We start from the raw sequence: 71,711 nt of genomic DNA, 5'->3' as shown, positions 1-71,711 counted from the left end.
ATATGCTCCAAAGAAATAGACAGATAGAGAAAAAAACAATAATGTCTATGAAGATATTTGCAACAGAGATATTTAGAACAAACTCAAGGGACCAGCACAGCAACATGGTTGAACACTCTAGTGCCATTAAAAATGGCAAATACACATATGATGTCAATATGTGGGAAGATTGTGTGAAATAATATTAAGTAGGAGCATAGAACACAAAATAATTTGTAAATGTTGTAGAGTGGAAAGCATGTTAGCTAAAGTACATCCAATCAGAAAAAGTCCTACTTACTTATTGGACAGTTGCCTCATTGGATTTTTTTTTTTTTTTTTTTTGGAGACATGGTCTCTCTCTGTCCCCTAGGCTAGAGTGCAGTGGCATCATCAGACCTCCTTGTGACCTCAAACTCCTGGCCTCAAGCGATCCTCCAGCCTTGGTGTCCCAATATGCTAGGATTATGGGTGTCAGCCACCACCCCTTGCCTCTCTTTGGATCTTTAAAAATAATTTTGTATACTGTTGATATGTCCTGAAGCTAAAACATGTCCACCATGGAAAGTGGATCTGTGTGACAAAAGCTTTTGCACACTAAACTTCATCTTTTAGACTGTATTTGCAGCTTATTGGTAGTTTTGTCTCACCACCCATGTTATCAAAGATAATAAAGGTCTTCCTAGTTTGGTGTTATTTGTAAGTTTGATCAGCAGGCTTTGTAAAGAAGAGTGATTGTTCTTCACTGGCTTTTGGGTAAATTTGAGTAAGTCATTTAATATTTCTGAGAGTCAGTTTTCTCATCTTTAAAATTGAGAGTTAAGGCCAGGTGCAGTGGCTCATGGCTGTAATCCTAGCACTCTGGGAGGCCGAGGAGGGAGTATCGTTCAAGGTCAGGAGTTCGAGACCAGCCTGAGCAAGAGGGAGACCCCATCTCTACTAAAAATAGAAAGAAATTATCTGGACAACTAAAAATATATATAGAAAAAAATTAGCCAGGCATGGTGGCACATGCCTATAGTCCCAACTACTTGGGAGGCTGAGGCAGTAGGATTGTTTAAGCCCAGGAGTTTGAGGTTGCTGTGAGCTAGGCTGATGCCATGGCACTCTAGCCAGGGCAACAGAGCAAGACTCTGTCTCAAAAAAAAAAAAATCGAGAGTTAAGAATATCTGAAAGAATCAAGAAGATAGTAAATCAGCAGGCTTTGTACTTCACCTTGTCCTCCCCAAAACGGGAAATTTCTCTCTTGTAGAACTTCCAGATATAGCTGAAACTTCTGTCGTTGCCTGAGATTTTTTTTTTTTTTTTTTTGAGACATGGTCTTTCTCTGTCACCTGGGGTAGAGAGCAGTGGCGTCATCAAAGCTCACTGCAACCTCAACTCCTGGGCTCAAGCGATCCTCCTGCCTCAGCCTTCCAAAGTGCTAGGATTACAGGTGTGAGCCTGAGAATTTTTTACCAGGAGTGATGTGCTTCAACCTATTCCAGAAGAATTGTTTAAACCAGGAATCTAAAGAAATGTATTTTTTGAAAGCAGAAAGCTTGAAATAAGTAAATAAATAAAAAGAGGGGGAGATGACAGAGTTGGCCATTTACCTGCATCATCCAGATTATTTATTGCCGCAGCTGTGAGGTACTCATCCGAGGGGGCTCGAACTATACTTTGACTGAGGGAGTCATTGAGGATGAATTGGGTTTTGATGATCCTCATAAAGCGGTAACTTGTGTTGCTCAGGAGGTAGGAAGGTGCTGACCTGGGCTCGATGATTCCTAGAACGATTATCACAAGTTCAGATTACTGTCTGCATATAAACGCAGACGATGTATACACTCGAGTACAAGCATAGAAAGTAGCTCTGGAAGGGATGTTAGGAATATTCCAATCCAGGTGAGCAAACACAGAGAAGTGAAATCACCCTGTCAGCAGTGGAACTGATTCTAGGATTATCCTTGTGGTTACGTATTTGCTTCTTTTTAAACTTTGATTCCTCAGGAAACAGTTTTGTTGTTCTTTTTTAAAAAAAGGTTATTGGTGCAACTTTCTCATTTTGCATTGTTTGGAGGTTTCTAAGTGACCAGGAAGACTACCAGTGTTCCCCATCTATACTTTCAAATGAACTCACTCAGGAAAAAATGAATACACTAAAAATTATATATATTACTCAGGGTACAGGTCTACCACCTTTCTAGAAAGTGGTATGTATCAATAGCTTCAACAGTCCTCATGACTCTCAGTAGTTCTGCTTCTAGGAATCTATTCTAAAGAAAGAAATGGTGACAGAAATGAAAATTTAATGATGTAAATGTTCATTGCTACATTACTTATACTGGCAAAAGATTAGCACTCTAAAATGTTCTTGATATTGCTGAGTGAAAAAAGCTAGATATAAAATTAGACATAGTGTGATTCTAATACTGTTAGACATGTTTGTTCATGTGTGTGTATGCATATAGAAAAGACTTTAAGGAATGGTGCCACAGTGCTGGCAATACATGTGATTTTTATTTTCTTATATTTTGTCACATTTTAAACCTTCTAGGTGGACATGTATTATTGCTTAGATGTTATCCTAAAAACAGGAATATTCGGTTTATGTTTCATGTGGAGGTTTGTACTGTAAAGGCATGGGGGAAAAACCATGATTTTTGTAGTCAGATAGAACTGAATTAAATTTGAGGCTCTCTCACTTACAGATTATGAGCCTTTGGGCAGGTCGCTTCCCTCAATGAGCTTAGTTTTCTCTTATGTAAAATGACAATGTAGGGTTGCTGTGAGGTTTAGAGATAATTCTGCCATTAATAAATTAGTAGTGTGTGTAGTATGAATAAAGGTCATAGTAGTAATAGCAGTAGAAATAATAACAGCTAACATTTATCAGGTGCTTACTATGTACCAGACATTATTCTCGTCCAGAAGTTTGGGAGTATTGACTCATTTAATCTTCACAACACGCCAGTGAGGCAGGGACTCTGATTATCTCCATTTTACAGTAGAGGAAACTGAGGCACAGAAGGATGAAAATAACATGCCCAAGGTGGGCACTCACTAACAGTGTATAGCTACTTTCTCCTGAAAGAGTAAAAGCCACACGACCTTTACAATATGGCCCAGAGATGAGCCCATGAGCAAGTAAGTGTTCTAGATTCAGGCCACTGCTAATCCTTCCCTCCTGGAGAAGGATAAAAATTAATTTGTCTTCCTTATAGTTACCAGACTAATGCTTGGTTTCCCACCTGTTATTCTGACTCCAGGTTCTATTTTCTCCTATACGCTATTGTCCCCATTTACCTAAAACCGGAGAGCAAGGTTATTATTGTGCTCGAGGCTTTACCTTCTTCTGAATTATTTGCAATGGCCTCCAGGTCATCATCAGTGATGTGTTGATCTAAACTCAACCGTCTCTTCTTCAGAACTTTCCCATCGTCCGCAACCACCACCACACTCTCTTTGAAGGTAAACTTGGATGTCTTAGAGGTTTCAAAGGTACTCAGAGACACAAATTGACCCATGTAGTCTTTATGATGCAGACTGTAGCTTGCATCATAGAAGGATTTCTGTGAGGAAAGACAATAGAAACTGAGAGGCTGTCCATGGCGTAGGAGCTACATTCAACAGACTTAGTGAGAAGGATCTCCTTTTTGGTCTTGGGTAATTCTCGTTTATCAGTCCTCTCTCCCTCCCCTCCTCCTTTGCTCCCTCGCCTCTCCCCCTTCCTTCATTCCTTTCAGGATGAAGGGATGTGATTTCTTGGGAAGAATTTTCCATCCATTTGCATGCTCAAATATGAGATGTTGTAACTAAATAGGTTAACAATGATCTCAGTGAGTTGCAGCCTTCCAATTAGTTCCCTCTCAGGAGGTTAAATGTCTACTTGATAATGCTCAATATATTTTAGAAATACTCCTTTGGGTTTAGCTTTTTAAGCCAGTACCAGAGATGCACAAGGCAGTGCTCATACTGTCTATTTGTGGCCTTCAAACACAATAACACAGCTTGGTGAGTGCTTGCAGATTTCCCACTTTCCACTGTCCTGCTTCCTATCCCTCAGCTTCATGGGCAATTGTGTTTGGAGGATGCTCTCTAATTTCTGATGTTGGTGTCAGAGAGGACAATCACAACACATCACATTAAGAGAGAGACTGCTGGTGAAATAGGCTGAAGAGGCTGTCCCAGGATGGCATAACTAACATCCTGATGAAACCTGGTCCAGGAGACTCCAGCTTTTGGGGATTTGGGAGAGTTCTGTTCTCTTCTGGGAAAAGCTGGTGAGGATGAAGAATACCACCAACTATTAGTTTAGAGAGGCAGCTGGCCTCACTTATAATGAAGAAATGCAGGTCTCTGGACTTCTAGTCAAGCTAAAACAAAAGCATCTAGGATTCAAGCCATTTCTCTTCTCTTCTGATGAAGAACTACTGCATAAGGATAGCAATCCCATAAGAATTACAGTCATTTGCTCACCTGATTCAAAGAAAGATGATCAATGGTGGAACTGTATTCTTCATTTTCACTGTCAAAATAAGATGATGAGAATGTAATACTGTTTGTTTTTCATTATGGTCCCTGGGCAACCTATTTTAATGACTGTGTTAGCTTTGGGTAACACACATACACACACACAAACATACACATACACACACACACACACACACACACACACACACACACACACACACATGGCCATTACTGGCATCTTTGAAAATTAAGGCCTTCTAGACATACACATACATACAGTAATTCATAGCTCACTAATTTGGAATTAGTAATCATCAAGACAGGCCTTGAACTTTACCTGTGCTTTAGCTATAAAAATTGGGCTTGGCTAATAAATTGAAGAGCTTTAATTTCAGGGAAAAATACTAAGCTCCTTAAAAGAAAAGAAATATAATACTTTTGAAGCACCTCATTTTCATTTTAACCAAATTGATCATATGTTACACATTGCTTTCATGTATTCACTAAGACAGATTTAATAATTTATTCTTGGTAAAATATCCAGGCAACATTTTGACAGCCTAGTTTCTGTTAGTATTTAGTATAGATAAGAGGAACATCACGTTAGTTTAAAAATGTTCCATAATTTTAACTTTTTGTTCATTTACATTTCTTCTATCTCTGAATGAGGTTGGACTGTGTATGTGTATTCACAGGCTCAAATTGCTGTGGAGCCATTTTTTACTCCCAACTGAGATCGAGTTTTCCTGACAATGGATTCTCTCTCAGACAGTCTATTAAAACCCATTCCTGTATCAGAGCATGTGAACTCAACCGAGGCTGTCTAAGTTGATGTTTAAATTCACATAGGACTCAGCAGACGTGAAAAATAATTTCTCTAAAATGGCTGTCTCCCTGCCAGTGTAATCTCAGTTTAACATGCTGGAGGCTTAGTTTTCCTGCGTCTTCTCTGAACCTGCTCTGACTTCAGGGCTAGTGCACATCTCTAGAGCCTCTGCCTGACTTTATGCTGGCCACCGTAATGCCCAGCTGGATTCTGATGAGCCTTGAACCCCTTGTTAAATCACAGGAGATAGAATCTTATTTCTTACCTGTAACAGTTCTTCAGGTCTTCAAACAGGTCGGGAACTCTGGCCATCTTAACTTCTGCAACGGAGAACACCTGTGGCTGTCAGCTAGGACAGCCTCTGAACCAGATGCCTGCAAGGGGAGACACGTCCACTTTGTGCTTCTCGAGAAAATTCACTGAATGACTTAGTCTACACTCAGCATTTCCCTCATTCTTTTTCTCTCTCCCTTGAATTATTTTTATATGCATCTGCCTCCTCTATCAGATCGTATGCGTCTTTCAGAATGTTTTATTTATCTTGGCATTCCTTATGTGCCGAACCCAATGCATTGCACATAGTAGTTATTCAATGAAAGTTTGAATCGGTTAAAAAATAACCCCACAAGAATAAGGTATTTGCCTTACACAGATGCTAGAGAGAGACAGAGTTGGAAATGTTCGATTTTCTCCTAATAGTTGTTGGTGGCAGAGATTTCTTCCCAAGGGAAGGCTCAGACATACCCACCGATGCCCTCACAGGAAGCTAGTTCTTCCGTCCCCCAGCTTCCCATCAGTAAAAGGAGAGAATCATTTTCTGAAATCGGACTGTGATTCTAGCTCACACACCAAACCAGGGAGAGAAAAGAAAAGAAAGAAGGCAGAGGCTGTTGTTTTAGAGAAGGCAGGCAGTCTGAGAGAAAACAGCTGAGGAGAAAAATTTAAAAATACTTTAAAAGCCAAAGATGTGATAAGGACAATACCTTTGCTGACTCAAGCGTCAATGAAATGACTACCTCTCTGGCTGGAAGCTTCAGCCTGAGTCAGGCTTCTTCGCCCTTTTGTAATTGTCCTGGGTAGGCGTGGCCACAAGTGTGTTGCGTCACGGGAAATTCACAGGGAATAATTCTGGTTTGTTCAGAATTTTAATTTCTGTGTTTATTTAACTTGATACTGGCTAAAATAATGGAGATGGCACATGTGATAGTGTTGTTTACAGATATTCCAGGAGTTATTTACAGCTTTGCTCTACACGGTTATAAACATGTATTAGAAAAAGGGAAGAAGAGCAAGAAACTTATCAAGTTTCTAAAGATATGTAGTGGGGGAGGAAGGGAGAAATCCTGAAATCAGAAGTATAGGCACCTAGATTTGGAGAGAAGCTTAGTGGCTGTAGCTTGTGTTTTGGTTTAATTTGTTGATTGTGTCCATGGGCTGAGTATGAATTGGTGGAACACTGGCTGCCCCTGGCGATCTAATGGGTAACATTTGAGGGAAAATGAGCCATTTTTTCATAAGAGGGAGGTTTGCTTGAACAAGGCATAAATCACTCTGGGTGTGGGGTGACAACCCCCTGGTGAGGGCAGGGTAGAGGAGAGAAAAGTGATATCTGATCACAAAAAGTGATCCTCTTATTGCTCCATGTATTGTCAACACATTTCCTGCAGAGGTGACAGAGCTTCAGCCAGAACTCTCAACCCTAGTCATGTTACAGAAAAGTGGCCCTCTATTAGAACCCAAAGAGAAGTCTGCTTTCCTCTAGGATAAACCCAAGGTGTGTGAGGACAACTGTGGACTCCAGGAGGCATGGGCAAGGCCCCAGCCAGAAGCCAGTGCCTAAATTTGGGAATGGAGATTGGGAGAGAGGAGGGCATGGATTCTTACATATGAGACTGCACCAGTGTTGCCTGGTCATTATTATTAAAGACTTTCTCAATTTCCTGAGGCCAGCCTGGTTCAGGAGGTAGAACACCAGAGTCTTAGCAAATAAATGTTTCAGGTTTCCTAGTTGGAGTTTAAACCATGTAAATTTTAAATAAAGGAAATGAACCAGGCATGGTGGCACACACCTGTAGTCCAAGCTACTCAGGAGGCTGAGGTGGGAGGATCTCTTGAACCCAGGAGTTGGAGGCTGCAATGAGTTATGATTATGCCACTGCACCCCAGCCTGGGCAACGTAGTGAGACCCCATCTCTAAAAAGGAAAGAAGGAAGGTAGGAAGGAAGGAAATGGATGGAAGAAGAGGGTAGAGGAGAGGAAAAAAGGTAAAGAGAAAAATGAGACACTGAAACATGGTATAAACAAGCAAAAATGCATGGAACTGGGAGTAAAGTGACTTGTGTGAATTGGATGAAGTATTCTCTCTGGTCCTGTTTAAATCTAAAAAATGGCATTGGTTAGATAATCGTAAGGGCTATTTCATGGGCAAAATCTCCGACTCTGATTCTAATGCTCAGTCTAGTTTCTCCTGGACAGAGACTTGGTGTTATAATAGCGATAGCAAGAGCCACAGAAGTAACCGGCATCCTGGACTTAGGCAACGTAAGTGTAGGACCAGACTGGGGCAGAAGCGTGGGTGTCGTATGAACAGTGACGGCAGCCACCTCTCTACATTTCTGCTTCCTTTGGTTCCCCTTCAGGCATCAATCCGGGTCCCCTCCTCTGCCTTCCGGGGATCTTGTGAGGACTATTATTAAGAAACAATTGCAAAGCACATTGTGAATGTCGCTGCTATGGAGATCCAACTAAACAAAAATAATAACAATACTAATGATGGCTTTGGTCACTTGGGAACCCATATAGTTATTATCGTAACACCTTAGTTCACCGATAAAAATATTGTTCTTATGAACATATTGGTTTGAAAACGTCAACAGGGAGGACATTTTCAGGTGAAGGCCGCCATTGAGACTCTGAAGATGCTTAGTTTCTGGGAGCAATATTTGGCACCTCTTTGGTAATCCAGGAAAACACCCTTGGTTCTACCGTCAGTGGCCACACCCATCCTGTCCCCATCTTTACTCCTCTGTTGTAGAGAATTCCCCAAATGTGGTTGTTGAATTTCTTAAGGAGAGTTTGGTTGAGAAACAGCCAACTCGGGTTAGAGGATCACTCAACCTTTTTCTTCACATGACCTTCTGGAAAATGGGTTTTTAAAGGAAGAAGCTTTAGTGAAAGGTCCTTGCATTGTTTTGGGGAGCCTGCTTTTCTGAGAGTGTGAACAGTTTGACCAGACCATCCCTTCTAGGGAAGGGGGAGAGAAACATACTGGAGAGGGTTCTACTGGGGCCTGGGGGTGTGTGTGCTGGGGGCTATCCTGTGACAGGGACTTTGGGTGGTTTCAGGCACCATCTCTCAACTCAGAGGAGGCCTTAAAAATCTTTCTTGAGTCATTGTCGCCTAAATCATTCAGAAAAAAGTTACTGTGCACTTATTCTGTGCCATGGGTTTTGCTAAGAATCAACATTTTTCTTTCATGATCCACAAAATGAGATATGCAAGATGAGATGATATATATTGGCAGATGAGTGTACATACTTTATGAGATCAGAGCTTGTGGGTTCAAAGAATCATGGTGATACTTTTCATGGGACCATTGCTTTAAGTGACCGACCCAAGGTCACAAAACTGGCAGAGCCAGCACTTGAACTTAAGTTTCTGATTCCAAGCCCAATCTTCTCTTTCCACTGCGTATAAATGCTTAAGTCCCTTATCACCAACAACGCCAAGTGACAGGGCTGAAATTGATCATCCTTAAGGTCCTTCCCACCTCAGAAATCTTATCATTTAATGATTCTAGGATCCTTGTAACAAAAAAAGAAAAAAGAAAAGAAAAAAAAAAAAGAAAAAGTTTGAAACATCTCCCCTCCTCTCTCCTCCAGTGAAATCTCATTTTATTCTGTGATGTACAGGAACAGAGTGAAGGTGACTGACATAATCGAATACATGGTCAGCGGTGGAGTCTGAATGTGAACTTTAGTCATGGTCTTGCCATTGTACCATGAAGATAGGAAGCATCTGTAAACATCTCTGGAGCCAACTTTAAAATTGTTGGATGTAACTGGGTCAGACAGAATCACTTGAATGCAGAGAAAAGCACAAATCTTCCCTGTGAATTTTCAGGGGGATGCAATTATTTCTTTTCAGGTGGCATAAAACTTCTTCAGAGGAATAAACATACATAAGCCATCACATGCAGAGACAATTGAGCCTTTAGTCCCAGCTCATGCCCTATTTAGTTGTAATCTGCTTTTTAATTCCATGACAGTTAGGGAGAAGGAGGAAAGAACTTACCGTAACAGCCACCATATTCAAGGCATTATAGTACAGTATCTCACTTAATCCTCTCATCGAACCTGTGAGGTAGGCATTCTTATCACATTTTACAGAAGAGGAAGTCAAGGTCTGGAGAGAGTCAGCAATTTGCCCGAGGTTGCAAGCTTACTAAATGGGATCCAGATATGGGCATGTACATTCCAGCAACCATAAAGACTTCTCTTTTCTTTAGTATAGCTGCTTCCTTTCCTCTATTATTTTAAATTAATTTTTAATTATTCTGCTTTGTTTTAGTCTATTGAAAGCCCTAGAATTATATGTTAGAGAAGGATGCACATTGGAGACCATCTAGTTTAAACTCTTACTTTTATTAAAAGGGAAACAGGCTACAGGGGAAGTATGGTCCCAAGGTCACATGGGGAATTTATGTGAGACTGGGAAGTAAAATTACAACTCACTGTTCCTTGAATTCTAGTTCAAAATCCCCTGCTACTTAGTGACCCTGGCTCTTCAGTGAAGAGGGGAAAAATGGAAAAAATAATCCCACAATGGCTTCTCATCTATAAATAAAAAAAGAGTTACAAAGAATGAAACCCCATTAAGCGAGCAAAACCAGCTATGGTTCCTGCTCTCCAGAAAGCTGACACTGAAGATCTTCATCAATAATTTCCTAAATAAGTAGATAATTATTAACTGAGATAAGTACAGTAAGGGCATGTAACAGAGGCACTAGTCTTAGAGTGGGAGTGGGTGGTTCAACGGTGAGGGTGGGGAGAAGGAACATTTCAGGCTGAGCAAAGTCCCTGGGAGTCAAAAAAGTGGAAGTAGGTCTTTGAGGCTGGAGCTGGGGTGGAGGTAAAGAGGGGAGTGAGGGGCTGGGGGGATGGGTTGGCGAGAAGAGCATGGGGCAGGAAAACAAGAGCCAGATGGGCAGGGCCTGGTGTAGGCCCCTTATGGGACTTTACCCAAAGTCTAATGGGAAGCCATTAAGGGTGGCATGTGTGGGTGACTTAATCACTTTTGTACTTTTAAAAGATCACCTTTGCATTTGAAAACAATTTCTAGGTTGTAAAGCGGTAGACAAAGGACAGGGATTATATGGAAAAAGAAGAATGCTTCTATAAAGTGCACATGGAAACCAGTCTTGCTGCCTTAACACAAACTGTGTGACAAAGAGAGCAAGTGCTCTGGGAACCCAGGGGGCCAAGGGACAGAGCAAGGCAGGTGGACTGAGGCCCAGAGCAGGAAGGGACAGCTTCACGGTCAGTCACGTAGCTGCTATCCCCTCTTGGTCTTGGCACATTTGTTCCCTAACTGATGTGCTTTTGGTTTCTAAATGCCCTTCCCCTCATCTCTGGAATGGGGATCAGTAGGGCTGTCCTCCTCTTCACCTGCTCCTTGGAGACCTGCCCTTCTTCCCATCTTCACGAATGCCCTTTAAAAATCAGAACTCCTCAGAGGGCTTCCTGGGTGACAACATCATGTCTGGGCCCATCTCTCAGTTTTCTTCTTAGTGGCTAATTGTCACTGTCTAATCAGAAGTGCATTCTGAAGAAATTCCCTTTCCTTTTGAGTCATTTTCCTCATTGGAGTCATGGTTATCTCTAGTCCAAACTTGTTCTTCAATTTCAAAAAAATAACTTTTTGGATTACTTTTTGGATTCTAAAACACATTTTTAAATATTGCTAGGGAAATATAAACATATATAAAGAAGAAAATAAAATAAATAATTGTTAAATAAAACAGTTTAACAACTAGAAATAATCACCATTATTTCGGTGTATTTCTTTTCAGACTTTCTTTTGCAAGGCACATATAGGTTTGTTTTTAGACAGTGGGGATACTTAGAACTTTTTTGACATTTGCCTTCCTGACGTCTAGGGAACATATGTATAGTACACAGTGCTCACCAAAAATCCATCAGCTCATTTGTGGGATTACTTGATTAATGTCTGTCTTAATTTTCTGGTCTCCCTTGCAGTTCAGTTGGGGACATGTGGCTTGTCCTGGCCAGTGAACTGTGAGCAGGAAGTGGTATGTGATGTGTTACACTTCTTGGCTTGTGCAATCAAGGGCCAGTGTGTGCCTCCGTCATGTATGACTTCCCCTGATGCAACAGCTCTGGAAGTCACGTGTCCCAGATAGTGTGGCTACAAATGTATAAGGTGTGGCTGCAAATTTGTGAGAGTAGAACAGCCTGTATTAGACTTTGCATGAGTGAGAAACAAACCTTTAATTGTGGTATGTCACTGAGATTTCAGAGGTTATTTGTTGTTGCGGCCTAACCTAACCTATTCCGACTAATACTACGTATGACTCTCTTTCCCTTCTGTAGCACAGACTCCAAGATGACATTCACTTTATCTCAAATTCCTCTTTCACAAATCCATTCCTTCTTGAACAGAATCATGTCTAGATTAGCATTCCTGTTGTCATATTCTCTACCCTCTGGGAGATAAATTTTCCAATAAGACAAATCAAGAACCTAATCTGATGCTTTCACGTTGGCCAAATTTGGATTCCTGATGTAGATATAAATTAGTGGTGAAAATAAAATGGCCAGTAAAGTTGGTACTGTTGAGTTAATGTCCCAGATATAAATCATATAATAATTACATTAATAACCTAACATTTATATGGTGCTTTACTGTTTTTCAAAGCATTTTTATAAAGGTAAATATAAGCCTTTGATCTGATGGGAGGCTGACTTTTTATGCATGCAAATAGTAACAAAATTCCTGCCTCCTGTGCACAGTTTTGTCTTGCCTCCTTTTGGTGTGAACTGCTGGCTGCAGGGGAAGATGGGCTCTGATTAGAGCAACTGTGGCACAGGACAGGGAGTGGCAGGTGTGGCACACAGTGTGGCTGGAGAGGCAGGAGACTTGTAGCCTCATCCCAGGTTGGATCCCAATCAGCTTTATGACCTTTAGCAATTCCCATGTCTCTGGCCTTTCCTTATCTGTAAAAGGAGGAGATTGGACTGGCTGACTACAGGGATTCTTCCAGCCCTAGACTTTCATTCCAGATTTCATAACTATCCTAAATGTTTTTCACATTTTGCTTCACAGCCCACATTAGACTCATTCCTTCCTCTCCTTTTGTAGAATCTTTCTCTGTCTCATTCACATTGAGTCACAGAGAGATTGCATGCTAAACTCTTTCTACTTTTCTTCTGCATTATTTCAATGGCAAATTTGATTTGTCACTCTCAGTATAAATAGAAATAAGTTCCTTTTTTGGTATAGAAATTTATAACAGTTGCTGACAAATTAGAAGGAAATGGCCCCTTTATCATGTCTGTGGAGTGGTGATGACTCAGCCTTGTTTTCTAGAAAGCTTGATATACATGAAGGCTTGTCTGGGCCCTTGATTACCCTCAGGAAAAGGAAGTTTAGGTTTTTGAGTCTCAAAGTCTAGACAAGTTTTGGAGCAGTTGGACAAGAAAATGGACATCTGAGAGAAAAAAATACGGTCATAATTTTCCCGTTTCTGCACTCTTCTCTCCTAGGGGTCTTTGTGCTGTGCCTAACAGGCCCTTCTACCCCCTGCAGGGTTGCTCAAAGGCACTGTGGCTCTCCTGAGAGAGGAAGAGCAGAACGAAGGAGCAGGAGCAGGGCGCAGAGGCAGCAGGTGTTCCCATGGAGCACAGTCCCCTGCAAACCTGCCTGGAGCCAGCTTGGGAACCTGTTTTACAGCTCTGTCACTTGTGAGGCATCATATCGGAAGCCCTTGGGGAAAGAGGTGGCAAAGAACTCCACTTGCCCTTAAGCTTTGAACTTGTAGGAAAGACCTGTGAAGATGACTACAATGAAAGCAGAATAAAGAAGTGCTACAGCAGAGACAAGCACAGAGATGGGAGCCAGCGAGTGAGGCTAACGCAGGGAGGCCTGCACAGAGGCTGCATTTAGCTGTGCTTTAGCTTGAAGGGTTAGATTTGCAGAGGGGAGTGGATATTCCAGGCTGAGGAAGTAGGATGAGGAAAGGCATAAGGCTCACATCTCAGTATCTGTGTCTCCTACTGTGTAGCCTTGGGCAAACTGTTTAGCTTTTAGAGCTTTGGTTGCCTCCTCTGAAAAACTGGGATAGTAATTCTTACTTCACAGGGTTTGGGAAGGATGAGAGATTGTGTTTGTGAGAGTGCTCAGTTTAGTGTTAGCTTCCATTCCTTTGTCTCCAAATGTCTGACACTCTCCCATCTCTACACCTTTGCTCGGTCTGTTCTTCCTTTTGGATTTATTCTCCCTCCTCCACACACGGAATTTAGACCTTTTTTACTCTATTAGTCCAGGCCCTTCCTCAACATAGGATGGACAGTATAGATTTACTGCAGGCAATGTCAAAGGTGGCTAGCCACAACTCAAGTTACAGTCAAAGGAATTCTAAGTGGAACTCATGCTTGTCTGTAGTAGGTATAGTAGGCTAGAATAATCACCAAGGGTTATCCGCTCATTCATTCATTCACTCACTCATTCATTCATAGAAGTTGGGGATCTTTGATTCAGGGACATGCTTGGAGTTGAGGGTTGAGTGGTAAACAAGACAAACACAGTTCCTAGCTTCATGGAGCATCTCTGCTAGCAGAGAAGCCATGTCTTGCACATGTAATCACAGTTGTGTGTGTATCTCAGTCTGCTTGTATTTCTATAACAAAATACCATAGACCGAGTGGCTTATAAACAATAGAAATTTTTCACAGTTCTGGATGCTGGGAAGTCCAAGATTAAGGCACCAGTAGATTGGGTGTCTGGTGAGAGTTTGCTTTCTGGTTCATCCACCACACCGTCTCATTGTATCCTGGCAGAAGGGGCAAGAGAGCCCTCTGGGGTCTCTTTGATAAGGGTACTAATCCCATTCATGTGGGCTCTTTCTTCGTGACTCATCACCTCCCAAAGACCCCACCTCCAAATACCATCACCTTTGGGATTAGGTTTCAACACATGAATTTTGGGAGAATACGAACATTAAGTCTATAGCAGGAGGCTATTAAGAAAGGAGTAGTATGGAATGCTATGAAGTCATATGTGGGGATACTGTGCCCTAGTCTAAAAGGTCAGAGAAAGTCTCCTAGAGAACATAACATAATGGGTAGGAAGGGTAGGATTTAGCGTGATGAAGATGCAGGTAGAGGTTGGGAGAGAGATTCATGTCCCAGGCAATGGGTGTTCAAGAAGCTGAAGGAGGGCCAGGGAGGCAACACCCAGAGAGTGAGGGGCAAGGAGCATGAGATGAGGCTGAGGAGGCAGGCAGGGCCAGGTCAAGGGCAACCCATAAACATGGTAAGGATGTTGAATTTGTCTCAAAGGCAGTTTTGAGGTGTTTTAAGTAGGAGAGCAAGAAAATCAGATTTGTGTTTTAAAAAGATCTGTACAGGCCGGGCGCGATGGCTCACGCTTGTAATCCTAGCACTTGGGAGGCTGAGGCGGGTGGATCGTTTGAGCTCAGGAGTTCAAGACCAGCCTGAGTGAGACCCTGTCTCTACTAAAAATAGAAAGAAATTATATGGACAACTAAATATATATAGAAAATATTAGCAGGGCATGGTGGTGCATGCCTGTAGTCCCAGCTACTCAGGAGGCTGAGGCAGTAGGATCGCTTGAGCCCAGGAGTTTGAGGTTGCTGTGAGCTAGGCTGACACCACGGCACTCACTCTAGCCCAGGCAACAGAGCGAGACTCTGTCTCAAAAAAAAAAAAGATCTGTATAGATTCTAAAGGTGGGGGCAAAAGTGGGAGAAGCCTCATGCAATTCCAGGTGAGAGACAAGGGGATGCATTTGAGTTACACATATTCTGCGAGGAGCAGCCAGGGTCACTAAAGCACCATATTCTGAGAGAAATGTCAGCCGACTTGGAGAAAATGACGTAGCATGTGAGGAGCCCGCGAGACAACTCCAGCAGGAGCTGCCTGCATGAGTTTAGAGTGCAGGACAGACAGATGGGCTGGAGTGAGAGAGGCGGAACCCTCAGCCATGGCAGTCTCGGGGTGGATGGGTGAGGTGGCCGGGCAGGGTGTGCGTGCAAGCGAGCGGGAAGGCACACCCAGTGGCCGATGGGTGTGCCCCCAGGAAGGAGCAGGTGCAGGCGACTGAGGAGCAGAAGCTGGAGGTGGGAGGTGGAAGGGATTCGTGGAGAGTGTGATGTCCTAGAGTCAAGGGAGTTGACAGGCGTGGTCCATCCTGTGGGCCGTGAGACACAATTGGAGGGCCGTGCTCTTCCCGGTAAGCTGAAATTGTGGCTGGCTTGCCTTTGGGGTTCCTTATTGCCCCTCAGCTTCCCCTGACCTTGTTTCAGCACTTTCTTCAGTCACCCAGTGCCTCTTCTGTCCCCACCTCTTTCCTGACTTAGAGGAAAATAATCTGATAAAATCTTCCATGCAAAACTCTTAGAACCTAACATGGTGCCACTTGCAGGCATTTATACCTTTTAAAAGATGAGCTTGGAAAAAGCAAGGCCTTACTTTGGGCTTGGGAACTTAGCTTTTGTAAGGACTACAGACCTGCTAGAAAAAGTAAATGCATGGGCATTAGGGTGTAATGTAATTTAAAATTTTGAAAACCGAGACCAGCATCATAATGCTTTATTTCCATACTTGCAAGGAATGTTTAAAAAATGTTCCTAAATCCAGTTCAGACTAGGGATAGAAGAGGAGAGCAACAACAGAATACGTATGTGACAGGCAGAGAGCCTGTGTCAGAGAAAGGAGGAAAGGTTGGAGAGGTAGGTCGGGTAGGACCAAATTGTGGTGGGTTTTCTAAGTGTGACGTCTGGACTTTCATGTATAAGCAATAAGGAACCACTAGGGTGCTCTGGCCAGAGTGACAATGGGAGGCAGAAGATTCAGATCGTGGTGAACACAGCAGATTAGCACAAGAAGTGAGCGAAGGCTGTCTGGGTGGGGGGGGGCCTCGATGTGACCACCCAGCTGATGGGAGGGAGGGTAGGGGTTTGGATCTGAGGAGGAGGGCCCTTTGCGCATACAGGAGAGCAGACAGAGGACCCTATGGTGACATCAAGACCTTGAATCTGGACAACAGAAATAGAGAAGTCTGGAAGAGGAAATAGTTTGGGGAGGAAAATGATGCTTTGGGCTCTAGACAATCTGAGTCACCATCTAAGGCAGGCTTAGCTGAATAGATAAGCATTTCCCAGATTTCCCCATAAGTTACTTCTGCTTTGCGGACCCTGGAAGTTTCTATAGAATTGAACCAGGGGCCTTGCAGAGTTGGAAAGGAGTTCCTAGAAACAAAGGAGAAAGAGAGGATGTGACACACTGCTGTCCCTTAGGTTGGAGGGAGGAAGCCAGGCCTTCTGACTCTCGGTTTCAGAGTTACTCAAACGTAGCCTGAAAGGCAGTGGGCTACATTTCATAGCCAAACTTCCAGTATTTAAAACCAGAGGGGGAAAATGTGGATTAAGCAATAAGTGGTATTTGGGAATCAACAAACCATTTGAAAAAATAGGAAATAAAAAGAGTTATATGCTCTTCCTCATACCAAATTAAATTCCCAATAAATTGAAGGTTTAAACATTAAAAAAAAGTCAAGCCATAAAAGTACCAGAAGAAAATAAAGTCAAATATTTAGATCATCCTGAGGATAAATTTCTTTGAGATGAATTTCCTCAGGATAAACCTCTAAAAGCTGAATTCAGGGTCCACAGGCCTTTTCAGTTGTAAGGTTTTGGTTCTTCCTTGGCGAATTGGCCTGCAGGAAGGTCGTGTCTCTTTCCCCTCCCACCAGCGTTGAATGAAAGTATCCACTTTTGCAGACTTTCACCAAGGCTGGTTATTTTAGCTTTAAAAAAAACTTCTATGAATTTTCTGTTAATGACTTTTACCCCTTTTTATTGGAGGTGTTCAACTTTTTACTGTTGGCTTTTAAGAGTTTTTCATAAAATGGCAATGTAAACTTATCAACACAGATGAAGCAAATAAGTGTTTCCCATTTGGGTGTGCATTTCAGGTAGCAAGCAGTACACATATTATAGTTCCAATTTATAAAACAGCAAGAACTAGCCAGATACATACCAATACGTCAACAACAGTAATATTTTGGTGGTGGGGTTTACAGATGCTTTTAATTTCTTTCTTTGTACTTTTCTTTATTTTTAAAAATGTCTACAACAAACAGAGATAGCTATCTGAGAAGTATCCAGCCATTGTCAATATAATGAGAACAATTACATGGCTGGATACTTTCTAGACAGCTCTTGTATATTACTTTTTTTATAATTAGAAAAACCTTTAAAAATATTGAAAAACACTAAAAAAATTTCAAAAACGTCCTCTCCAATTCCTACAAAAATTTTATAGATTTTTTTTTTTTCTGGCCTTCAGTTCTTGGAAATATTCTTTTCTGAGCTCCTGAAGGGATACTCCTCTTTCCTTTGGATCCATTGGGAGATTTGGGTAGTAGACCCCTGTATGAAGGTTTTTCCAGTCTGGCCCTTTCCAAGAAAACCTAGTGAATAGAACTTGCTCCATGCCCAGCGTTGCTTAATATTCTGAGACATTTTCCAGCCCAGCCCTCACTACTATCATTGAGCCAGGCCCTAGAACTCGTTACTTCATTACTGTCTGCTTGCATTGTCTTAAAGCAAATCTCTATGAATCTACTTTGGCATTTCCTGTCCTAGCTCTTTAGTTTCATTAAACAAAGACTTTAGAAAACTCCTAGTAGGTGCCTATAGTTGCTTTCTTTTAGAATTTTGGAGCTGTTTCCCTGGTCCAACCTCTTCCTCAGGGCAGGAGTAACTAACTTCTACTGCATTCCTATGAAGATGGGGATGATTCCAGAGATAGGACACCTGTTACTTTGGGAAGCAGCCCACTCCACAGCTGGACAGCTCTGTTACTAGAATGTTTTCCCTTCTGGTGAGCCAGTATCTGGGAGGTCCTCTGTGAGTCCCACCTGGTTATTCCAGATGCCCTTGAAGAAGCACAGGGGGTCTGACACCACAAGGCAGGCCTTAGGGATTTGATGGTATCTCTTCTGTGCCCCCTGGATCTCTGCCAACTTCTCATAGAGTTTGTTTCCTAGACCCTCATGGAGCTGGCTCAGTTTGCCCAGGGGCCTCCTGAAATATGGTTGACTCTTGAGTACTCTAGAGGTGAAGGACAGTGTGGGGGGGCCTTTCTACTTGTCATGGTCTGAGTTTTAGTTGCTCTTCAATGGAGCAGAGGTGACTTTCCCAGTGAAACACATTTTTCTTCCTTTAAATCCTCAACAATTTTGCCTCCTGAGGCAAGGGTTGGCCTCCATCCTGCGTTAGGGATTGGGTCAAGGGTGATGGAGGGGATCACAGTAGTCCCCCTCCTCTGCAGGGATATGTTCTGAGACCTCAGTGACCTCCATGGATGCCTGAAACTGTACATAGTACCAAACCCTATATATACTATATTTTTTCTGATGCGTATGTTCATACCTATGATAAAGTTTAATTTCTAAATTAGGCACAGAAAGAGATTAACAACAATAAATCATAAGATAGAACAATTATAACAATATACTGTAATAAAAGTCATATGAATGTGGTCTCTCTCTCTCTCAAAATATCTCTTTTTTTGGGGAGACAGAGTCTTGCTCTGTCATCCTGGCTAGAGTGCTGTGGTGTCATCATAGGTCACTGCAACCTCAAACTCCTGGGTTCCCAAGTAGCTGGGACTACTGGCGCATGCCACCATGCCTGGCTAATTTTTTCTATTTTTTGTAGAGATGGGGTCTCACTCTTGCTCAGGTTGGTCTCCTAAGGAGACCTAAGCTCCTAAGCTCAAGGGATCCTCCTGCTTCTGCCTCCCAGAGTGCTGGGAGGCATGAACTACTGCACCCAGCCCCAAAATATCTTATTGTAGTATGCCCACTCTTATGATGATGTGAGTTGACACAATGCTTATGTGATGAGATGAAGTGAGGTGAATGATGTCAGCACTGGCATATAGCGTGAGATTAGTATTGACCTTCTGATGACACGTCAGAAAGAGGATCATCTGCTTCGGGTGATCCTGGATCATTGAGCATGAAGATGTCAATGGCTGGATGTCAGGAGCAGACGATGTCCATGACTAACAGGCGGGTAGCACAGATAGCATGGATATGCAACATGGGCGGGATGGAGCAGATGGCCCGAGATTTCCCCATGCTGCTCAGCATGGCACACAGTTTAAAACCTATGAATTATTTATCTCTGGAATTTCTCACTTAATATTTTGGACTGTGGATGACCTTGGGTAACTGAAACTGTGGAAAGCAAATCTCAGAAAAGCGGGGACTACTGTATCATGAAACTGTAACTCTATTGAGTTGGGGGACAGAAGTCACATGTGCTGGGGACTTGAGTCATTACTGCATCTGTAGGGAACTAGTAGTTTCATTTCTCATTGTAGTAAGACAAATCTTGGCTTTGGAGTCATTCAGATTGACATTTTCTGTCATTCTAAATGGGAGTTGCTATACTTTCCTCATGAGGTAGTTCTGAAAATTTAACAAAGTGCAAATTTACTGGAAAAAAGAAAGACTCAAAAATATTCAAGTTCCCTTCCTTTGTGTCTGATGTACTCCTTAAAATATTTAGAAATTCGCTTCTCTTGTAGAAATATCACTGATATTTGTAATTTTGATTATCCACAAACCTTGGCAAATTAGCTATCCCAGTGTTCCCATTTTACAGATTAAGAAAGTTGAGCTCCCTGGGAAGTTAAGTGAGTTACTCATGGCAACTTAACTAATATTTTACTAGGTGATAGGCCAGGACTAGAGCCCACCTCCTTATCAATCCTCAATCCTCTGCTGTTTTTTTTTTTTTGTTTGTTTGTTTTTGTTTTTTAAGAAAAAACCAAAAACTCTTTTATTTGGTGATCAAGGTGAAGGGGTATATGGGAGCTTCTTGAATATGGTAATTTTATTTTTCCTTGGCACAAGTATGGCTTATTCTTGCACTTTAAACATTTTATGTATTTTACACTTTATAATATAAGTACATTACTAAAATTTTATTTTTAATACCTTCTACAGATTGAAAACATGTTTTCTTTTTCATAAAAGAGACATAGGTATCATGTATAAGATGATAGCAAAACAAATTTTGCCACACTTTTGGAATACTTTATCACTACATTATGAGCTTCTTAAGGTCAGGGACTGTGTCACTGATTTAGTCTATAAATATCTTTGATCACTTACCATGTAAGGACTAAATTATCAATCCCCTGCTTTGTCTCTGTCCTTCACTGTCTCTATGAACATGTATGGGCCCTTTGGCACACATGGCACAGGTTAAGCCAGTGGAACTACCAGTTTGTAACTAATTCCACTTACTGCAAAAGATGGACCAATCAAGCAACAAGTATTTCCTCTACACCTGACCCTGTTTAGGCTACCAAAGAAATTGTAAATGTAACTCAAGACTCTCTGGCATCATTATATAGACATTAGTAAGTCTAAAATTGAAAAGACTGGCCATACCAAGTATTGGTGAGGGTGTGGAAGAACTGGGACTTTCATATGCTGCTGGTGGGAATGTAAAATGGTACAACAACTTTGGGAAACAATTTGACAGTCTCTTAGAAAGTTAAACACATATCTACAATGTGACCCTGCCCTTCCACTCCTAGGTCTTTGTTTACCCAAGAGAAATAAAAGCCTGTGTTTACACAAATGCCTATACAGGAATGTTCATAGCAACTTTATTTGTCATTGCTAAAAACTGAAACAACTCAATGTCATCAACAAGTGAATGAATAAACAAGCTGTGGTCCATCTATATAATAGTACACTGCTCAGCTATACAAAGGAATGGACTAAGGATGTACACAATGATATGGATAAGTCTCAAAATAATTATGCTGAAAGAAGCCAGACACAAAAGGGTATACCCTGTATAATTTCATTTATAAAAAATTCTAGAAAATGTAAGTTCATCCATAAGCACAGAATACATCAGTAGTTGTCTGATGTTGGGGGGCAGAGGGTGGGGAGGGAGAGGTTACCAAGGGGCAAGAGGAAACTTTTGGGAGTGGCGGATATGTTCATTATTTTGGTTGTGGTGATGATAGCTTTGCTGGGGTATATCTTTGTCAAAATTACCAAATTGCACATTTTAAATTTGGGCAGTTTTTCTGTATGTTAGTTATACCTCAAAGAAGCTGTTAAAAGACTATAACTAGAAAAAGAAAAAAAAAGCCTCTGGGTTTCACAACTGTGTGGATGTAAAGGAATAACAATGTAATAATAATTCCAGCTTCCCTGGCTCCTGTCCCCTTGTGACTGAGAACTTGGAGCTGCCTGCAAGTGTCCTCAGAGGCCGTCTCACGTATAAATCAATCTACAGTTGTACCCCAACCATGGCACTGCCCCTGCTGTTGCCGAGAGCTCAGTACCTGTGAAGCTTCCTGAGTGCCCAGCGCTGGCCCTGCTGCTGGTGCCCAGAAGGGAACACTGACATCCCTTCAGAGGCCCGTCTCCCAGCTGAGGACCCGTGCGTGCGCTGAGGCACCAAGGCTGTTCTGCATCCGTGCAGGAGGGAGAATGTACCCCTGGCCCCCTCTGTGTCTTGGGCACTTTTTCACACTCATGTCTCACAGAGTCTTTGGTGAAAATAACTCCCACAAGCCCTTTCTCTGTAATTTCCTGTGGCGGAGCAGAGGCACCTACCAAAGGAGGATGCTGTGCTGTTTCCTCATGTCCCATTCCTCTGCAGGCTGTTGCCACCCCTGCGTACAGGTCAGCTCATGCCAATGAGTGGCTTCCTGCTGTTTGCCCCACTAGGTCACCTAACGTGCCTGCACACGTCTTATCCCAGCATGGGCATGACCTCACCCATGGGCACTCCCAGCCCCCAGGGGGCTCGGTCTCCATGGCAGGTTCACTGGCAAGCCCCATTTCCCAGTGCCTCTCCCTGGGCTCCCACTTCGGGGAGGAAGGAAGAGCCAGAAGAAGGAGGAGAAAGGGGGAGAGGAAAGTGTGAAGGATGGACATGCTCTTTTTCTCCAGAGCTGTAGGTCGGGCAGAGAAATTTGCGTGGCATGTGGGGTTGATGTTCTTCCTTCCTCATCTTCCACCCCCAATTCCCATCATGACATTTTTCAAACATACAAGTTAAAAAAATAGCATAATGAACATCTGCAAACTCATCTTCCAGATCTTTTTTTTTTGTTTTGTTTGAGACAGTTTCTCTCTGTCACCCAGGCTAGAGTGCCATGGCATCAGCCTAGCTCACAGCAACCTCAGACTCCTGGACTCAAGTGATCCTCCTGCCTCAGCCTCCCGAGTAGCTGGGATTACAGGTGCGCACCACCATGTCCAGCTAGTTTTTTTTCTATCTTTAGTATTTTAGGGATCTCGCTCTTGCTCACGCTGGTCTCAAACTCTTGACCTCAAGCAATCCTCCTGCCTTGGCCTCCCAGAGTGTGAGCCATTGTGCCTGGCTGGTCTTCTAGAACTTTTGATTTTTGAATATAATTTTTAAGTGGACTAACCTGGAATGAGTTTTAATTACTAAACTGAGACTTTCTTCTCTTTTTTAAAATCCAGTTTTTAAATATAGCAATTTTGTTATTTTGTGTTATTTTTATAAATCAAAGTTCTGCATGTAAAGAGTCAAATAGTTTCATAAGATTTGTTACAAAAAAATAATCAGATTCTTGCCTTCTCCCCCATCTGTCTCTTCCTATTTGGTGTTTAGTACTTGTTCTTAATGTCACACTTGTGTTGTTACTTTTTGAACTTTGAGTTTCAGGTATTAACAATTACCTTCCCACCCTGGAAAATGAGGATTTAAGTTCTTTTTCCTGCCCCAATATCCACCACACACACCCACTTTTCATACCTTCTGGTCTTCCTAATAGAGTTACATCTTAATTTTCTTGGACCAGCAATCAGCGTTTGTATTATAATGAATACCTGCTATTCAGGACTGAGTAGTTTAGTAAACCAGGTACTTTTCCCTTCCAGCTCAACATTTTATTTTCCCTTGAGTTAATAATTGTCTTTTTTTTTTCTTATTTGCTTAGTTTTCTATGTACTCATCACTAGGGCTGGATATAATTACTATTGGTGGTCCTCTTTAAGAAAATAAATGCAAAATTACAAGCACAAAATTAGGTACAGGGCCTTACAAAGGTCTCTTGGAAATGAAGGGTCCTGGAATTTAAGCTTGATTAGTTTCATAGTAGATCACCTCTGACTATCATTCATTTAACTCTAAAGTTTTCACTAATTGTTTAAATCCCCTCTTAAGACATTTAGATGTATTAGGCAATTTCTTTTTATCTTACAGAAAAAAGAAATTCCTGGAGCTTTTTGACTGCTGTAGTTTGGGCTCGTAGCTCTTTGTGGCTGTATCCAGCTTCATCCTGGGATCTCCCTTCACCATCAGGGTTCCCTTCACTTCACTCAAGCCTCAGATCCTTCTTCTTGTTTCCATGTATTCTTCTGTCTTGCTCTACTTCTTTCAGTGGCTTCTTGGGAAAAGATGCATAAGAAGTAAAATTTTCTTTGGGAACTTGCATGTTTGACAATATCTTTTGTCTACCCTAAATGTGGTTGATAGTTTGCCTGGGTATAGAAATCTAGGTTGGAATTAATTTTCTTTCATGGTTTTGAAGATATTGTTCCATATTCTTTTGTCTTCCAATATTGCTGCTGAAAAGTCTGATGCCATTCAAATGCTTGATTCTTTCCACATGACTGTTGTTTTCTGTCTAGAACATCATAGGATTGCCTCTTTATCCCCACTGTTCTGAAATTTTATGATGTGGGTCTTTTTTTCATCCATTATGCTGTCAAGTTTTTATAGAAAAACTTGTGTTCTTCAGGTTCTAAAAACTTTATTAATGGATTATTTTCTCTTCTCTGTTTTTTTCTCTTATCTCTTTCTCTGAAAAAATTATTTTTCTTTTGCCTTTCTGTGGTCTGTTTTCAGCTCCGAGTCTCCTGGATCTGTCTCTAATATTCTTATTGATTCTAACCTATTTTCTAAGTCTTTATCCTTTTGCTTTAATTTCTGAAAAACTTGCTTAACTTTATCTCCCAACTCTTTTACTGAGTTTTCATTTTTATTATCATATATAAATTTTTTGAATATTTCTCCCCTTTAACCACCTTTTCATCCATCGTATTTCATTTTTGTTTCACACTCTACTATTTTATTACTTTGAAGATATCTCTAATAGTTTTTTTTGTTGTTTTTAAAATTTTCTTCACTGTACACAATCTCTTTCCTCCCTCTGCTTTTTCTTTTTGGTTGTTTTGTTCTGACCTCCATCTTGCTAGAAACATTCTGCAGATGTTTAGTAATCTTTGATATTTGAGAGTGGGCAACTCAAAAGCTGATTGGAAGCTTTGACTACATGGTGAGGCTTGTTGGCTGTAAGTGTCATTGTTTGATGTCCTGGTTGGGGAGCCCGTAATATCAGTATTGGCCTGATTCCCAGAGAAGGCTATTTTGATCTCCCGCCTGAAGGTTAAAGGCCTGCCTACCAGCCTTCTGCGTGTGGTTTTGGGTGGAAGGGCTGAGATTCTCAACACCACGCTGCATGCTCTCATTAATCACCCTGTTTTCAGTACCCTTCTCCTACCTTGAAACATGCCTGGTGTCCCCCAGTCCAAAGACCCTTTATTTTATTATACTCTTTATAGAATAAACTTCCTGTCTTCTGCTAGTATGAGAAAGGTGATCTGGGAATCTAATAGTTTATGTTTTCCCCTGTTAATATCATTTTTATTATTACCCACATATGAAATTATCGTCATGCTGCTCTCCAAAAAGACTGAACCAATTAGCAACAAGTGAGAATTTCCCCACAGCCCTGCCAGTATTTTTAAAAACCAGCTTTGTTGAGGTAAAACAGACATGTTATAAACTGCACATATTTAAATTGTGTAATTTATGTTTTGATGTTACCCTGTGAAAACATCACCATGATCAAGATAGTGAACATATACATGATCTCATAAATTTTTTCCATCCTTTTTATAATTCCTTCTCCTCCCCTCCTTCATTCCTAAGCAAACACTGATCTGCTGTCTGTCACTGTAGATTAATTTTCTGGAGTTTCATACAAATGGAATCATACAGCATGTGCGTTTGGGGGTCTCTCTTTCTTAATCATCTTCCTACAATCTTTCTTATTTTACCCATCCCTCCCATCCCACCTTTAAAGGTACTAGCTGCTGATTGGTTCCCAACTTTTCCATGGCTTGCTTAGGATCAGCTACTACTTGTCCAACTGCTTTTCAGCTTTCGGATTTTTTTTTCTTAAAAAAACTCCAGTATACGACAGGGAACTCATGAATTGCTGCTGTGAATGTGAACTCAGTGAAGTGAATGCCAGGGAGTTGTGCGACTGATAAAACAATTTATCCCTGACACCCACATCGTTGCTGTCTCCTCTTCTGTTCTTGTGGGTTTGTGAATGTAAAAATCCCTTTAATATTACTTTAATGGGGTTTGGGGAAAGGAACAGAATTAGGTGCAAGAGTGCCTAGCTATCATCTTTTTCTGGAATCTGAGAATATTCACAGATGAAGGTTATTCACCAGAAAGTTCTGCAGTGGCCTGGGATGTCAGAGAGGTCTGACAGAGCATGTTTGAAGGCAGTTGCTGGAGAAAAATAAAACCATTTCTGGTTTGCACTTCACTAAGTTCAAAGTGTTCAGTATTTTGTTTACATGTGGGATTCAGTAAAAAGCAGCTTCCCTTCCCCCCTTCCCCACCTTTTTTCCTTTCCTCCTCCTACAGCAGCTGCTGTTTTGCAAAACTTCTCAGGAGGAGAAGGTGCCAGGCCATGGCTAAGGGAGAGGTCTTGCAAAGATAAAGGAGATGCCACAGCTCAGTTCAGGGTGGTGTGAAGGTCAGTGGAGACGTCTCTGGTGTGGGTTAAGGGTGGGTCTCCCTGGCAGAGAAGAGAGGGGTGGGGAAAAGGAAGAGAGTCAAGGTTGAGACACCAAATGTAAGGAATCCGGGACTTGGAGCCAGGGAGAGCACTTGGGGAGCCCTGAGCCTGCAGGGCTCAGCTGATGAGTAGCAGCCTCAAGTCCAGGGAGGACTTTCTTGGTGGCTAGTAGAAAGTTCCTTCCTCACCCAGAGGGGCAGAGAGGCTGCTGAGCTGGTGGCATGGAGAGACAGCCACCCTAGGACAGGCTTGGGAAGCAGGCTCAGGCAGGGGCTACAAGACTCTCCCTAAGGAGTCTTTTTCAGTCCTGATCTTAAAAAATGGAATCCAAGGCTGCCTGAGAGTGGAGGGTGGGTAGGAGGAGGAAGGGTGGACGGGGCTTCGGTCCAGGACATCCCAACAGCCACTGCCCAGCTGTGCCTCAGAGACTCCGCTGCGGTCACTCCAAAGATCAGAGATCCTTAGTCCTGCTGGATGGTATCGACAGATGGAGACTTACTAGAGCGTCTATTTCCCACTCTTTCGATGAAAGTTCAAAGGTCATCATTTCCTCTTGCAAAGGAAGTTCCACAAATATTCCATTTCCAGTCTTAGAAATAGCAAGATAACCAAGGCATTATAAACTTCCTGTGCTGGGGAATTCCCAAGGAAGCTGAGGCAGAGTTCTGGTGGAGGCAAAGTGAATTCAGAGTGATTAATCAGTAGCAGTAGCAGTAGCAGTAGCAGCAGCAGAAACCAGAATTTCCTGGCACGTGTCCCAGGCTCTCATTTGCCAGCTCAGTCTCTAAGTATTTCTATTGACAGGAAAAAAAAAACAGCTGTGGGTGAAAGAATTCATTTTTCAGACATGGGCCTCCACCCACTGTGTGCTTAGAAGCCTGTCTCTCTTAACCTTTCTCTGGGATGGCAGATGAAAATGTTCCTGATGTCACTGTCAGGAAAGGGGTGTGAGTAGGTATGTTCCATGCTTGAGTTCTGGAGCCTAAGAGAGTTACAAACTAGAGTCCAGTATGTTATTCATCATTCTCGTCTGTGAACAGCTGTGGTGTGAGGTTCAAGCCTAGGGCCTTCCTACCATCTCTGGGGGAACAAAATTCTCCTACAAGCCTGAGATGTTTCTGTTATAGTGAGGCATATTTTTTTGGTGGTGGTGGGGACTAATGTGTTATTTCCACACACTTTGTTTTAAAATGTAGACATCTTACCCAGGAGAGGTAGCATGGTGAGTCAGTGTGGGATCAGAAGAACCAGTCCAAAAAGTAGAGTAGGGCAAAGTTCAGGGCACTGAGGACTACTGCATTTGGTGACATGAAAGGGAGATGTCTGAATAGGAGGGACAGGTTATATTGCTTATTCTCTCTGGGTCTCAATTTCCTCATCTAAAATGGGGTCATTTATTCATTGGACATTCGTTAGGCTCTTGTCCTGAGCACTGTGCCAGGTGCTGGACTAAAAATTAAACTCACCCTTGAGAATTGCTCTGAAGGCTAAAATGTGAAATATGTAAAAATCACAGTGAAGTGCAATGCAAATGCAGCTATTCAATGATTGGGTGGGCATTATAGGGGATTTTGACGTTTTTTGTCTTTCCTTTCTCTTTAGTGAGAATATTTTTCTCGTGTACTAAAAAGGAATTTGCAGTGTTGATTGTTAACAAGATCATCATTGTCACTGTCTTCTTTACTTGCTTTTTTGTTGCCTCCAGGCCATTGCAGGTTTTGTCATGGGGACACTTCTCACCACCTAAATGACCAAGGAGATAAAGGGCTTTCTTGGGAAAGGAGTGAAGAAGGTCAATGCTGGTTTCCCCTAGGGAAAGGGGCTGGAGGAAGGAGAGGTAAAAAAGGAATTGGCAAAGAGCAATGCACGGTGCCATATGCTTTTATGAAATAGCAAAGTTGGGTATGAAATAGGACAATGGTATCATCTGTTTTTATAACTGGAAAGGATCTCAGATACCATCCATTTTATAGGTGGGAAATATAAAATGGAGAAGTTAAGGGAATGGTCACAGTTTTAACCGGCATGTTTGTGTAAAAGCTGGGATTCCCGGTCCGATGCTCTTACTGCCGTGCCTTGAGATTAACGTTTGGCATTTTTGAGGGGAAAGCTGAAGCGTTGATGTTGGTGTGCATCACCCTCGAGATAGTCTGCAAAGGGCTAAAACAGACATATTAGCAAGGACAGGATGCCAAGTCAGCATTTTTGGGTGTAAGGTTTTGTCACAGTCTGATTGGAACGAGACACTGCCCTTCTCTGTGCCTCTGCTTTCTTTTTTTTCTTAGGAGGGAGGGAATGGTGGAGTAAATGTAGACATTCAACAAGCAGCTGTTATATTGGAGCTGTGTCTCCAGAGGGTCAGGGGTTGACCAGTTGGCTTTATCGCCTATAGGATTAAATCCAACATCTGCGCTGTGGTGCCCTGTCTTCCCAAACTCCAGTCTCACCCCTTTCTGCACCAGCTTGCCCCGCCCCACTCTGGTCACATCTGGTGCCCCCCCCACCTACCCCCTCTTTGCCTTTGCTTCCTGACCTACCATCTGTCTATTGGTAGACATCCTCATTTTTCTGGGCCTTGCTTATGTTCCACTTCTCCAGTGAAAACTTTCTTGACCCTCCCCCTGCCTTGTTCCCCCATAACTCCTAAGCCAGAGTTTGTTTATTTCCTTTTGTGGCTGGGGGACTGGGTTTGTACATCTCTTGTGTTACTTAATGTTGGGACAAATGGCCCTAGACCTCCCCATCCAGAGAGATAAACATCTGTGGCATGTGGGCTCTGGCCTGGACCTGCTGAAGCAGGGCGTCTACCTTCCTCCAGGGTCTCTCCCAGCGGTTCAGGAATTTCCTCCAGGGTGTAGCCCGTGAGCTCAGGGGCAAGCCCGTGCATGTGTTTGCTTCCTCTCCTCTGCAGATGGCTTTCTTGAACTCTGCCGGTCCTAAAGTGGCCCCACAGTTTGTAGGATGAGGGGGAGGGGCCTTCCAACAGTTGTGCTGTTGTTTTCACCCAAACAGCATGAAACACAAGACTCTCACACGTAGCCGTCTTGCTTTCCGGTTCTAACCTCTCTCCCCTGAGGGCTCAAAACCAGTCCCCAGGCTGAGCAGGTACGCAGATGTATCCTGTCTTCACCGTCATATTTATCTAATCTTTCTGCTCTCTAGAGAGAATATTATACATATGTGTGTATGTGTAAATATATAACATTAATAGCTATGTATAAAGCACATGTTATATGCATATATAACATACATATATGTATATAATTACACATATTTGTATATATACAGTATAAGTATACATTATACATACTTATACATTTAAATGATGTATATATATCATATAATATATGTAGTCATCAAAATTGGAATCAAATTGTATATTTTGTAATTTGCTTTTATTTTCATCTAACATTATAAAATGAATATTTAGCTATACCGTAAGATATCATTCCTCAATGTAATTTTTAATAGCTGTATAATATTCATCATGTGATTATACCAAAAATTATTCAACTAGTTTCCAGTTTCTTTCCAATTTTTTTCCTCTTTTGTATAATACTCTACATTATTTGAATAATGCTCCACAAAACACATAAAATTTGTAGCATATCCCTGATTATTTCTCATAAGCAGAATTTCTTATAAGAGGAATTTTCTTATAATAATTTCTTATAAGAAGAATTTTGGGCCAAAAGAGAAACACCTTGAGTACCTGGGATACCTATTGCCAAAACGAACACTTCTATTCAGGGTTTACTGCTTCAGCATGGCTCAGGGTTTGGGAGTAGAGGAGCAGGTGGAGGCAGCTGTCTTCTCCCTGTCCCCACAGGCCTTCTGGGTGAGGTTGGAGAGTCTGGACAGGTGGAGTTTGTCATTCCCCTGGCAGGTCCCGCTTCCTGCACGTCCTCTAAATCCATCCAGCCCAGCATCACGGTCCAAGCCCATTGCTAACTCCAGGAGCCTTGGTGTTCAGGTGGGGTCAGGGCTGGAGGAAGGGCTGCAAGGCCTTCAAGGCCTGGGGAATGGGTGACGGTCTGGTCCAGGTCAACCCAAGTGATTTTAGTTCTAAATGGACAGAAAAATGTGATTGATATAGAAGCTGTCAAAGTATAACTTTCAAGACATTAAGAAAAGTAACCCTTTTACTAATACACAGTAGACTTGTATCAAAAACTTAAATCATTGTAAAAGGGAAAAAATAAACTGCTTCTCTAATTTCACAACATTGAACACAGATTACTTCTGTCACCTCTGGTCACCTAAGTGTGTGGGGATGTCTCCTTACAAACAGTCCTCCAGCAGCCAACACCAGCGAGGTGTCCTCTAATTCAGGGATCCCCAAACTATGGTGAGTTGCAGAATTATTTCATTATACATTACATTCCAATAATAATAGAAATAAAGTGCATAATAAATGTAATGCACTTGAATCATCCCGAAACCATCCTCTCCACCCCCACCCTTGTCTTTGTAAAATTTGTCTTCATGAAAATGGTCCCTGGTGCCAAAAAGCTTGGAGATTGCTGCTCCAATTCAACTAAATTCTGACCCTATCTACCTGGACCTAGAGATAGTGTCAGATCTCACAGGTTGAGGGCTCAGTCCCACAAGACCGCCCCCCCACCTCAGATGCCAGTGGTGAGTAGTAAGTTGTCACCTATATTCACTGATGGGCTATAGATCTGGGTTCCCACAACCCCCTCCCTTGGGTTCCATTAATTTGCTAGAGAGGCTCACAGAACTTGGGGAAATATTTACTTATGTTTATCAGTTTATTATAAAACATATCACAAAGGGATCAGATGAACAGCCAGATGGAAGAGTTGTGTAGGGCGAGGCATATGGAAGGGGGCACAGAGCTTCCATGCCTTTTGGGGCACGAGGCCCTCCAGGAACCTCCACGTGTTCAGATATCCAGAAAACCTCTCAAACCCTGTCCCTTTGGGTTTTTAATGGAAGCCTTATTACATAGGCATGATTGATTGAATCATTGGCCATTGGTGATAGACCCAACCTTCAGTCCCCACCCCTCCCCAGCAACTGGGAGGTGGGGCTGAAAGTTCCAATGCTCTAATCCTGCCCTGATCTTTCCTGGGACCATCCCCCATCTGAAGTTTCCTTGGGGCTGCCAGTCACCAGTCAATCGTCAGCATACAGAAGACACTTATCACTCTAGAGATCCAAGAGTTTTAAAAGCTGTATCTCAGGAAACAGAGATGAAGACCAAATATATATTTCACCACATGACAGTCATCACTGGGGGCTCTAACAGAATGGCAAAGCTGATCAAAAGAGGATATGAGAGACTGAGTTATGTATTTCCAAAGATAGAAATATATATCTATCAGCTTTTGATCAGCTGTACCATTCTATATAGATACAGATATATATAGATACACATTTAATCAGTGGAATAAAAACTTCTGAAATAAGCAAAATTAGATACAAATCAGGGCAGTAATATAACAGTTGGGTTTATCTTTTATACTGGACAGAAATAATTTGGATACTACCGAACAGAAATTGCTTGCCACTAGTCAATCTTCTGCAAGTTAACAAACAACTACTCTGCAGAGTCTGGCCCTCGATCAATAGTAAAGAGTGAGTCAAACAAGGACACATTCTTCTAGAGAAGGGGTCAGCTAACTATGGCCCAAGGGTGAGCTCTGGCCTTCTGCCTGTTTCTGGAATAAAGATTTACTGGAACACGCTGTGCTCATTTGTCTATGGTTGTCCCAAGGTGATGTTGAGCAGTTGTGAAAGAGACCTTATGGCCCTCAGGCCTAAAAGATTCACTATCTGACCTTTTACAGAAAAATTTTTGTGGACCCCTGTCCTAGAGTATCAGATGCCCTTAGGCAGTCTGCTTAGACGCTGCAAAGGCAGATGTATGCTTTTGCCTATTTTCCATGTGTGGATAATTTTTAACACAGTGCTTTAGCCTTCCCCCTTTTTTCTCTGCTCTCGGAAGGGCAGTTCTGCCTTAGCCAGGCTAGTTGTTTGGATTTTGGTGATGTCCAATCTGTAAAAAAGCAGGGATTTGGGACATGGGGTTTTGACAGGGAGTTTGGAAGAGAAAAGGTAGAGACAGCTGTGAGGGAAATGGATGTGAGAGAAAAGGGGAATTTTAAGAAATGTTGCTTGCGTGATGCATACTTTTTCATGGGGTTTGTTGAAACAAGAATCTGAATTATTTTAAAATTGTGTTTTTGTTGCCAAAATACGTGTGCGTGTGTGGTGGGTGGGTGGATGTTTGCCCCACCAGCGCTGAGACTGGGGAGCACAGTTGCTCAGCATCAGGAATACAAAGGGACCGATGAGGAGGATGTGCCCAATGACTGTCCACCTGGTGGGAAGTGGATGGTGGCACTGCTTCCCGAAGACCACCTGGGGAAGACCACCTGGGGGACTCCTCTCTCTGAGGTCTTTTGGCTCAGAGAGCGTCTAGAGCCTGTGGTGTCAATTGACTTTTTATTAATAAAAATTGTATTATATTATATTATTTTATTTTATTTCAATAGATTTAAGGATACAAGTGGTTTTTGGTTACATGGATGAATTGCATAGTGAAATCAGGGCTTTTAATTGACCCACTACCCGAATAGTGTACATTGTGCCCAATGGGTAATTTTTCACTGCCCTCCTTTCGAGTTTCCAATGTGCATTATATCACTATATATGCCCTGTGTAGCATAGCTTAGCTCCCACTAATAAGTGAGAACATATGGTATTTGTTCTTCCATATGTAAGAGATACTTCACTTAAGATAATGGCCTCCAGTTCCATCCAAGTTGCTGCAAAAGACATATAATTTCATTCTCTTTTTATGGTTGAGTAGTACTCCACAGTGTGTGTGTGTGTGTGTGTGTGTGTGTGTGTAATATATACACCACATTTTTTTATCCACTCATGTTGGTGGGCACTTAGGTTGATTCCATGTTTTTGCAACTGTGCATTGTGCTGCATTAAATATAAGAGTGCATATGTCTTTTTAATATAATGACTTCTTTTCCTTTGGGTAGATACCCAGTAGTAGGATTGCTGGATCAAATGGTAGGTTTACTTTTAGTTCTTTCAGAACTCTCCATACTGTTTTTGATAGAGGTTGTACTAATTTACATTTTCACCAATAGTGTGTAAGTGTTCCCTTTTCACCACATGTGCTCCGCCGTCTATTGTTTTTTGACTTTTTAATAATGGCCATTCTCACTGAGGTACGGTGGTATCTCTGGTTTAATTTGCATTTCTCTGATGATTAGTGATGTTGAGAATTTTTTCCTATGATATTTGGCCATTTGATATCTTCTTTTGCAAAATGTCTGTTCATGTTATTTACCCACTTTTTAATGAGATTAATTGATTTTTACTTGCTGAGTTTTTTGAGTTCCTTTATAGATTCTGGATATTAGTCCTTTGTTGGATGTACAGTCTGCAAATATTTTCTCCCATTCTGTAACTTGTCTGTTGACTCTGTTGATTATTTCTTTTGCTGTGCAGAAGCTTTTAAGTTTAATTAAGTCCCACTTGTTTATTTTTGATTTTGTTGCAATTGCTTTTGGGGTCTTAGTCATAAATTCTTTGCTGAGGCCAATGTCCAGAAGAGTTTTTCCTAGGTTTTCTTCTGGAATTTTTATGGTTTCAGGTCTTACATTTAAGTCTTTAATCTATATTGTATTAATTGTTTCCATTGATGTCTTGTGGTATTAGTTGACTTTTTTTAAGGTTCAAGAGGACATGTGTGCATAGAAAGGATATTTACAGTTACTTGAACCTAAATTTCTATAATTAAATTTATTACAATTATAAATTTGAAAACTTAAATTTTCTTAACAGTTTAAGTTCAACTGACAAATCTTGCTATGTTATTTATAAGGACATTTTTATGTATAGCCAATAAAAAGCCACTTTTCTTTAAATTAATGCTCAGTTATGTCATAGTTGTTTCTGACAACTTCCACAACATATTAAATCCCCCTATATATTTAACTCTCTTTTCTAGCATAGTTATTTGAGTTCGCTTAAATACTGCAAATTTAATATATCTGTTTCTTTCAAAAACTTCAAATGTCTGCCAGGGCAGACTTAAAAATTTAACAAATAAAATCTTTCTAAGCACCTAAGTGTTTCCTGTAACTCCAAACAAACAAACAAACAAACAAACAAAAAAAAAAAAAAAAGAAAGAAAAAGAAAGAAAAGAAAAGAAAAAAATAAAGAAAAAAATGTGGTAAGTCAGGCTATAAATATTCACTTTTTACAAACTTAAACACATTGTTTTATATTCTTCAAGTTAAAATCAGAAATCTAATATCAATTACACATTGCAAATTGAAATCACGAAGTTATTTCAGATTTCTTAATGTGCAAAATTGTTTCAGATACATTAAATAACAATTACCTGGAGGATTCTAAAACAAAACTTATTTCTAAACTTAACAACTTAACACAAAAGTGTTACTGTAATGTGTTTCCTTTAGGTTATCAGCTCTGTGTCTTTTTTTTTTTTTTTCTTAAAGTACTTACCTGGTGTTGTAAAGCCTCTGAACTAAGGAGTGGAAATCTAAGGTGAACCACTGCAAGTGGTTCTTGGGTCAAAAATTCTGACCCTGAGGTTGCTGGGTCAAAGATTCAGGAACTTGATTTGGGCTATTGGCTAAGAGACAGGGTTATTGGTCACACAAGCCACAGAGTAACACACTGAGCTAATTCTCAGAGTTGGGGCCAGACTCCTACGTCAGTGAGAGGTTCTAACACCAGGCTTTTTAGCTGTGAACTGGTTGCATAACTAAGTCCCAGGGACATCTTTCAAATGTCATCCTAACCCAATTTTTATCTTATCTGCTTTGAACTTTTACCACCTGATTTAGGCAGGTAAAATTTTGCACCTCCTATCTGGTTTGTAATTAATATCTTTCATTGCTTTATCGGACTCAATTATTTCTTTAATGCCTGATTTTTTTTAATGTCTGCTGACGACTACAATTCTATACTCATTCTATTGATTAATGGGTGCTTTAAAATCCCAGCATTCCTATGCATTTATTGTCTGTGATGGCCCAACCCACCACTCCATCAGCTGGAGTGCGTGGCCACTGCCCTGAGCTGCCATGTGATAGCGAGTAAGCAAGAGACGCCTCTCAGACTTGCCTAGAAGCCAGTAGGACCTCAGAGGAGCTGCAGAAGCTGTGGCAGAAGACAACTCCAAGAGGATGTGACAGTGGCCTGTGTGGTCTGGCCCATTGAGGAAGAGCAGGAAATGGACAGCCCAGTGTGCCCAGGAATAACAACCACAGGGATCTCAATAGCTAACACGACGGAGCACACTTCAGGTGCTATTAATATTTTATCTAGACAACAGGAGCAATCAGGAAGGAGCTGCCCTGTGTCTCTACCCCAGGAATTATTATCCTATTTGCATTAGAACCATGTACATCGCCTCCCTTCATCTCCTCCACTAGGGGTTCCTCTGCTCTCCTGCGTAGATGATCGCTTCCTCCCTCTTACTGCATGATTCCTATGAACCCACTTACGTGCTCTGTAACAACTCCCCTCTTGAATGTAAAATCCCTCTTTCGATCCCATGGCTCTCTCTGGCTACCCCTGCATTTCTCTGTTCCCCTGTCCCCTCCCTGCACTTGCCACATTCTCACCTTTCGTTCTCCCCTCAGCCCATTCCAATCAGGCTTCTGTCCTCAAGCTCTTCCTTACTTTTGTTTTAGGGTCACCGACAGCCTCTTTCCAGCCAAATCCAATGGCCGGGTCCTCATTACTCAGCCTCTCAGCATCGTTGGACCTGGTGGGCCACATTCTCCTCACCCAGCTTCCCCTGTTCTCTCCCCTCTCCTGATATTCCTGTCTCCCAGCTGGCTCCCCTCTGTCTCCTGTGATGCTCCATCTCTTCCTTCCAACCTCACTGCACTGCTGTGCCCAGCGCTCAGTTTTTGGCCATTCTCTCTTCCAGCAACAGTCTCTCATTAGGTGGCTTTTTGTGACCCATGGCATTATGTGCCTGGTACATGCCAGTTACTCCTGAATCTGAATCTCAAGAAAGATTTAAATTTTATATTCAACTGACTATTTGATATCTTCACATGGGTATCTAATGAGTATCTCAAATACAACTTGGCCAAAACACAGAAATTTTGACCTCTGTCCCTGCAATACTGGCCCCTTCCCCAGGCTTCTCCATTTCCCTTAAATGCCCCCATTTACCCACTCAGCCCTCAAACCATGAGTCCCCTTGACTCCTCTCTTCCCTGCATCTCCCACATTCACGCCACCTCCCAGTTCTGCCACATTTATGCCTGGAATATATTGCTCACACCTTGTCTCCTGTTACCCTAGTCCAAAATGCCATCCTCTCCTGCGTAGTACTTTGCTACAGGCTCTGACTGGTTCCTCTGCTCCCACTCTTGACACCCGCCTGTCCTAAGCCCAGGGTCCAGGTCTGTTCTTTGTACAATAGCTAGAGTGGTATTTTAAAGCCATATATGAGATTGTTCCTTCTGTGTTTAAGAATGTCCCCTGGCTTTGCATCACACACCACATCCACACAGCTCTCACTGAGGCCTGACCCTCACCTGCCTCTCCACCCTGCTCTCAGCCCTCTGCCTGCTCACTCTGCTTCAGCCACGCTGGCCTTCGCCCCATGCCTCACTCCTGCTAAGCCCACTTTCAACCTCGGGGCCTTTGCACTCTTGGTTTCCTCTTCTCAGCATGCCACTGCCCCAGATCTTTGCACGATTGGCATCCTCTCTGCATTGAGGCCTCTGCTCAAGCCACCTTCTCAGAGGCGCCTCCCCTGGGCGCCTCACCTGAATAGTACCTCTCATTGCACCCACCCAGTTCTCCTCTATCCTGTTTTCCTACTTGATTATTTTCCATCACTGAGGAGGAACTGAACCACAGAATGTTGGAGCTGATGACCAGGGCTTCCCCCCATCCCCTTATTATTGCAGAGGAGGAAATGATGTCAGAGGTAAGATGGGCCCAGGACTTCCACTCCAGCCCTCTTCCCCACGCCTGGGCAGCAGATGGCCCAGGTGGCATGATTGCGGTCACAGCCCTGACATCAGCTGTGGTCACTCTTGGCATTTATCTGATCCAGTGAACACACCCCCAGGGCAGGCAGCCGCATGAGCAGTGGAGGGAAGGCCACAGTGGCCTTGGTGTTTCATCATCTGTTTGCCCTTCTCCTAGTCTCCAAAAGGTCAGAACAGTAGGCTTCCCACATCCCTAGTCTTAGGAAGTTAAATTGCCCTGAGATATCAGAACCCCTGGGACATGAAACAAAGGGGAAATATAAGTGTTCAGTGTCCAGTGAAGGACTCTAACAACTTCTTCTTGTTCTGGTGGTTGTCATTTCTTTACCTCCAGCACAACTGAAAGACTTGAATAGGTGGTTGTTTAAATCATTAAAAATAATTTTTGATGGTAGGTGACCATGTGACTTTTGGCAAGTAATTCGGAAGGATTTTAAAGAATTACTGAGTGATAATGCTCTGATAAATCCCATTTATTTCCATCCACTTATTATTTATAGGTACAAGCTTTCTCAGCACTTATTTTTAAAAAGCCAAAGTAAAAATAAAATCAATGTTGAAGTCTCATTCTAATTGGGAGTAATATATAAATTTATGAAATAATTTTTAAAAGCTCTATCTCCTTAAGATATATTGCTAATAAAAATCAACATTTGAAATATAGTTATGTTATTTTGGGCAATTGTATACTAACAATGAAAACTCAATCTAGCAGAATTAAAAAAATGTAGTATCCTGTGCTTACATAAAAATATAATAAATTAGATTTTTATTGAACACGTTGTTGCAAAGAGGTATCATAAGTTGATCAATAAAATGCTTTTAAGCATAATGTATATTACATTAGTGTAAAATTTTATGGGGGAAATGAATAGAAATATCAATTAAAGAACAAAAGGAATATTGTGAAGTTTCTGACTATTGAAGAAGAATTTGTGTCATTTGTAGGTGGATGACAATAGGAAGCAATCACTAGGGTACTGTGTACATTTACAAAGGTAATATACAGTTTACTTTTAAAATGTCAATACTTAAATATTTCAGAAATAATAATACCTGCAACTTTTTTTTTGTTTAAATTTGAGAAACTTGATTGGAATTAGTTGATTGTTATCTTTTTATTTTTATTTATTTATGTATTTTTATTTCAGCATAATACAGGTGTACAGATGTTTAGGTTACATATATTGCCTACGCCCCACCCCAGTCAGAGCTTCAAGCATGTCCATCCCCTAGACAGTGAGCACCGCACCCACGAGGTATGAATATACCCACTCCACTCCCCCTCCCACCTGCCTGACACTTGATGAATGTTACTACTATATGTGCACACAAGTGTCGATCAGTTAATACCAATTTGATGGTGAGTACATGTGGAGCTTGTATTTCCATTCTTGTGCTACTTCACTTAGTAGAATGGGTTCCAGCTCTATCCAGGATAATACAAGAGGTGCTAGATCACCATTGTTTTTTGTGGCTGAGTAGAACTCCATGGTATACATATACCACATTTTATTAATCCTCTCATGTATTGATGGGCACTTGGGTTGTTTCCACATCTTTGCAACTGTGAATTGTGCTGCTATAAACATTCTAGGGCAGATGTCTTTTTTATAGAATGTGTTTGTTCCTTTGGTAGATGCCCAGTAATGGGATTGCTGGATCAAATGGTAGTTCTGCTTTTAGCTCTTTGAGGCAACTAACTTTTTAAAAATGTTAGATATTAACCTAAAATATGCATTTGGAGTGGGGTTGCGGGATCCATAGCTTTTTTAAAAAAGAATTTTTTTTAGAGGATACCTAAGCTAAAATTTTGGAAGACCAATGTTCTCCAAGGATTAGGGCCCTGGAAGGATCTTTTGGGGAGGGAATTGGACAGTCAACAGTGCATCAGGAGGACATTACCTCCTTGGGACAAGGGTCCCACATCCAAGTCTGGGAGGATTCTGAAGCTCAGCCTCACCTACTTCTTGGGCACCTGAGGACTGTCCTGACTGCTCCCATGCTTGCCACCCAAGTGGTTATGCATAGGATCTGGACACATTTTATTTTAAAGCCAAACCATAGCATGTGTGGGCACTCCTATACATATCTGGATCCCAGATATCCATCTGCTCCCAGGTCTCGTCCAAGTCCAACATTCACATGCAAACCATGTGGCCCCCTTTTGGCCAGGTGCTTTTTCAGGTGACATGCTCAGGGGGTAGCTGGGACTCCCTCAGCCTGCCCTTCCTGATCCCTGGGTCCCACTGAGTCACAGAGGAAAGATTTCATACCTCTTTGGTCTCTGAGGGCTGATGGGGTTGGGCTGCAGGTGGCGGGGCAAGGGGCTGGAGAGAAAGGAAGCACTGGCCCTTTCAAACAGCCTGTGGGGGAGCTCGGGACCCAGAAGGGAGTGGCTGCATATTGTCATGACTCACACCTCTGCCCCCAGAGGACCGCATTTGCCAGGTACAGGCCTTACCTGGACCCCTCTATCTCTAACTGCTCCATTTGAAATGTTCTCAGAGACAGGGAGACCCCTGAGATGGGTGAGCAGCCAGGGCCCCAGGCACCCTCCTTGCTTCCTTCTGGCCCTACCTTTCCAGGTGATGCTAGCCCATGTGCTGCATTTCATGATTGTTTGCCTGGCTTTATGAGAGGGATTTGATTTTCATGATTATTTATGTAAGCAAATAATCATGCTTATACAAGTAAGAAAAGCTTCTGGACTTTCCAGGGGGAAAAACCCTTATTACTTGGCTTGCTTCTATACTGTTAATTTAGGTCCCAGGATGTGGGTGAGATGTGCTAAGAACTGGGAGGAGGCCCTGACTATGGTCCTTTACCCTGGACGCCAGTCCAGGTTACCCTCATTCCAGCTTCCAGTTGAACCAGATGTTTGTGTGTGGCTCAGCAAGGCTGCATGGGGAGTGAGGAATGGGTTGGGGAGGAGGTCTATGCAGAAGACATATGTACTTACCCCCCGACCTTTGACCAGGGTGTTTGTAGCAGCCACTCACCTCCCAGTCTGTCTTTCAGACCAGAAATGGTCTATCTCACACATCATTGCATCCTGTATCCTCCTCCAACCGGATACTTGCTGCCTATAGCCAAAACCTATAGGATAAGCCATAGCCTGCCATGTAGCTGGCCTGTCACAGAATCTGAGACATCACGTTCACAAGCATTTGCCTTCTGCTCTCCAGGTACCTGGGCTCTCCTTGAAAGCTGTGGAGGTGTGGCTGGGCACAGTGGCTCATGCCTGTAATCCTAGCACTCTGGGAGGCTGAGGCAGGAGGATTGCTTGAGGTCAGAAGTTCTAGACCAGCCTAAATAAGAGCAACACCCCGTCTCTACTAAAAATAGAAAAAATTATCAGGGTGTGGTGGTATGCGCCTGTAGTCTCAGCTACTCAGGAGGCTGAAGCAGGAGCATCACTTGAGCCCAGGAGTTTGAGGTTGCTGTGAGCTAGGCTGATGCCACGGCACTCTAGCCCAGGCAACTTAGTGAGACTCTGTCTCAGGGAAAAAAAAAAAAAAAAAGACAGAGCTGTGGAGGTGTGGGGTGTTACCTATTGGAGGTGCAGACCAGTTGACTTCCCAGCCCATCAGAAAGACTACCTTCTTCCAGCTGTATTTCAGATCCAGGGTGGATTCTTGGCTTTCTCCACTCAAAACCTCTGACCGTTTTCATTTAGTGACAGATCGTTTCTCTCTTTCAGGCCAAGGGCACGTAGTACAGAGAAAGGGAGAAACAGAACTTGGCTCCAAACCAGGAATAGAATAGCCCCTATAGGGTCAATTTTAGTCTTTGGCTCAGATCCAGGAATTGGAACCCAAGCCTTCTGAACATTTTAACGCAGAGGATTAACAAAAATTATATCAATAATTCATAAACACATTCCTCTTGTAAAAAATTCAAATGTTACAAATAAAGCTAAAGTTCTCTTGATGACTCCCTCTCCTGCCCTACCCCTCTCTAAGCAGCCACTATTTTCAGCCAGGTCAGCACCCTTCTGGAGCTCTCTGCCTGTACACACCATTAGAACGTGCAGTATATTTTCTTTTACATAAATGCTACCACTTTGCACTTGTTCTGCAATTCGCCTTTTTCTCACATTGATTTGCCTGGGTATCTTTCTATTTCAGTACCATCTCTTTTCTTTTTAACTTACCACAGTTTATTTAACCTTTCCTCTACCAACGGATATTTAGGCAATTTCCAGCTGATTTGTTAAATATTTATAAACAACACATTAGTAGACATTCTTGAACTTACTTCTCTAGGGAAGACAGCTAATAGTGGAATTTCTGAGGCACAGAGCATTTTTTTTTTAAAAGTAGACACTGCCAATTTTCTCTCTAAAATAGCTCTACCCATTTACTCATACATAGATGATTGGAATCTGGCTTCCTTACGAAGTGAGATGCCTTCACAGTTTGTCTTTCTTCCTGATGTGTCTTTCCTTTTGGACCTGAGATGAGTGGGTGGAATTGTATCACTCCATCAAGGAAAGGGGGCCCTATCACCGCTGGGATTCACAGGCACTTCTGCTTTCTTCCCAGACCAGCTGCCTGCCTGCCACCAGCTCCATTCTGTCTTGCAGAACGGGTGCCGCTTGGGAGCCTGCTCCTAACAGCCATGCCATCCTTTGCACTGCAGTTGTGAAGCAGATGGAGCTCAGAGAGGGGCTCCTATCCTCTGCCCTGGCTCAGAGAGCTGCAAAGGGGGAGGAAAAGAGGGTATTGGGAGTGAGCTGCTGAGGACTGGCACATGTCAGCAGTTGTTTTTCCATGATAAGTCATATACTTTTCTTTTTTTGGACAAAGGTTTCAAAAATTATTATTTTTTAAATAGTATTTCTGAGTAGTATTCACATGATTGAAAAATAAAACTATATAAATAGTATATGTAGAAATGTCTTGCTCCCACCCTGTCCCCATATATCTTATTCTCCAGCCTCCCACAACTACTTTATTCATTTCTTATGTATCTTCCAGAATTTTTCAAATCACATACAAGCACAGTGGAATGCATTGCCTTTTCCCCTCTGCCCTTTGTTGCACAAAAGTTAGTACACCATAAACATGGTTTGCATCTTGCTCTTTTTCAGTTATCAACATATCTTGGTGAGAACTCCATACAGGTGCAGAGAGTGCTTTCTCTTTCTTTTTTATAGCTACATGGTATTCCATGTCCCATAATTCATTTAGTCAGTCTCCTGGTGATGGACACTTAGGTTATGCACAACTTTTCCTATTACAAATGATGTCATGAGTAATTTTGATCATTTGTCATTTCACCTGGGTTATGTCCATCTGTAGGATAAACCCCCAGAAGTGAAATTTCTGGGCCAAAGGGGAAGCGTACTTGTGATTTTCAGAGTTATTATTAAATTTTCCTCTATAGGAATCATGCCAATTTATACTCCCATGTGTAATGTTTATCAGTGAGGGTTTCCCCACAGTTTCACCAACAGGGTGTGTGTTAAACTTTTGATTTTTGTCAATCTGATAGGAGAACATTAATATCTCAAAGTGCTTTTAATTTGACTTTCTTATTATCAGTGATGTTGAGCATCTTTTTACTCTGTCCAAGATCTGATAGTATTCTCTTTCCTGTGAACAGCTTGTTAATATCCCTTGCTTATTGTTTGTTGGATTTTTAATTTTTTTTATTTCAGCATATTATGGGGGTACAAATATTCAGGTTACATACACTGCCCTTGCCTCACCCAAGTCAGAACTTTAAGGGTGTCCATCCCCCAGCCAGTGCACACTGCACCCATTACTTGTGTATATACCATCCCCTCCTCTGCGCTCCCACCTGCCAGACACCTGATGAATGTTATTACTATATATGCACTTAAGTGTTGATCAGCTAATACCAATTTGATGGTGAGTACATGTGGAGCTTGTTTTTCCATTCTTGTGATGCTTCACTTAGTAGAATGGGCTCCAGCTCTATCCAGGATAATACAAAAGGTGCTAGATCACCATTGTTTTTTGTGGCTGAGTAGAACTCCATGGTATACATATACCACATTTTATTAATCCACTCATGTATTGATGGACAGTTGGGTTGTTTCCACATCTTTGCAACTGTGATTTGTGCTGCTATAAACATTCTAGGGCAGATGTCTCTTTTATAGAATGTCTTTTGTTCTTTTGGGTAGATGCCCAGTAATGGGATTCCTGGATCAAATGGTAATTCTACTGGTATCTCTTTGAGTTATCTCTATATTGCTTTCCACAGAGGTTGTACTAGTTTGCAGTCCCACCAGCAGTGTATGAGTGTTCCTATCTCTGCACATCCATGCCAACATTTATTGTTTTGGGACTTTTTGATAAGGCCATTCTCATGGGGGATAAGTGATATCTCATTGTGGTTTTGATTTGCATTTCTCTGATGATTAGAGATGTTGAGCATTTTTTCATATGTTTGTTAGACATTAGTCTATCTTCTTTTGAGAAATTTCTGTTGATGTACTTTGCCCACTTTTTGATAGGGCTGTTTAATTTTTTCTTGCTGCTTTTCCTGAGTTCAATATAGATCCTAGTTATCAGCCCTTTATCAGATGTGTAACATGTGAATATTTTCTCCCATTCGGTAGGTTGTCTGTTTGCTCTCATGATAGTTTCATTGGCTTGCTGGATTTTTGTTCTTGTTTTTTCTAATGTTTTGAGGGAGTTCTTTCTATGTTGAACAAATGATCCCTTTATCTGGGATATGAGTAAATATTTTTGCCCTGGTCTATTTTGTGTTTTGACTTTGCTTCTGGTGACTTCAGCAATCCTGAAAGTTCATTTTCTGCATCATTCATTCTTACACCCCTATGCTTTTGTTCATGCTGGTCCCTCTATCTGGAGTGCCCTTTCTTTTCTTGTCTATCTGGAGAGCTTCTGCTCATCCCTTTAGGCCTGACTCATATGTCACTCTCCTTGTCCCTCCGTCCTTCTCAGCAGATCTCCTCCCTCCCTCCTGGCCACTCCTTTGGTATTTATTTTACTCTTGTCTTGTTGCCTTATTTTTGCTTGCATGTATCTTTCTCTCCTATCTAACCTGAAACTTCTTACCTTTCCTATCTCTGTACTCCATCCCTGAGTTCAGAGCATTTGCTCAATAGATGTGTGTTAAATAAATGGAGAGAAACCACTGGTGGCTATTGCCACCACCTTGCTCCACATAATGCTTCTGCTGGTGCTGTTTTCCAGATGTGCACTGAATATCCTTTTGTTGAAAATCAGAAATAAAGGGGGTGGGTCAGGGCTTGTCTTTGGTGGTTAGAGATGTTTCTTGGTATTTTGCAGCACTCAGCAATGCGGAGTAGGCTTTGGCCTCCCAAAGAGAACACTCACAACCCCATTTATCTTTATCTTTTGATATTAAATCCAAGACGAGTCAATCATCAGCGTAGACAAATTTGTTTTTCTGTGAACTTTATTTCAGAACCATTGAAACAGTGTGAGCACACTTCCTCATTTATAAATATTCCCATTTAAATAATGTGAGCTTATATATTTTCAGTCTTAGCAAAAGGACTACATTTAAAAGTAGCACACCAGTCCAAATTAAATTGACTCCATAGATATTAAAAACTGGGCTCTTTCACAGACACTGCTACTTCTTGGCCCTCTTAAATTAAATTAAACAGACCAATCAAACAAACAAATAAATAAATAAATAGTTAAGTGGTTGCTCATCAGAAGCAAGGTACTAAGGACAGAGGGTGTCTTTGAGTCATATGTGCCATGGTTTCTGTCAGGCTGGCGTTGAGTGGGCTGGAGAGGTGAGGATTGGCCCTGGGAGGTGAGAGCTGATCCTCCTGGCAGGTGGGCAGGAGATCTCCTTATCCCTACTGCAGGGAAGGCAGCTGGGCATTGGTGTGGACAACAGCAAAGCCCAGCCTGCAGCCCACCCAAAACCCTCCCCGTCCCTGCCTGTCAGCCTGCATTCAGCACACGCAGACTCTCTGGCTCAGCTCCCTTTAGGAAGACAAGAAGTGCACGGTGAAGTCAGTTATATCCTGGCCGCCTTTGGTGTTTCCCAGGAAGATGGGCATGTTTTGCGCTTGAGAGGTGCTGATGTACCAGTTGGGGAACTGGGCAGACTCAAATTCCAGCTTGTTTTTGATTTCTATCTTGTTGAAGACAAATCGCTTTTCCATCTTCCTCTTTGGGTAACTTTTGGAGTCCACACTCTGCAGCAAAAGAGAAATAAGACTTTTTGTGAGCAAAGGGATGAAGACACTGCCGTGAAGACGTTCTCTGGGTTGGCAGGAGAGGAAGTGGCTGAGCAGGCTACAGGATCAGGAGCCAGACTCCTGGGTTATCTTCGGGACCTGCCTTTCTGTGTGGTTACTGAAAGAGCCCTTCTTCTTTTCTGAAACTTAGTTCCAAATGCTCGCAGCATAATGTGGGTGAGAATTCTTTAAAACGTTAAAATGAGTCTAGAACTTCTTGGAGTACCTAGTTTCCAGGGGCTTCTGCTGTATTTTTCCTTGTGGCCCTGGCTAGAATGACATTAACTTGGAAATGCAACTTTTGCTGGGAAAGCTGGAGTTGGCGGTGGTGGGAGGGGGCCATTTGGGGAGTGTAGTGGCATTGACGATAAGTCTCTTCAATTGATTAGTTCCTCAAAGTGTCATCTATCAAATGAGAGCAACTCTAACCATGCATAGGTGGTAACAAGGGCCGGACATAATAACATCAACAAAATGATTTAGCTTTCTACACTGGGAGTGAAGGTTGCATACATTTAAAACTTACGTTAAATGCATTTACACTGATGTAACATTGTTAAGTAGACATGCTCCCAGATTTTCCGGGGTAGGGAGAAGTGATAGCTGGAGGCTGTGAAGAGCTTCAGTCCCTGACACTCACCTCCAGCTGCAGGGTGGGCCGGCCATCCTTCATCACACAGGACAGGTACAGATTCTTGTCCTTCAGGCCCAAGGCCACAGGTATTTTGTCATTATTTTCTTCTCCTTGCACAAAACTCATGGAGAACACCACTAAAAAAGGAGGGAGGTCTTGTGGTTAGGGACACGGCAGTGCAGAGCCAGCCCAACCCCTGGACCCCGTGGGCAGCACTCGTACAATTTAGCATCCTCTGTGGGAACCCACAGAGGTTCCTTTGGCCTGACAGACGGATAACCTGGCTCCTCGCAGACAATAGTAGGGTCAATCTGTTGATTCAGGGTTTCCCCAGAAAAGGTCCAAGGGTTTCTCAGGTCCTCATAGCAGTGGCCATGAGGAATAAAGGAGGGCCTAGGTTTTAAACGCTAAAGGAAGCCACCTTGTCAGTGCCTGGCAGTGTGCCCATCTGCGTGAGCAGAACAATTGGATCAATGTGTAAAGTGAGGAAAGAGGTGAGCTGAGCTTCTGCAAGAAAGCAGGCACCAGAGCTGCTTTAGGAACATGGAGCAGCCGGTGGGAAAAGCTGGGAGAGGAGAGGCTTGGCTGGGAAAGTGGCTCCAAAGAGAGACACTCAGTTTTGATCTTCCTTAGTCAGAGCAGCAGTCTCAATTGGAGGCCCTGGGGCCACTGTCATCTCCCAGTTCTAAAGAAACAGGATTCTCTTGGCCTGGCTGAGAGCAGGAAGCTTTCCCCAGTGATGCTGCCCTCTGGTGTTGCTGCTCCCTTGCCCGCCCACACCCCTGCACGCGGGCTTCAGCCACAGTGGCCCGGTGCCAGGCAGATCCCCACAGCTAACGATGAGTTCACCACACTGGAAACATCTGCCAGTTATAGCAGAAAGATACAAGCTCCTCCTGGTCAGTAAAATTTCCCCATAAGGCACCATCTGGAATTGGGGGGGAAGGATGTTGGGGAAAGCGGGCAGGACTGGGTCCAGGGATGGACACATTATCACTTCACCACTGCAGTTTCCATCTCAGAAAGAACCCACAGGCAGTTAGGGCATGCCCATCAAATGGCTGCATGTCCTGGAAGCGTTGACATTGCACTATGCCTTAGTGACTCAGCTGGATGTGGTCCTGGCACTGCCTGAGCCGTCTAATTTCTCGGACTCACACCTCTTGCTAAAAAAAGCACGTACCCACACAATCTAACTGGTGTCATTGTTAGGACCAAAACAAAAGTGTATATATTTTTTTATATGTTTCTTTTCTCTCAAGTTGATCATTTGCCTTAACGTTCTACTTTGCTCAAAACACGGAGAATTAGCCATCTGCCAGGAGGCCAGGAAGGGAAAACAAGATGTTTCCAGTTACCTTGTTGGTTCAGATCCTGTCCCTGGAGGTGGAGGGCCTTCAGCTGATAGGGGCCAGACATCACCAGGCATTTTTGTTGTGTGTCCTGGAGTGTGCAGTTCAGTGATCGTACGGGCGCATCACACACAAAGCCGTCGTCCCACGAGTCGAAGATGATGGGCTCTGAAACGTGCAGCACATATACAGTTTAGGCATAAAATCAGAAGGGGAGGCCTAGTGATGTGACGTGTTGGTTTCTTGGAGGACATCTGAGCATGTGCAGTCAGAGCCGGGTTACAACATCGGCGGGGAGGAAATTGGGAGTGGGGCGGGTAAGAACGCTGCCTCTGGCACCGTAAGACATGGGTTCAAGCTTTGGCTCACTGTGGACTAGCAGCAGAGTGACTCATGTCAAGTAGCAATATCACCAGCCCAACAGGGATGTTGGGAGTCTTGCAGGGGACAATGTAAGTGAAAGCACCCTGAGCATGGCGAGGAAGTTGCAAATGTCAATGGTTATCGAGGTCTTCTTTTAAGACTAGTTGCAACTAAAGAGATGATGGCTTTGGTTTCTAAGCTTCTTTGTTTTCTTCTCACTGCTGGGCCTTCTACCTTTAAAGCGCTTCAGCTCTGGGGGAGTTTAGCTGACCGTGGCCTGCTGGCCCGCGAGAAGGATGTAAGCAGAGAACTGCTGCCTGCTCAGCTGTCGCTAAGTACCTTCTTCAAAGATGAAGGGAAAGAAAGTGCTCAGGTCGCCCTCCTGGAAGGCCTTGGGGCAGAGAACTGGCTTGTTCCTCAGCTTCTCCACAGCCACGATGACCGACACGACCTGCCTGAAGCTCTTGTTGTAGTGCTGGCGGGAGATGTGTAGCTGGATGCCGCCATCCGAAAGGCAGAGGTCCAGGTCTTGGAAGGAGCACTGTGGAGAAGGCAAGGGGGTGAGTGTGGTGAGGTGGTCCGGCCAGCAAGTTCCCGCTTTGGCATCAGAGAGGAGGAAGGGGCCTCCGAGATAACCCAGCTTCCCACGATAATCCTTGTCTCTCAGCAGCCCAGAGAGGTTAAGTGGCTTTCCCAAAGGTGCATGGCAAGTTAGAGGCAGACCCCAAGCCAGAATGTGGCTTTTCTGACACCTTATATTCTATTCTTTTAGAATAAATCCCATTTCTATCTTGTTTATCTTTTTTATACATGCCCCACGTACACCATACACTTACATTATCTTATGCTTTATGTCTTTTTGTGTCACTAATACTGTAATAATTTGAGGTCAAACAGCAAGCGTTCTTTCAAATCTCAATCCATCTTTTTGTTTACATCATCTATGTCTTCTTGTCATAAGCTACACCCCAGGGAACAAACGGCTATCCTATCCTCAAGGGGGTAGACATATATTAATTCTCAAGGTCATCTTCTCTGGTTTTAGAGTTTAACTCAAGTGAGTCGCTTAGGCTGAACCCATCCGCTAAAAGGAGAATCAAACTCGTATTGAAGATTTGGCTGACCTCCTAGTGTGAAACAGCAAATGTTTTCACCACCCCCCTGCCCCGCCCCCCAAGCATGGCCACCATCACCAGGGCTAGTGAGTGGCTATGGCGATATGGAGGCCGAGTCAGCAGGTGATGCAGCCCATATCTGTCTCGCTGGAAGAGGTGAAAGCCATTCCGTCACAAAATATCATAGAGACAAAGTGGCCCAGAACTCTTTTCTTTGCGCTTTTCCTATGTCAGAGCCCCTCCATGGGTTGGGAGCTATGCCCATCGTCTTACCTTCATCTGTTTGGGGCCATCAGCTTCAAAGAACAGGTCATCCTCATTGCCACTGTAATAAAAACAGAGACATGGCTCAACTATGTCTCCTAAACAGCGTTATTTTTCCTTCCCTGCATGCAAGTCTTCAGCATTTTCTTAATAGAAAGCTACAAATAGCATGTCACTCAAATCTGCCTGAAGACTTTGGCAAGTTCCAGGTGGTACATGGAGGCAGACTTTGTGTTTGGCAGGTAGACACCCCAGGTGCTCCCTGTTGGATCCTGAGACCTATCCTTCAGCCCAGCGGAGTCTGCTAAAACCTGAGCTCTCCCTCTCCTGCAAGCCAAACTTTGCCAAGGGGTTCCAGGTATTGTCCACTTGGAATCTTTTCTTCCCATTTGCCATCTGCAGGATGTCCCTGCAGCAACAGCATCCAGATGGCCTCTGGGTCCCAAGGCTGGACTTGTAGTGGGAAATCGGTCTTTAAACCAGGTCTATTTGGAAGCCTGTTTGCCTTTCAAAGAGGCAGTTTGGGGGACAGATCTGGTCTGCAAGCACAGATAACACTCCACTCTTGAGAGAGGATCCCTGCCCGTGTTGCGAGTCATAGTCCCCCCACTGACCTGTAGTAAGCCATCATTTCGCTGGCGGGTTCAGGTACTGCTGCCATGGCTGCTTCAGACACCTGTAAAGGGGAGAAAATGAGTGATCCCTTGCAGTGCCAGTCCCCATGAAAGTTACCTCTCTACATGTGAGTCCCCATGAAAGTTACTTCTCTACATCCCATAGCATGTAGTACCTGGCAGGCATGCAAAGAAATGATCTCTGAATGAATGCATGAATGCATGAAAGAGAGATTGCTAGAGAAAAGCATTTGCTAAACCAACCCCAAACCAGAAGCATATTTGCTAGGAGACCTGGAGCAGAGAGCTTGACACTGATCTCTCAGATGTGAGCTGCTAGATTAGTAGCATTAACTCCCAGAATATTTAAAAAGTCATAGCATTACTACACTTAGCATTTTTGCAAAAAGTCCAGCCCCCAGGCAGAGAGGAAGGGAGAGTTGAAGAGAGAGAGGGGGGGAGAGAGAAAGAGGGGGAGAGAGAGAGAGGCAAATAGAGAGAGAGAGACTTCCTTAGGACCTCATTGTAAGGAAGAGCTAGTTAAAGTCATACTTCAGCAAAGAAGACTGGCAGGAGAGAATCCCAGAGTGGCCTGTCGTGCCTTGTGCCTCGAAGAGGTTTGCTACTTGCCAGTTTGATCCTCGCTGTTTTATGGCCTTCAAAAGCAGAAGTGGAGAGCTGAGAAATTTCCCCTTTGAAGAACTGATTTCACAATCAAGTCAAAAAAAAAAGAGGATTGGTAGGAACTTTTAGGGAAGGGGGCTGATAAATAATTCTCTAGTTCGTGGAAGGGCAGGAGTAGCAAACTATGACACATTTTGCAAATGTGTCATCATGCAAATATGCATTGTTTTTCTGATAACCATTGTGCAGTTGATGTCAATATTAAAATGCTGGATTTTCCTGGGTTAGAAGAATGCGTAAATTTAGGCCATCTGGGACAAAGTGGAGGATGCATAGATCTACACACACAAACATATTCCTTCACTCATCTCCTTGTACTTAAGTTTGGGAACCTTCCTACCTGAATAAATGGGTATAATGAAGTGACAATGGCCCTCCCTGTCTGGAGCGAGGGTCCTGTTTCCTACCTTAGGAGCTGTCCGTTGACTACAGGAGCCTCCGGGGAAACACTTGACCTCCCTTGGATGGGGCAGGTGACATACAGGTGTGCAGGCTCCTAACAGAGCTGGGGGAACCCTGGAGACAAGCTCATGCAAGCCAATGAGACCAGAGCTGTTGCCCTCACTAATCTCACGGTGAAACCATCTCAATGCTAGGTGACCAGTGAAACAGCCTGAATTAAGTCATACTTTGAAAAGGTGGTGAATAAGTCAAGCGTTCATGATCACCATCCCTTTTTGAAATGCAGAGGAGATACTGTTTGCCTAAAATAATGTTTCAGTAAACTCTGAAAAGTCGAATATTGTTTCTGTAAGAATATCCAGCTAAGACTATATCTTCTGGTGACACCAAGAGTTATCAGATTCTGTTTAACCCAGAGGCTAGCAGAGTGCCTGCTCTGGGTACCACCCCAGGGGAGCCCTCCATTTGTAGAATGAAGGAGCGAGCAGGTTATAAATGGTACATAGAGTCTAGGAACACTTCCCTAGCCCCTGTGGCACATCTACATTAGAGCATTTGTTATAGCACTGAATTGAAATCTTGCTCAGTTTTCTGGTTCCCCCAGGAGGCTGCGAACTCTTTTTTTGAGCCAAGTCTAGCACAGTGTCTGGCATGTAAATTCAGGCAGTAGGGTTTGCTGCCTGGATGGGTGAGTGGGAATTTGGCAGCATTTTCATTCAAATAAGCATGTGCCTGCTACGTGCCAGGTACTGTGCTTGTTCTGCATGCTCCAGGGGAGGGACCCCCTGGGAGAGTGTTTGAGAGTGAGGGGTCCGGCATGAGGGAAGTGGGCTCTGCTGCAGGGCAGGGGCAGCTTGGTGGGCTTGCTCACCAAGCAGCCTTTTGATTCTTACTTTGGCAACCAGTACCTTGATACCAGGAAGGCAGACACAAAAATTCCATCTTTAGTAAGTTACATTTTCCACAGGCTGTTCAATGCATTAGTTTCTTGTGAGTTTGGTAAGCAACAATCAGTTCCCAACTCTGAGCCTTTACAAAATTTGGTGTCTGGTCCTGGAGAGGCCCCATCTGGATGGCCTAGGGGACTCCTCTGTTTTGCCGCCATAGGATCCACTTTGAAAATTAACTACTGGGCCCCAAGCCCCACTGTAGGAACTGCCACCTTCCGCAGAGTCTATGCTGCAGCCAGCAAGGCCTGGTGGTCTGGTGACTCTGTGGGCTCCCCTGACAGGGATCACGGAGATGCCCTCGGTCTGCTCAGCGGATTACAAGCTGCACAAAGGGGGATCAAAACCAGTGACAGAAAGAGAGCTATGCAAGGGACATGAGTGTCAGCTCTGAGTTAATCCATTCTCCTCTGGGGCTTGGGATATAGATCGGCAACCTAGAGCTATTTCCACTTCTCCATCTTCCAATACCAGTACCTCAGAATCTGCCCGCTGAAAGGAGCCCTCACAATTGTCTGCTTGGATCCAGTGGGACCATAGAGATGAAGACACGGATAGCTATTTGAATGTGAATAACAGACAGAGAAACCAAGACCAGGAGGGGTGAAGTGACTCGCGCAATATCACAGTGTGGTTGAAGTGATGCTAGTATCCAGGTTGCATGAGCCCCTGATTCTTTCTGCTCCAAGGAACTTTTGGAACCATGAGGTAATGCCCCTTGATGCAACAGTCTCTATAGTTCTGCTACGTCTCATCCTGGCCCTGTAGCCTGGACCCAAAACCTGCCACCACCCTGTCCATCTCAGGAAGTGAAACCTCTTGTGTCAAGCAGGCAAGTTGTGCAAGGTCTGCATGAAACCCTGCCTTCCTAAGGGGACTGCTCAGGCCACAGCACTTCCTTCCCCAATGAGCGTAAAATATCTCACTACAGAAATAGTTGCATTAAGGGTGGGAGCAGAAGAGTGATGATGATGTAGATGGTGATGTAGCTCCAAGGAAATGGACAGAAGGGGGAAGGTGGCAATGCCACTATGCCATGGGAAGCTCCAGCTGTTGGGGAATTCTTCAGCTGTTGAGTCACTCAAGCCCTTCTTAGCTGCAAGTTCCTCTCTACCTGGCAGCCCATTCCTCCAAGACAGGAGATTGGCATTTACTCAAAGCAGCACGTGCCCTGGTACCATATTGTCTCTGATCTTGGGCTTCCTAGCCTGTTACAAGGTTGACCTCACCCCAACGGTCTTCAACCATTTTGAACAAGAAGACAAGCAAAATAATCATGGGTCAGTTCTTATATTATTATGTGTACATGTAGCGATGTCTGCTCTCTGCAGTGGACTATTCCTTCCTTGGTCATCCTCTTGCACAGAGGAGAACTAAGCAATGACTGTCCCCACCATTTTCCCCAAGCCCCTTCTCAGTCTTGGCATCGACTTCCTAACATTGTACTTAACAGTCTGTCATTTTTCTTCCATCATTTTCGTGGGTCTCTTTGGTATCTGAAAGTATAAACAATGTCCTATGTACCCACACCTGCCTCTGTGGATATTTCTCTCCTTTTCTTTCTGCTCCTGGGATTATTTGGATAATAGGACTTTCAGTTTTGAGACCTCTGCCCTTTGTCTTATGGCATCAGCTCCAATCGGCCTGTTTCCTGTCTTGGGTCCAGGTACTGAGAGAGGGAACAGGCAGAATCCAGGGACATTCCATTCTCCTCCCTGGTCTAGAACAAAGAGGGCTTAGATACATGAGCAGGTGGCTGGGTCTGGTTAGGTATATAGTCTCCAATGGCTTTTCCCTACCGGCTGAGTTATTATTCTACCTCTGAGAGGCCAATAAAACCTTGTCCTTTCTTTGGATCCATCAGAAAAAGTCCCTGGGTGGGTAAGATAGACAGCATGGCTTTCCTATTCTATGTCTTTTCTCACATGTAATGGGTATAAGGGAGTGAACTATGAACAGAGAAGGCTCTGGTACCACTTATCCCAGGGTTCTGGAAACATTCTCTATGAAGGGCCAGATAGTAAATGTTTCAGGTGCAACTACTCAACTCTGTGTTGTTTCAGAAACACAGTTATAGACCAGATGTAAATGAATGGGCTGGGATGGATTTGTCCTGCAGGTCATAGGTTGCAGGCCCCTGTCTTATAACATTGTATTATAACATTTTTCTTACACACAAATGTAAAAACAATACTTTTTTATAAAGCTTTTCTTTATTGAGCACTTAGTAAGTGCCAGGTACTTTTTTCTCATTATCTTATTTAGTCATCACAATAATCTTTAAGGTAGATAGTATTGACCCACTTCACCTATGAGGAAACTGAGGCCAGGAGAAGTAACTTACCTAAGACCACACAAATAGTAAATGCTGGAAGCACAACTCAAACATGGGTTAGTTGAACCCAAACCAGATCTTTCTTTCTCACATTTAATTGCTACAAAAAATCTATTGCCCCTGTCTCCTCCTGCCCACACAGTGCCCATCTGTGGACCCCTTTCTCCATGATCTGATTATATTCTAAACTACATTGGCTTGGCAGATTCACATATCCCAGCAACTCTGCCCTAACGTGTTTCCACACTGTCCTTTTAGGATTAGGGTACACTCGGCTCCCTTGCCCTCCCTCCTTTCTCCTCCTGGCATGACATACTTGTGAGTCTGCTTCTTTCTCCTTCTCTCAGGGTAGCACTGGGACTTTCCAAATCAGGGCTTTTGGTTCTCTCTCTTCCCTTCTCTGAGTTCCTTCCTTATGCCTGTTCACTTTCACCTGCAACTGGAAGCTCTGTTGCCGCATTTCTTTTGTCCTGTTCTTCTTCTTTAAGACTTTGTTCTAGCACTGTCAAAAGAAATCCCATTAGTGTTTCTATCCTTGGAATTGTGTGCTTATGATGCTAAAAAATACTTCTCTCCTAAAATCTGTTGACAAAATATTCTCTCCTGAAATGTCTGTGGTGTCTATACTCTATTCCCTGGTTATGACATAATCAAAGGTGATTTGGCATTTCCTTCTAGGACTTTGTGAATTTCACTTCTTCAATCGCTTCCTCTTTGTTTTCTGGAACTGAGTTTTCTATCTTCTGTAAGAGGAAGTTCTCAGCAAGGCTGCTCAAGATTTGATGAGTGCATTCGTTGGCCAAGTTCAGGACCCAGACTCTAGATGGTTGATTTCCCCTAATTACTGAGCACTGTAAAATAATGACGTTTGATTGTGTAAAGGTGTTAAACTGTGTAAAGGCAAAACTTTAATGCCATGGATAGTTAGTCCAGAATTTGCCAACCTCTGATTTGGGGTTCCTTTTCCTCCCTGATGCTTGAGGGTTGGAAAATCTACCAACATCTTATGAAGAATCTATGAGGCTATCACACAGGGCCAAATAGGTATGACAAGGAGAGGTGTTTGGTGTGATAGTTACAGAAAGAATCTGTCAAAGTTAACTGATGATGTGTGCTCAATCAGAGCAAGCCCTGTGACTTGCTCATGTGTCCCCAGGCTAGTCTGGGTGATTAAAATCGTTGAGTGGAGACTGATCAAATGAGCCACCTCCTTGCAAGTCCTCACTTGCTAGTTCTTGCTCGCTCCTGTGTTAGATTTTACTCCCTATTCTCCAAAGAATGTGAGCCCTGGAAAGTATTTTATGGTCATTTAGGTCAGGGCTTTTGGGTGGCAGGATCACATCCCTGGGTCCTGCCTGGTAGATTGTTCTGCTCTAGCTGACCGGGCAAGTTTCCCTGCCTTCTCTCACTTCTGTGTGGGACTTCCTTCCGAAATTGCTTGCTCAGTCAAGAGAATGATCTTCCCCAGGAGAGTCCTACTCCACAGGGGCTTAAAGGCACCTGAGACCTCCAGCTCATCTCTCTGACAGAGCTCCCAAGGTCAGGTTCTAGCTGAGGGACGAGGCTTGCCGGCAGATCAGGTAGGGCTGAGACCCCAGTGCAGATGCCTGACTTCTAGCTCGCGTTCTTCCTGCCCACGCTGGGTGCTGGGGTGGAGAGAGGGCATGGCGCTGCACTGTGCTCTTGGGGAAACCCTGGGCCCTGAAATCTCAACAGCAACCCTGGGTCACTCTTCAGCGGAAGTTGCTTAGTCAGTCCTGTCGCTCGGATTTGGGACCCCGCCTGACTGTCTCTTTACAAGGGGATTAGACTACACTGAGTGGAGAGGGCAGTGGGTGGGGAAGCAGGGAAGGAACCCTTAACATTGTCTCTGAACTCATATCACCCTTGCTGGCTTAGCACCTATTGTTTGTCAGATCATTTAGCTCTAATGTTGACAAAGATTCTCTGCTTGACCAAATTTTCGTCAGGCTCCTGAACCATCTCCTAAGTCCACCTGTGCACTGCCTTATAAAATCCTCTTTCGGCAAGAACCCTGCTAAGTCATTTTAGCAAGAACCCTCTGTGCTCGATACCTGATCACCCTTGATAGTTAATGGGCTTTCTTCTTATCTTCCACTATCTCCCAGGTGATGTCTGACCACCCTGGCCTGTCTTTGGAAAGGATCCTGTTAGCTTAGTTTAGCCAGAATCCCCCCTTACCACTGACATTTCCTTTTAGTAATTTTCCAGCCACTGACCCCCACCCTGCTCCTTGGCTCTAAGTTCCCACTTGCCTATGCTGTATTCGGAGTTGAGCCCAAACTCTCTCCCAGCACTACAAGAAGACATTTCAGCGGTGCCTATATGTGTGTCGGCGGTCTTGAATAGAGTCTTCCTTACTGTGCGTTAACAAGTATCATTGGATAAGTTTTTCTTTAACAATGTTATTGTGTAGACAACTGAATTGCAAGAAATTAGCCAGCCTTTGTGAAATCTGGCAAGTTCCTTGACTTCCTCCTTCCAAAGGTTGATTTTATAGGAGACACTATTTTGAAGTATCAAGGGTACAATAGGATTCACTTCAGGTTCATTTTGTGCTAGAGCAGAGAAGTTTCTTTTTACTTTTTAAAAGTTCTAGTCAGAAAGAAAGATTGCAAACAGACGGAGTCAAACAGACCCATCACCTCAATACCTAGAAAAGAACCTTTCAACGTGGCCTCCCCCAGGTAATGGGCCTCCCTAGTTAGTAGGGGTTACTTTGAATGTGACTGGCTGGGAGTACATCTGGCCCTCCTCCTCAGTGTGTAAGTTCCTAGAGGGCAGTGACAAAATTGCCCACAGCCACTCCTCCTGGGCCGTCTTGCCTACGGTATGCACTAGACAAATGGGCTGGTGGACTCCAGGGGCACTCAGTGGGGAAGTTGGAAAAACCAAAGAGGGGATTGGATGTAGCTCTGCCCTCCCAGCTGTGCCCCTAGAAGTTACTCAACTTCCTGGCCTGATGTCTTCATGTTTAAAATGTGGACAGCAAGACTCAACTCTTTAATTTTCTACTCTCTACTGGCTTCTTCTTACCAGACCCACTCAAGTCTTGCTTATTTAAAACAAAACAAGATAATGAGGCAATACTTTCTCCCCACCCACTGTTTTGTTTCTCTCTCTCTCTCTCTGTCGTGCCTTCACTAGTTTCTCCTCCCACTCCTCAGCCCTCAACAAGTTTGCTTCCCCATCATTTATTCAAAGCTTCCCTCATGAAAGTCATTCCTATCCCACAGTCAATGAATAATTCATCCTTAGCATTTTCAGATAGCTTTCCCTGCAGCATTTCACACCATTGATCATTTTCTCTCCTACTTAAACTACAACCTCCTCCTTTCCCAGCTTCTGCAACACCACATGGTCTTCCTTCGGCTACTCCCTTCCCAGTCTCCTATATAGTCTTCTGACCACCGCTTAAGGATTCCATACTGCACATATCGCCTACACCCCACCCTCCTCTGATTCCTGGCCCATGCTCGGCTTACCATCCATCCAGTTACCTGGGACTGTCCCCTTGAGGCTTTCTTCTCACCCACCACTCTTACTTCATATCTGATCAGTCATCACATCTGGTTCCTTTGCCTTCCACATGTCCCTGTGCATTTATTTGTGCACTTATGTCCTCTGCCTCTGTTATTGCCATAGTCCAGACAACAACTCCCAGCTCACCTCCTCAGTGGTCCCTCTACTTCTAGTTGTGTGACCCTCCAACTTATTCTTTTTATTCCACATCCAGGGTAATATTTCCAAAATAGATGCAATCATGTAGAGCCAGAACGTATTTGGGGCCTGGCCCATGGCAGGTGCCAGTGATGTTTTGCAATGAATGAATTAATAAATGAATGACTGAATGATATGTCACCGCTTAAAACCCCCATTAGTCTCCCATGGCTCTTAGCATCTAAGCTCTTTGACACAATTTTAGGCCTCCTGACCTGGCCCTTGTGCTCCTCTCATTGGCCTTGAACAGACCATGCTCATCCTCCCTCTGTCTGGAACGCCCTTCCCTCCCTTCAGCTGGGTAACTGTAAACAAGCCCTTAGATCTCAGTTTTTATGGACCTTTTCTTGCCCCACCTGCTTTATGGTCCTATGTCACTTTCTGCTCCACCTGTTGTATACTTATTACATTTTATTGTGACTGTCTACAGTAGTGACTTACACACCCAGCAGCAGTATCTCTGCAGCCCTGTCATGCTAGATTCTTGGTAACACTTGGTGTAGCCAGACACTCTATTTGGTGTAAAATGGTATCTTATTGTGGCTTAATTTCCATTTCTGTAATTTTTAATGAGGTTTGACATCTTTTCAAACATTTACTAGTCATTTGTATTTACTCTTATGAAATGCATGTACTTTTTTCTGCTGGATCATTTTTATTTTTAAAATTTATCTGTAAGAGCTCTTTCTACATCCTGAACACCAATCCTCTGTGCAATGTACAGGTTGTAAATATTGTAAAGTTTGTGGCTTACCTTATCACTTTTTAATGGTGCCTCTCAAATGTTAAAAAAGTTTATCATTTAAATGAGTTCAAATTGATCAGTTTTTCATTTATGGTTTATGCCTTTGGTGTTGTGGGTGAGCAGTCCCTGCCTACCCCAAAGTCCCCAAGATACTCTTCTAGATTTTGTTCTTAAAGTTTTAAAGTTTTGCTTTTCACATTTGTGTACATTTCTCACTTGCTACATTTAATTGACTGCCTCCTCGGCTGCAGAGCAAGCTCCATGAGGGCAGGAAGCATCAGTCTTGTCTCACCTTGATCCCAGAGCCCTGCATAGTAACTGGCACTCTCGAGGGGATAGTGAGGAACTGCTGGCTGACTGACTCAATGAAGGCATGATAAAATGATTGAAGGTAGACACAAAGTGGTGTGGGAGTTCAGAGGGAGCAGGACATACCTTTGAAGAGATGGAGGAGGAGAGAGAGTAGAGTTGTGGTTCTCAGTTCTGGGTCACCACTGGAGTCACCTGCAGAGCTACTCTGGAGGGTCCCACCCCAGGAGGTTCTCTGTGACTAGTCCGAGGCATGGTCTGGGCAGTAGGTGACCCCAACGTGTGGTCAGGATGGAGGGCTGCTGGATTTGGAAGGAAAATGATGTAGTGGTCAAGGGTACAGACACTGGTGACAACAGACCTGGGCTTGAATTTCAGCTTTGTCACTAACTAGCTGTGTCCTCTTGCACTCGTTGAGCCTGTTTGCTCACCTGTGAAATGGTGTGATAACACCTGCCTGCCATGGTTGCTGGGATAGTTAGAAGAGGCAAGCTGTGATCCTGGAATGAAGTGTGTTCTTAATAGGTTTTGTTTTTTCCTTTTCCAAGGATGAGGTGGCATCTGAGCCAGACTGGGAAGACGTGCTGGGGAGGGTGAGTGGGCCAGTTAGCCCCGGCAGCCACAGCAGAGCAGGAAAGAAAGCAGCGGGCAATCTGCCAAGTAGAAAGGTGGGGACCAGGGTGCAAGGGGTGTGGCTTCCCAGGGACACCACTGTCCACCCAGATGCCCAGCCATAAGCCAGCAAGGGTTCTGGATCCCCGCCCCGGCCACCCGCAGTCTTCCTCTGTTTCTCTCTCCTTCCAGGAACAAAACAGTGTCTGGAGCTGAGGAGGATCCAGGCAGGGTGGGAGTGGGGGTCAGGGGAGCAGAGTGAGGATGGAGGCCCATCCACGCTGGGAAATGATGAGGGTTTTGGTCCAGGCAGGAGGAATACTGGCACTTAGGAGGGGATTGGGATTGGTGCAGAACCCCGCTTTAGGACATGTAGGGAATATTTTCTATGAAAAACGGAGTGGAGCAGATTTTAGTCAGCTTCCTGGTATGCCAAGCTATGTAGATGGTCTTTAAAAGCCATGCACTGGGGTTTTAATCTGGTGGTCAAGTTCAATATCATGACACTTGGAGTCTATTTGAGAGAACTCGAGTGAACCACCTGGAAGTTCTGTGTTGGTTCAGGAGGTGGCTCAGGATGTGCGCCAGGCTCATGTCTTTGCACACCTGGCACAGTCTCCTGGTTGTCCCATAAGCACCTTCAGCTTAGCATGTCCTAAACAGATCTCTCGATGTTCCTGCCCAACCTGTCCCTCCCCAGCCTCCCACTTCTCACTAAATGGCACTCCAGCTACCCAGCTGCTCAAGTAAAAATCTAAGTACTGGTCCTGGAACCCTCCCCGCTCCCTCACCACCCACCCCATCCCTCAGTGTGGGCTCCGCCTCTGAAGTAGGTCTGGCCTTTGTCTCCCAGGTCAGTCCAGCCAGCCCTCCCGGGGCTCCAACCTCCTCCTTCCAAGCTCTCTCCCTCACCTTCACGGTGTCACCTGTCACGTCAGGCACGTGCATCTGTGCAACCAGGAAATCTGAAATGTAACCGATACAATTGGATGTAGTTACATCTGCCAATTTCTCTTCCTTAATCATTTTATATTTATGTTTGAACACATGTGGCCTTTCTTCACTTGCCTGCTCACAGACTTTATGAGTTGACAAAATCTGCTGATAGTATCAGTAGTAAGTTGATTGTTTTTGAACACTTAGCTTTAATTATTCTTCTTATCATATATGGGAGTTACTCTTTGTAGAGAGTAACTGAGTTTTCCAAAACAAACAGAAATTTGGGGTGTGCCCACGGAGCATGACTCATGGAATAAGATTCTTAGAGAGACCTCAGCAAGTCTCCAGGCTGCTGTAAATGACCCCTGCTGCTGCTTGGGGAGTGTCTGTCCCTTGGTGGGGCCACAGCTGTTCAAATGCTTGGCTGCAGCATCGTCTGCCCACGCATTGCTTGTTTCTGTTGAACTGTCAGAGATTCAACTCTTTGGGGGCCAATTAATGAAACTGAGTCACAAGGGATTGACTAACAAGCCAGAATGCCAATGTATTCTATTTACAATGAAGACTGTATTTACAGTGATTGTATCTGGTCAAGCTCGAATTAGGATTAGAGTTCTGACAAATACATCATGCATGTGAGAACTATGAGGTTAAATACTCAAAATTTGTATTTTTCTAGAAAATCTGAATATGTGATTGCCATTGCCACACCTTTCCGAAGACTATGATTCTTGCACTCCCGATCCTAAGGACAAGGAAAACTAGATTAAGAATCAGATTGCTTTATTGCCAGTTTTCTTTCTCAAACCTAGATTGGTTCACATCATCCCTGGTCCCCATTCATGAGTGGTTCCCCCATTGTCTATTGAATGAAATACAGATTCCTGCTTTTGGTAGTATGGCCAAGTATAGACTGTGCAGGGTCTTCCTGACTCAAAACAAATACATTTTAGATGGGACAGATTTTGAAATACATTTCTGGACTCCCAGGAAGAAAAGGAAATCTCTTAAATTCCCTCTTTCTGTCCAGAGTCTCCCAGGGTGAGCTTAAGCCAGAGTGGTGGTGAGCAGCAGGGAAACACACACCAAAGGCAGTCTTCCTGTTCGAGGGAAAGTGCTTATGTCAGCATTGCAATTGGTGGGGCCTTGAACTATAGGCCAGTGGCAAGGGGTGGGGGCTGAACCCCAAGGGCCTGCCTCAATCTGGGACCTTCCAAGCATGTTCAAGTGGGTTCCAGGTTGTTGGCATTCCCGGGAAAAGCAGACACAATCCTCTCTGGAGGCAAGTCCTCCAATTCATCCATAGATTACAATTCCCATAGACTAAGATCAACCATGTACAAGCTCACAGTCAAGTTCAAACACAAAGAGCAACACATATGAGTGATATGGATGAAAATCAACACATATAACTGACACCAGTTCGGATCCTCTGAGACTTTAACTGTTAGAGTTACTGAATAAGGAGTATAACTGCCACAGTAGCAAACGTGCGTCTAGTGCTTACCACGTGCCAGGCTCTGTTGTAAGCACTCTACACCTTGTGCCATGTACTGACTTAGCTCCAGGCTCACCCTCATGCTGTGACCTTCTAATTTGCACCGGATTAAAAGGTGGGATGAAGGTGACAGCTGTTCTGCTCTTGGCAGTACCTCTGGCAGCACCGGCAAAATCGGCAGTAGTAGCAGAGGCAGTCACAAAGAACTGGGCTCCTGGCAGTGTAGACTTAGATGAGCAAGGTCCCTGAGGGGACAGTGGCCAGAAGATGACCAGGAGCTGCTAGAATGGCTGCATGGCTCTGTGGAAGCAGAGCGGAGCTGGCTCAGAGGAGCCTTGGCTCCTGCAGGTGCAGTAGCAGCTTACTGTCATTTCTGATCTCTGAGTCACACCTTCTTTCTCTTTTTTTTGCTCCTCCAGCTCTTCTAATTTTGTAACAGACTTCCCTGTATATAATTCCCTCTCTTATTGAAATAGCTAGCCTGGTTTCTGTTTCCTGATAAGACATTGTCTTGTACACATGTAATAACTCATTTAATCCTTATATGTCTACGAGGGAGGTACAATAATTATCCTTATGTTACAGAGGAGAAAACAGAGGAGCAGAGAAATGAAGTCACTTGCCTAAGGTTGCACACTTAGGGGAGGGGTTGAGATAACAGTTAATCATGTAGGAAATGTTTAAAGAAATAAAAATTAAACCAGGCAGGTTTGAAAAAAAATGAAATAATCTCCTATATGTAAAAAATATAATTGTTTCGGTGGGGGGAGGCAAGGGCAATATACGTAATCTAAACTTTTGTACCCCCATAATATGCTGAAATAAAAAAAACCATTCTAAAAAAAATATAATTGTTGAAATACATATCTCAGTGCATGGGTTAAATAGATGAAGAAAGAATTAATGAACTAGAAGATAGTTCTGAAGAAATTATTAAGAATTCAGCATAGATAGAAAAAGTAAATGGAAATTTTACAAAAGTAATTTATGAAACTCAGTGGGAATTATAAAAGAGAGGTGAAGTGATAGAGAGGGTACAACGAGAAGTAACATTGGTCTCACTGGAGAACAGAGAGAATGGAAAAGGCAATATTTAAAGGCATGGCTGAGAATTGTTCAGGACTACTGAAAACTATGACTCCATAGATAGAATGTAACCAGCTCCATAAGCAAGAAAACATTTTGTATAGTTCTCTTATCATTCCAGTTTCCAGGTCAGTAAGATTTGCTGACCAGAACTTTGTAATTTTCTGTTGCACTGATGCATTCATTTCCTTTTGAGTTTTTTCCCAGAAACAGTGGAGCCTCTGTTTGTTCTAGGAACTACCCATCTTTTTATTCGGAGAAGACAAGACAAGTGACACTCCACCAGAGATTGTGCCCAAGGACCCACTGAGCCTGTGCACAAGGCTGGAAGAATGACCAACATTAACCCCTAGCTCATTATAACACTAAAATCCCCACCCTGGGAGAACCTATCTGCCATTTTTTGATCATGGGATGTGTGTACCAGCATGATTCCTCACTGCATTGTGTGCCCTGCACTCTGCCCCAAACAGGTAACAGAGCTCATTCCACTCATGCATTATTCATTATTATTCATTTCATCTCCAGAAAAACCTCCGACCCTGTTGATTGCGGGGGCAGATTTGAGGCAGTTCAAACCTTCCCCTCCCGGTGGATGCATCCTCTGTAATAAACACTTTCTTCCTTGGCAATCCTCATTGTCTCAGTAATTGACTTTCTGTGTGGTGAGCAACAGTGAACCTCTACTGAGGGTTCATTAACAATTTGGTGGCCTGTATGGGCAGAGACTTCAAGGCCTCCCCAGCAGCTGCCCGGCTGAGTTTCTGCTGGAGGTTGGTTTTGGTTTCTACCACTGCTTCGCTGTCACCAGCCCCAAATGCATCCCTGATTATCAGGGAATGATGGACCTTTGACCTTTGGATTTTGGCATTTGTGCCCCAACAGGTGAGTGCTGTTTGAGGGCACTATGCAGCAGAAAATGTTCTCTCTCCATTTGGGGAGTTTCAGGGGAATTCCTGTTTGGGTTGGAAGCCTGAACCATTTGGGTGACTAGGACATCGGGCTACTTGTGTTTGGCACTCCCTAGGCTAATTTGTTGGAACTACAGTCCATTTGGGGTGTGTGTGTGTGTGTGTGTGTGTGTGTGTGTGTGTGTGTGTGTGTATGTGTGTGTTTGTGTGTGTGCGACTACGGGAAATAAGAATTTGATCCCAAAGTATAGCCCTTTTGACTACATTCTTCAAAATGGGTATGCACACTGGGAATCCTCTGTCTCTGCCATTTGGACTTTTAGGCCGTTTGGACCTAGGACAGGTCATTTGCGGTACTGGTTGGTTTGAGATAAGATTCTTCAAAACTTCTCTCCAGTTCTCCTTTGTAAAAATTTGTTTGGAAGTATTCTGTTTGTTTTGAGTTTTGTTTTGTCTGATGTGGTGTTCCCAGGCTTGTGTTTAAAACCTCTTAAGTTTCTCTTTGTATTGAGTATTTATCTATATTCATATGTGGCATATAAATGTACTGTCCATAAGAAAGTTTAAAGAGATGCCAGGTTTTCTAGGACTCCAGCTGGTCTCCACATATGACGTTCTGTTCTAGTGCACGTGTTTAAACTGATGGACAAATTACATCAAGAAAATTTCAGAGCTCAAATGGTCAACCTGCCACTATAGAGTTAGAGTTTGTTAAATATTTTCTTTTCTGCCTGCTTGGGAACTGTGGTTGCTGGGTTACTGGTATTGAGATAGGGCTCAGTGTCTATATTATCATTAATTTAAGGTTAATTGGAGCAGCCAATTCTAGCAACAATGTGAACATTGAACACTCATTTGAAACTGAGGGAATAAAAATGGCTAAAGAGGCCTTTTTAAGAAAAACTCAAACTGCCATAAAAGCTGCTTTAGCCAAAACGTTGGTCCATAGTTTTCGTTACATTACCTATTGGGGCAATTAAAGTTTGGCCATGTGAACAAGTTCTAACTTTGTCAAAAACAGTTTGATCCAACCATCTTTTGCAAACTGGTCTGAATATGGCTATGAGCCTATAAAGAAGAAAAAAATGGAATATTGTGTAATACTGCCTGGCCCCAGTGCTTTCTTGAGTCTGGGGAGATATGGCCCCTTAATGGCTCATTGAGCTACAATACTATTCTTCAGTTAGATTTGTTTTGTCATCGTGTTGGGAATTGGAATGAAATCCCTTTTGTGCTTCTGTATCAAAACAAACCAGATCAAATTAAATGTAAGATCCTAGTGCAGAGGACGGAAGCCTTCAAGAATGCTGCAGAACAAGAAGCCAGATCTAAGAACCCCATCTCACCATCAGAAGGAAACACTCATGTTGAAAAGGATCTCTGGGTAGCAGCTCCAGCTGTGACTGCGCCAACCCGGGCTCAGGGTCAAGCTGTGTGCCTGGCGCTGGTGGCAGCTCTGGCTGTGGTGGTGGCTCTGGCTGGAGCCCCAGTTTTTTTTAGGAAATCTCTCTCTTAACTCTCCTGCCCCTCCCCCCATTGAGTCTGGACTCCTTTCTTCACCCCTCGCTGACTCCTCCAGCCATCTGTCCTTTGCTCTCTTCCTTCTCTGAGAACAGTCATGGGAAGCATGAGGACATGGTCTCTCCTTCGTGTACCTGGCAGGGTCCACAATTTGGTGGGGGTACTCCCTCCCTCCCTCCCAGCAGGAAAGTTTCCTTAGAGACAGGTCCCTACAGGAAATCACTCGTCCATCAGACTGTTCCAACTGACCCTGACTCATGTGAATAGATTAAAATGAGAGTGACATCCATTTACATTTTAAAGAAACTTTCCCACGTTTTAGATAGACTATTGGTTGGAAAAGCTGATAGATCTATAATTTGGGGAGAGTAGGCTGTTGCCCTTAGTGGTTTGACTTATTTCAAAGCTATACCTGATTTTGTTGCAAAATAGTCTGGGTTTTTCAAAAAAGTTGAGTTGTATAGTGTTGAGAAGTATTGAGCCATTTACCTGAAAGGGATATGACTGAGAGATAATTTAAACTAATTCAGAGATGGACACTACTGACATCTGCTCTGGGCCTCACTGGCAGCTCAGATATGGAGAGGAAGGCAGGGTGTGGTCAGGGCTTTAGAGTGGGAGCCACGCTAGGCACATTTGGGATGATCTGCGGCATAGGAGTGATTGGGCCAGTGAACCTCAAGAAAGAGGGGTGTGCATGCATTGATCCTGTTCCAAAGGCTCTATGAAAAATATTGGAAATATGAACTTGAGTAAGACATGGTCTTTGATCTCAAGGAGCTCACAGGTTTTTGGGGGAAGGCAGATAAAAATACTTAATAATAGAGTGTTAAAAATGCTCTGATGGAGTGCATGGAACAAGAGGAGGGCCAGGTGGTTGAGTCTGGGAGCACTGGGGAACACATTTTTGGGCAGCTGCTATTACACTGAGTCTTAAAGGAAGAGTAATACCAAAGGGGGCAAGGGGAGTATTGGGAAAAAAGGGCTTCAGGCCGGGTGTCTGCAGGAAAGTGATGAGAACTGAGACTGGGGAAGTAGACAGGGACCAGACTGGGTATACTAGGTATACTAGGTGTACTAGGCAAGGGAAATCCAAGCAACACAATCAAATTTGCATTTTAGTAAGTTCATTTTCTGCATGGAAGTAGAGAAAGGGCTGGAGATGTCCTGGCTCAAGGCTGGGAGACAGGTGGTCTGGAGGGGAAATGATGAGCCCCTGAGAATGGAAGGGAGAGAGTTAAGATATGTTCAAGGTAAAATCAGAATGGACTTAGTGACCAGCTGGATGCGGGTGGGAGTTGAGGAAGCAAAGTTGAGGATAATTCTGGGAGTTCTAGGCTGACCCCCTGAAGTGGCATTATTCAACAGCACCAGGAAACCCAGGGGGTGATCAGCTTGGTTTGTGTGCTTTGGAGTGGGAAGGAGGGGAGATATGTGAATTTGGTATACCTTTGGGATTTAGAGGTAGAGCCCTTCAGACAGTGGTTGAATGCGTACATTTCTTAGTAACTGATAGACCACAGACCCACATTAGTAAGAAAACAGCAAACGTAATTGGATGGATACACCTAGAACATAGTACCCTACAACTGGAGCAAGTCTCTCCATGAAATGAGGATAAGAAGAACCTTGGCCTGGTGGAATACATTGTTAAGAGTAAATGTGATCAACTACTTAAGATACTCTGTACAAGGCCTCAGATGTAGTAAGTGCTTGGTAAGCACCTGATAAATATTGTAATTTGTTCCCCAAGTAAGATGCCACTGGGAGAATCTTTGGAGCCCGAATTAAAAGCAAACAAACCAACCAGCAAACTCTATCCTTTCCAAGGGTCATGAAACCCTGGAGGGCAGATCTGAATGTAGCAGACAGAGAGATGCCCGAGGGCCCTGGGTTGACCAGCATGGCCCTGGACAGGACCAGGCAGTATGAAAGAAGGGGAGGTAATGGGATTAAACAGGATCTAGGCCATGCAGTCATACAGATCCTCTAAGACCCAGACTAATTTTTTAAAAATGAGGATGGAGGTGGTTCTAGGAATTTCAGCCAGAGCAGGATTAGTGAAGGAGCACAGAGTAGAGAGGGCTGCCCTATGAGCCTCTGTGTCAGCACGGCTCACCCCCTTTCCCTTGGATCTACTTTGTAAAAGACCTTGCCACAAGCCACCAGGGCTTGGGTCATCCCCACGTAGTCATGGCCCCCACGGTCCTGGACCAGTGGGAGGAAAACAGAGTCTTGAGAGATCACATTAAAAGTCGTGTGCTTGGCAAGGTGTCATTGCCCTTCCCCAGCCTGATCTGAGGAGTGAGCTCGCAGGGGGCTGCTGCCAAGGTCACAGCGGCTTCTCCGATCTGCTGAGCCGAGCTCTCCAGTATTTGTTTTTTTTCTGGGGCTTCCTCTCTTCCAACAGCTGTGAGATGCAGAATGACCCACTGAGTTATCCCAATCCTGAAGGTTCCAACATTTCCAAACAACAATGGGGACTGTGGTATGGGAGGGGAAACGAGGCCCTGGGGTTAGCGTGCTTAGGAAATGTTTAAAGCTCTCCCAGTCTGGGGAAATCCTGCGGGGGAAATGGCATTTTTGTCATTCCAGATTGATGTACAAGCATGACATGAGCAGTAAGTTGAGGTGACTCACACCGGGGCTGAGTTTCCGATTCTGCCCTATCCAGACAGGTCAGAAGCAGCAGTCGGCTGCAGGCAGCCTCCGGCGCCTCCCTTAGCTGCTGGTAAAAGTGCTCCAGATTGTTGGGTCATGTTCTGAGGACCAGCTTGAGGACCACAGGGTAGCAAGAGTGATGGGAGAGGCTGCAGCTCCTGCTCCGATGCCTGTCCTGCCATCCCCCCCCGGCGAAGGCAAGAAGCCTTCCGTGCCCAGCCCTGTAGTTCAGCTGAGGGCACGTGGAGGCCAAACAGCTGCTTAGAGTCCTACTTTCTTTGAGGAGCTGTGCTTGAAGAACTTGAGGAGCTAGGTAGACCCAGTAACTGTTCAGCAGGTCAAAGGATATCCCAGGTGGAGGTAGGGTAGTGGCAGAAGGATGGAGAAAGGAAGTATAGTATGTTTGCAGAGAAACTATCCCAATTCTTGAGTCGTGAGCCCTCCAGGAAACCTTGGAATATTAGGGTAGTCGTATTCGAGGGACTCTAAGAATTCCTGTATCACCCATCTTCTTAATTCCCACAACAACCCTGCATGATACTGGGGAACACTGGCCAGTCACCCTCCCACTGATGGGCAGTGACTGTAGTGGCAGTGTGTGGCCTCATGCCGGGATGGGGCGGTGAGGTAGAAAGGAAGTTGGTTCTAAACCTGACTTTAATTTATTGCTTCACAGTATTCTCGCTGCACAGTGTTATTCAGGTATAATTGACAAATAAAAATTGTGTATGTCCTTAGACGGAGCAGCTCAGGCCAAAGCACCATGCAGAGGGGCGAGCCCAGGGCCACTGAGGGGCATGGCCAGGGTCCCCGGTGCCCTCCGGCAAGGAGGAGCTGAGCGGCAGGGCAGGGCTTGGGCTGCCACAGGATGGAGTCTGAGGTCTAAAACATTGGCACCGACAACTTCTTCTGGCGAGCCCACACCTTAACTGTGCTGTTCATCCTTACCTGTGCGCTTCGCCATGTGATTCTCCTGGAAGAAACACCTCAGGACACAGCCTGCAACACTAAGCGATGCATGCAGGCCCTTCCTGAGGGGGGTGGGGAGAAGGTCCTAGGTCACTTTGGAATGGAGTGGCATCTGTGAGACCAAAGGTAGAAGGAGCTGCACAGAACACTGTGCTCTAACTGATAAAGTTGTGTCCCAGGAGGTACCGGGTGGCAATTCTGTTACTGCCGTATGTGTAGTTGTGTGGGGATGGTGGCAGCCAGGTGTTCACTGCCGGAGCGGGAATTTACAGGTAACCAAGGGGAGGAGGCTAGAAGGATTCACGTGGTAATAGGTCATAGTTGGAGATGTCAGTCAGAACTCATGTTTAGCTAGTAAAGATACAAATAGTTAAAAATAGAAATATTTATAATAGATGTGTATGTATGTTCGTTAGTGTATACACATATATCTTATTGCTCTGTGAGCCGAGAGGACCCAGAACCTACTGCAGCCCGGGAGCAGCCGAGTACACCAGTGCCCAGATCTCGGGTTCTAACGTTCTCCAGTGAAAGGACCCAGGGCTCCTTGGAGAGGTGGCTGATTCCAGGGCTGGGGCAAGGAGTGCCCAAGATGAGCCTGGTGTACCCTGTTGTGCCAGAAATAAAGAACTGCTTAGAGAGACACAACAACATCCCACAATGACAGGGTTATGTCAAAGCGATGCAGGAGCCAAGTGACAGCTCTCAGTGGCCAAAGCTGGAACAATCTGAGCAACAGAACCAACACAGTGGTATTGGAATATAACCCAGAGTATGAAAAATATGATGTAAGTGGTGAGGAAATAAGTGAAGGAAGGAAAACTCTCTCTGCAGAAGATTTCCAAGCAATGATGCAGCTACTCCAGCCTCCAGGAGGTGGAGCGCAGCCCCCCACTGCTCACCTGTGGGCTGCTCGCAGGGCCTCCTTCCAGAAAGCTCGGTGTGGGAAGGGGCGGTGACAGAGCGGAGGAGCCTGACCAGCAGCCCAGCCAGGGGTCAGGGTCGGCACTGCCAGTGATAAGCTATGGTGCTGGTGTGTACCTTGATGGCACTGGCAAAAGTGGCACCTTCTCACTGTGGTCTTCCTCCCCCAAATCTGGAACCCCATTCTCATCTGGAGAAAACACAGCAGACGATCTTAATTAAGGGATATTCTACAAAATTCCTGACCAGTACTCAAGACTGTCCAAGCCCTCAGAAACAAGGACAGTCTGGAAAACTGTAATAGCCAAGAGGAGCCTGGGGACATGGGGTGACTCCCTGTCATGGGGAGTCCTGGATGGGATTGTGGGACAGGGAAGGACATTAGGGAAAAGCTAAGGAAATCTGGACAAAGTGTTCACCTTAGTTAGTAATAATGTACCAGTACTGGTTTATTAATTGTGACAGATGCTCCATACTAATGTAAGGTATTAATAATGGGGAAACTAGGTGGGTGATACATGGGAACTCTACTGCTTTCACAGTAATTCTATAAATCCAAAGCCGTCCTTAAAGCACGTCTCTGCCTCAGTAGAGCCCCAAGGCATGGTGAGTTCTAACAAATCCCAGGGGACCAGAGGCACAGGTCCTCCCCCAGGGCACAGGTCACTTCCTCCTCCCACCAGGCCTCTGTAGGGTTGGTTGGTTGGTTCCCTTGAAGGGGCACATGTAGTTAACTAGAAACATTTTTCTGTTTCAATAGGGTATGTATTGTAGAAAATTTGGAAAATATTTTAATTAAAAATAAAAACCACCCACAAAATATAACCACTATTAAATTTTGATGTGTTACATATGTACATATACATAAATATAGCCTCAAAAAATTAGAAGAATAGTGTGTGTGTGTGGCTTTATATCATGCATTTTTCACTTTAGGTTTAACAGGCATCTACTTATTCACTAATTTTTTTGTTGGACAACTGGATTTTTAGTGGCTGCTTGTTTAGCTGTCATTTGAATGTACTATAATTTAGTTAACCAATTTGCTTAAGCTGTAATAGCGTGTATTTAGGAAGTTTCCCGTTTTACTGTAATAAACTAGGCTGTGGTGTGTTTTTGCACATGTAAAAACATTATATATGTCTGTGGTGAACAATGTGATGTTTTGATCTACATATACATCGTGGAATGATTACATGAAGCTAATTAACATACCCATTCAGAGTGCTTTGATGCAATTTGACTCAGGCACAAAATACAGACACTGCTGATGGATAGGGCCGCTCGATCTAGGTAGTGTGTCTGGGGGTGTCCTGGACCAGGGTCCTCTCCTGCTGCTAATAAGTCCACCCTTCTGGGGCTGCTCCACTTTCCTTTTCTTCTGGGCCCTCCCTGAGAA

The 71,711-nt window shown here is 43.7% G+C and overlaps 2 protein-coding genes across 2 annotated transcripts in view; both read right to left on the bottom strand.

Moving 5' to 3' along the window:
* Positions 1–5,573, bottom strand: part of IL1A (interleukin 1 alpha) — an 8,603-nt gene extending 3,030 nt beyond the window's left edge. The window contains exons 1-4 of the mRNA XM_045548897.1: positions 5,527–5,573; positions 4,442–4,490; positions 3,312–3,534; positions 1,576–1,749 (exon numbers count right to left, since the gene is read on the bottom strand). Coding sequence (XP_045404853.1) covers positions 1,576–1,749; positions 3,312–3,534; positions 4,442–4,490; positions 5,527–5,573 — 493 coding nt within the window. The remainder of the gene's footprint in view (positions 1–1,575; positions 1,750–3,311; positions 3,535–4,441; positions 4,491–5,526) is intronic.
* Positions 5,574–44,866: 39,293 nt separating this feature from the next.
* IL1B (interleukin 1 beta) lies at positions 44,867–50,769 on the bottom strand. The gene is made up of 7 exons (XM_045550065.1): positions 50,581–50,769; positions 50,029–50,090; positions 49,424–49,475; positions 48,375–48,576; positions 47,679–47,840; positions 46,327–46,457; positions 44,867–45,644 (listed from the first exon to the last, which is right to left on the bottom strand). Exons 2-7 carry the CDS (start codon positions 50,073–50,075, stop codon positions 45,432–45,434), a joined length of 807 nt encoding a protein of 268 aa, XP_045406021.1. The 5' UTR covers positions 50,076–50,090; positions 50,581–50,769; the 3' UTR covers positions 44,867–45,431.
* Positions 50,770–71,711: the final 20,942 nt, after the last annotated feature.

The sequence above is a fragment of the Lemur catta genome, chromosome 4, assembly GCF_020740605.2.
Source record: "Lemur catta isolate mLemCat1 chromosome 4, mLemCat1.pri, whole genome shotgun sequence".
NCBI classification, from domain to species: domain Eukaryota; kingdom Metazoa; phylum Chordata; class Mammalia; order Primates; family Lemuridae; genus Lemur; species Lemur catta.
Note: the sequence above shows the minus strand (reverse complement) of the source record. Positions and strands in the feature narration are given on the sequence as shown.

Excerpts from the sequence above, each read along its gene's own strand:
- IL1B (XM_045550065.1), bottom strand. The coding sequence starts at position 50,075 with ATGGCAGCAGTACCTGAACCCGCCAGCGAAATGATGGCTTACTACAG. Across the intron at positions 47,841-48,374 it reads TCCCTTCATCTTTGAAGAAG|AGCCCATCATCTTCGACTCG; the intron begins GTACTTAGCGAC and ends TGCACGTTTCAG. Across the intron at positions 45,645-46,326 it reads GGCCCACCCTGCAGCTGGAG|AGTGTGGACTCCAAAAGTTA; the intron begins GTGAGTGTCAGG and ends CTTTTGCTGCAG.